The sequence below is a fragment of the Hyaena hyaena genome, unplaced genomic scaffold (genome assembly GCF_003009895.1).
Source record: "Hyaena hyaena isolate Hyena2069 unplaced genomic scaffold, ASM300989v1 scaffold_672, whole genome shotgun sequence".
NCBI lineage: Eukaryota > Metazoa > Chordata > Mammalia > Carnivora > Hyaenidae > Hyaena > Hyaena hyaena.
Window position 1 is genome coordinate 420,925 of NW_024081299.1, and position 72,089 is coordinate 493,013.

Below are 72,089 nucleotides of genomic sequence, written 5' to 3' on the forward strand. Positions count from 1 at the left end.
CCAGGAAATAAACTGGTGGGAGCTTATACCATAAATATATGAGCTTAAAAAATGAAATGTAAGTTTATTTTGCAATCACAGGCGAGTGAAAGATTAGAGTTATATAAATTCCATATTCATAGTGCTGTAAGTTTGAAGAACAGCACATGTATTGAATGTATACTAATAAGCAGGCATAGTGGCTTTGATATATGTATCCATTTACTGTTCCTATATTATAAGAACTGATTTTTTAGAATTTCATATAGAAGTTAAGATATTTTCAGGTCAGAAAGCTAATACATGATGGGGCCAGTATTTGAACCATAAGTTACCTAACCCCAAAGACAATGATCATTCCTGTTTGCTTTGTGCTTCATTAAAAATATGCATTAGATCCATCAGAGAGATAATAAAACATATACTATGAGTGCAGACAAATATAAATTAATAATTCAGTTTGAAATTACTGAAGATGTGTTGGGGGTGGGTTGTTAATATTTAATCTAGTTCTTAAACCAACTGGCCTGAGAAGGACATTCCAGGCAGAATAGAGCATACTCAAAGGCAGAAAACTGCTTTGTTCGTGCAATCAGGAGATATTCCACACAGCTGGTGGGCAGAGTGTGTCAGAAAGGAAAGATGAACACAAGACTGGGGCTATAAAATAAAGGCTAGGACTTTGAGGCTTATACTACAGGTAACTGGGAACCAACAGGTATTTCTTAAAAGAGTGAGATTATCATATGAATTGAATGACTAAATAAATAAACATGTATGTCAAAGGTCAAGCAGTTTAATTTTGAGGTTTTTCCATTAAATGCCTTATACATTATTCTAGGGTTTTTCATGATGTTAATTATAAACAAAAAACACTTCCTTTAAAATGGTTCTTTAACATGACAAATATAGTGGCTTATTTTTATTACAGACTGGTACTTCTATAACAATCTTCCTGAAAGTTTTATTGAAATGGTGAAGTTTTCTATGACAGAGAGGTGTTTGAGGCAACAGCTGTTTAATTGACAATTTTTGAATTCCATCTTCATCTCTTTACTCATTAGTTATTCATTTAAACTTAAAAAGTTAAAACCCATCTGCATTCTCTCTCTCTCCCCTACCCAATACCAATTTTATATTTCCTGACGTGCCCAGTTTTGTATTTGCAGAGGCATGTGCCTGTTATCTGATGAACATGTCATCTTGTTCACAGAACAGGTGACGGAGCCTTTCCACTTTGCGTAGTGGTTCTCACCTAACTTACTCTTGAGAAAACACTCTTTGAAGGCACAACCAGATGGTTTCCCTTACATACTTGAGGAGCATATTGGCAGTTTTAGCTTTATTTCAACACTTGTTGAGTGGCTATTTCCTATCTTACTCATGGTTTAGGGTGCCTGTAGATTTATGTCCAAAAACATACATGAAAAAATAAGTTCTCACTAAATTTTTCCTTAGCAAGTCATAGAGCAGTCTGGCAGACTGAGTTCATGTACTGAGCAACTCCTCAGTGCTGCAGAATGTTTCATCTCACTGGGGTTATTTGCTGCAACTGAAATGAGGTCAGGAAGTCCCTTGAATTTATCATGCCACACCAATTACTCTGATTTCTCTTCTAATGCTGGGCAAGATGATGTAATTAGCATTGCCAGAAAAGGCATCATTCGAGGGGTCATTTTTATAGGCTTATAGCTGGAGTAATTACTATCTGAGCTAGAAATGAAACTCCTTCTACTGACCTTTAACACTCAAGTCATAACACTTCCTTTTCATCTTATGCTTTCCTGTCCCACCCCCATTCCATAACCCATAGGTATCAGTGCTTCACAGGACAGTACTACTACTTGCATTGTCCAATATAAAGCCATTCTCCTGGCCTCATATTTTAAACTTACATCTGTCTTTGACTAGAAGAGTAGCTAATGCTGATCATTTTGTTCCCCAGAATTGCCAATGCTTAAGCAATTTCTTGATAACAGTGATTGATTATGAAATTACTTCCTTTATTCCACTGGCTTTCTGAGTCATGAGGATAAAAATAAAGCTCTTATAATCCAAATTTAGTTTTTATTCTTCTGAATATTTTAGAGATTAATTTTGGTTTAACTCTAATTTGTCAATATGAATCAAGAATATTATTTGAATTCTTCCAAGTGTTTGAAATTTTACACTAGAGTTTTACCTATTGCTGAATCTGAGCAGAAAGAACCCATCTAGCTTTTTATCAGGATGTAAAGGAAGGTCTATGTGGTAGACATTCTTATGTGGTAGACATTCTGCTCACCACCACCATCCCACTCCAATGATGTCATCATGCTTATTGGTGGAGCCTATAAATATGCTACACTACATAGAAAAGGTGACTGCAGATGTAACCTAGATATAATTAAGATAGTGAGACCAACCCGGATTATCTAGATGGACCACGTCTATACAAATGAGCCCTTATATCTCTCAGTGGAGATAGAGATATGTGGCAGAAGGAGAAGAGGAGTGCCTTGAAGTGTCAGAAGGACTTGACCAGCTACTGTGGTTTAAATATGAAAGAGGCAAAATGACAAGGGCAGGTGGCCTTGAAGAGATGAAAAAGGCTTCTGGCTGACAGTAGGAAAACAGAGACTTTAATCCTATGACTGTCTAGGAATGAATTCTGCCAAAAATGAGCCTGGAAGTGAATTACTCTCATGGTCTTTAGAAATAAACAAAACCCTTCAGACACCTTGGTTAGACCTTGTGAGATTCTAGTAGAGGAATCAGCTGCGTTATGCTATATTTGGACTTCTGATCTACGAAACTGTGAAATAAAAATGAGTGTTGTTTTAAACTGTAAAATTTTTGACACTTGTTATACCAGCGGTAGAAAATAAATACAGATTTTGGTACCTGAAATAGAAATATGCTATAACAAATACCTAAAATGTGAAAGTTGCTTTGGAGTTTACCAGTAGGCAAATTTGAAAGAATTTTGAAGAATGTAACAGAAAAGCCTAGTTTGCCTTGAAAAGACTGTTGCTAGAAAAACAATGGACAATAAAGGTTTTATCAATGAGGATTCAGAAGAAGTAATGAGAATTATGAGAAATTGAAAATCAACTTACAGAAAGCCTTTTTGTTAAATAGACTGTCAATGGAAATCTAGACAAGGATACTTCTGGCAAGCAGTCAGAAAGAATTGAGGTGCATGTTATATAGGACTTGAAAAAGGAGGACTTTTGTTATTTAATTCCAGAAAGCTTACTGTAATGGTGTCCTGAGAACAGGCAGACATCAGAACCTGTAAATAATAAACTTAGATGTTCAGCTGAGAAGATTCCCAAGCAGTGTTCAAGCTGAGTCCTAGTTTCTTCTTGCTGTTTATCATAAAATGTAAAAGGAATGATATGAATTGAGGGAAGAACTGTTCAGCTAAAAGACATTGGAACATGAAGATTTGGAAAACTATCAGCCTCTCCAGAGGACAATAGGTCCAAATGTTCAGTCATACAAAGGCTCTTTGAAGAGATCAAATGTTTGACTTACAGATTCCCTCAATCAAACCAGGAACCCATGAGAAGTTTAAGATCTTTTTCCTTCAGTCATCTCAAAAGAAACTAAAAACAGTTATAGGACTGTCTCCAAAAGATTTGTGGACATAGCTTCTATTGGAATAAATCCTTCTGTAGCTTCCAAAGTTCTACCAGCAGGAAACAGGCTGATAAAATTAGATGCATGCCACCTTTCATGAAAAAGAAATAATGACTCCCAGGATAGAGCTGGGAGCCAAGAATTTTAGAAGGATTATTCCTAACCCTTGATATCTAATATAATTTTCTTGCCTTCAGTTTGAAACTGCTTTGATGCTGAATCTGTTTTCTTCTCCACTTTGCCACTTTTTCAGTGAGAGGATCTATAACTGCTATCTACATATGTCCTACTACTTTATGTTCCAGCAGAAAACTCATGTCTTTAGTTTCATAGGTTCAAAGACCGAGGAGGAATTGTGCCTCAGCAGTTGTGTTTGATAGATTATATCAAGAACTTCATCCTCATGATTGAGATGATTCACTTTCATCACATAATTTAGATGATAATTTCTTTGCTGATGAGATTTAGATGTAAATTTGAGATTTAAGCTGATGCTGTAATGGGAGGAGACCTTTTGGGAATTTAGAATGGGATGAATGTATTTTGCATTTGGGAGCCAGCAGGTAGAAAATGATCGGCAGAATGACCTACTAAAGATATTCACACCGTAATCCCCAGAGTCTGTGAATATGCTACCTTATAGGAAAAATGGGATTTTGTAGATGTAATTAAATCTATGGACCTTAAAATACAGAGATTATCCAGATTACCGTTGTGGCCCCAATCTAGTCATACAGCCTTTAAAAGCAGAGAACTTTCTCTAGTTTCAGTAAGAAAGACATGGCAGAACTAAGTCAGAGAAGGATTAAATCTGCCATTGCTCTCTTTGAAGATGAAGGGATAAAAACGACGAGAGATGCAGGAGGCATTACAGATCTGCGAGAAGCTCCAGACTGACAGTCTATAAAGAAACAAGGACCTCAATTTTAGTGCTCCATGTAACTAAGTTCTACCAAAAATCTGGATGAATCTGGAAACAAAACTTCCTGCCAGAGCCTCCAGATAAGATCTAAGAGCAGGCAAAATCTGGACTATATTTCTGACCTATAGAACTTTGAGATAATATATTCATGTTGTTTTCAGTTGCTAAATTTGTAGTAACTGAGCATAGCAGCAATGAAAAATTAATACAGTCTGTAATTCAAATGCAATGATCAAGATGTCAAAGCTTCTCTCAATCTGGGTCAGTATCCATTGTTATAATGTTATCTGTTTCCACTGGAGCAAATTTGTGATCATGCATACACAAGTGTGTATATGGGAAACTGATGACAGTAATGACCCTAATTCTTTACCCTTTTCTCTATTCAAGCACTTTGCCATGTGAATATGAATTTCCTGTCACTAAACAGATAGAGTCAATTTCTCTACCCATCGATTCTGGGATCAGCTGTGTGATTTATTTGGCTCTTGCAATGAGGCAGAAATGATGATATGGTGAGTCAATTTTGAGTCTAAGCCCTAAAAGGATGCTTAGTTTTCCTTTGCTCTCTCTTGTATCTCTGACATCACCAAAAGAATATGCCCAAGCCTTATTGCTCTGGGTTGGGGGACATGTGGTCAGCCTCATGTTGCCACAGTTGTCCCAAACAAGATCATCCTAGATCATCTTACAGCTTCTCACCCCCATAGTATTTGAGTGAGTCCAACCAAGCTCAGTAAAGCCACCTCGATGCCCATCTGGATGATTAATAATCACTTATTTTTGTGTGCCACTGTGGTTTTGTGGTTATCTGTGTAGGAGTGCTGACAACACTGACTCTGTCTTTGGCCTTCCATCTTGTTCTTGCAATGCCCTCCCTTGGGGCTATGTGTTTCAGGCCCCATGGAGGTCAATGTATTCCCTGAGCAGAATGCCTGAGAAAGCTTGCTCTGATCTTCCTTAAAGAGGCACACAGAAGGCTTCACTTTAGGTAACTATTAGAGAATAACTGGTGCACAGAAGCTGCCACTTTGGATGAGTATACTTTGACCTCACCACAATGTCCCTCACTCTATAAAAGCTATGGGCTAAGGAAGGTCTGGACTTGATAGAGAATAGGAGCAGAGAATAGCTGCATACCACATAAATTATCCGCCCCCCCCCCATCAGTAAGTTACCTAAATAAAACTCTGTGTAAATGTTATAGAGTGGCTTACACCTTTTTTTAGTCTCAAAGTGCCTTCTCAGTTTGGAGGATACATTATGTCCTCCACCTTCTAACATCTGTAATGTGGCATTATCAGCCAACAGATAACTGATAACAGTGTAGATTATTTATATCAATTTATCTTTACCATTAGACTGTAAGCTCCATGAAGGGAGGGACAGCAGGTCTATTCACTCTTTTATTCTCAGAGTCTTAACACTAATTATAACATTCTTCATTTTTAATATTTTTGTTCAATTTAATTAAATCTCTTTTGATCCTTACAATTTAGTGAAGTAGAGTTAAGTTAGCAACTGCTATTATCTTCAAGATTACAGAGTTTAACTGAATCACAAGAAGATTATTTGATGTTCCCAACATAACTCTGCCTGAAAAGAATTCAAAGATGACTCTCCATGGATTTCCAAGAGGGAAAATTTTTTTGCTGCCACTAGTATTTATTTATTTTTCAAGCATCATATCTCAATGCTTTCTTTAGAGGGTAGATTAGAAAAAGGCCTTCTTAAAGCTAAGAGAATTTGTCTTAGCAAAAGTTTCTGTATATTATATATCCCACCTGCTTTTTTGGTTACTATGAATCACCCAACTCTGATATATACTTCCGGCATAAGAATATGGGTCAGTAATCTTTAGGTGGCTAAAGAGAATTTAAGAAGCAAAAAGTCAAACTTTCCTATATTTACTTACTTCTGTGTAAATGATATTTATAAACATTCTTAGCATATTAAAAACTAGAGAGACCTCAAAACTTTCTTCTTCTCCAACTATCATTTCATATCTCATCTCATGCTCAAGAAGGGGTAGTTTCAATGTTAAAAAGGACAAAATAAAATCTAAATTCATAATCAGACAACAGTGCTATAGTATGGTTCTACTTATCTCTCTTGGTTTTTCTTTGGAACTGATAAAGTACAGCAGTTAAGACAAATGTTTTCCTGCTTAAGAAGATATCCCCTTTTCATCCTCTAGCTTTAAAAGGCAGGTTGGGAATTAGCACAAAACCTAGAGGAAAGAAGGTAAGGGAGGGAACATTTAGGGCAGGAACATTCTCAGGCGTAGAGACAGGCTCTACTGCTTATGTTAAGCTTTAGAGGCCATCTTGCCATTAAAGTGTTAACACACGTAGGGCTTGAAGCTGCCCTTCTAAGTTGTCAGGCTTCAGGCTAAAAGTGAAAGAGCATAATTAATACTTAATATTAACAGTCTAACCCAAATCCTCTAAAGTGGAATATCAGGTACAAATCTGAGTTCAGTGTCTCCTCTGAGTATGGGTAATGACCATGACTGGCATCTGTACTTAACTATCAGAGGATTGTCTTTTTCCTAATAAAAATTCAGATGCTTTGATTTTGCAAATTTCTTCATAAATTATGAAGAACCTTCACATTTGATACAATAACTTATTGAGCATATATTGTTGTCACTTTATGTTTTGAAGACTCTGACCTAGAAGGATGAGTTGACTTTCCCCAAAGGACACATCTTGGGATAATCTAATTTCTACTTATTTAAATGGGAAGTCTAATATTCCTTTTTGCTTAATGCAACTATTTTCCTAGTATTCCATTCAATCTTTGCTTATACCAGCAGAGTAAATTCTTAGCCAGGCAATCAGAGTTAGATTTAGTTCTTTCCTTTAGGTGACCTTAGTTCTTTCAGTCATAACACAAGTATTTGCTTTTAGCTTTAAACACTATGATGTTCTGCTTCTTCACGTGTGCATTATTGAATTGGATCATTTAGTTCATTTGCTCAGGTATTCTTTGAGTGACCAAAGTGAAACACTAAAAATTACTTTTTAATTTTCATCTTGTATCTGGTTTAATTTATATTTCTTGGCTTCATTATTATTATCTTTAGCTTTTTTTTTTTACCTACATAGAGCAAAATATAATGATCTCTTTATTACTTTCCATGAAAATGATCCTTATTCACATTTTCCTTATAAATATGAATATGTTATGCTAGAAACTAATCAATTACCCATTGTTTTCCTCATATGTCTTTTTAATCTCTACTTTATCTTTCTCTACCTCTCTCTCTAGATATCATGTCTCATTTAATCTAACAATATTATCTCTTTATATAAATTATATATAATTTTATCTTAATACTATTCCAGAGATGAAATATGTTCACTTATGAAAGGTGAGAGACAACCTGAGAAAATATATTCTGCCATGTTTTTGGACTAGTTAGTATAGAAAAACATTGCATGGTAGTTTGGCATCTTGTCCCTTTAAATTCTTTTAAAATTCAGCTAACTGTCTCAGCAGTGCAGTTCAATACTATTTCACAAAATCCCAGTATGTTTTATCTAAGACATGCTTTGTAAGAAGACACAGGAAAGTCTTTATTGAATTTTGTACTGGCTGAAGAGATACCTGGGAAGTCTATGGCTTGTTTTCCTTCTCTCCAATTCTTATAAATGAGTTGAAGCCATGTGTAAATTCAAATAAATAAATGTGTTAATAAAAGGCATTATAAGAAATTAGTTTGTTTTACACTAAATAAGGAAGATCAGGTTGCTGATCAAAAATAAAATTAAAAAAGCCACAAGGCAGACATCAAAAGGTATAACAAGAAGGCTAGTACAAATAAGGTTTATTATAAACTGGGTTAGAAGATAGGGTAGAATATAGAAGTAAAGCCCAAACTCCATCGCAGGAACATACAGAGAATTTTATTCTGATTTAGCAGTCCCTGAAACGCTGTCTTGCAAGTATTATGTTGTACGTGAAACTACTCACTTTTATCTTTAAACACCTATTTTTCTGCATATACCAAATCTAGTTCTCTTGGTAGTTCTCATCCATAAAATAATCAGTTCCGATACCTGCACCATAACTTAAAGAAATTTCCAGAGAAGTAGCAGTTAAGTCATTATTGTAAGCTATGATTTTAAAGGATGAAAGGAGAATAAAGAAAAACACATGATTACTTTGGAAATGGAGAGAAAGAAGGATTAGGAATGAGGAGACCACAAAGTCTAATCTATAACTGTAACTTCTGATAAAGCTTTGGGACAATTTTTTTATCTCTCCAGTATCAAAGTTAGTTATTTTTAAAAATGAGTACTAAGCTTTCTGCTCTACTTATTAACTGGGTTTTTGTGGATTGCTTTCAAAGAAAATACATTAAAAAGTTTTACATTTCTAAACAATTTCTCTTTTTTTGTGTGTGCGTACAACAGCAAGTATGGATTACTTGGGAAAGATAGATGATGGTTACTTGGGAATTCAGTGAGATATGGTAGAGAATGATTTCATAAGTAAGCTAAATAGTGTTATATAGACAATCATAGTAGAAACAATGAAATATCAGCTCTTTTTGGACACTTTAATAATGAGTTTATTTTAAATGGTTTTAGACCAATAGAAATAAAAGAAATAAGGGAAACGAGTAAGTACATAGGATTAAATATATAAAATAGCTTCACTTAGGTGAAGAGCAGGATATGTGATCTGGATTGATGAAAAACGAGGGTTTTTAGGATGCCAAAGTTAATAGGCGGTAAAAAGGGGGCAAAAATATAGGCTTTTGAAGGCTATGATTAAATGTTTATAACTGTCCAGTACTCATTATTTTTAAAATGTTGTAGCTTGTGATCTAAAGGTTCAGAAACACAAAGTTATAATGACTAACACACTTTGTGCTATCAATTTTCTCTTTTCTTAAACAAGAAAAGGTGACCTATGGGGGCACCTGAGTGACTCAGTCGGTTAAGCATCCGACTTCAGCTCAGCTTCATGATGTCACGGTTCATGAATTCAAGCCCCACATCAGGCTCTGTGATGACAGTTTGGAGCCTGGAGTCTGCTTCCAGTTCTGTGTCTCCCCCTTTCTCTCTGCTCCTCCCCTGCTTGCATTCTGTCTCTCTCAAAAATAAATAAAAAATTAAAAAAAGAATAGGTGACCTATGATATTTTTCTCTGTGCCTTCCTTGTATGAATTGTAGCAGATAATCTGTACAGAAGTAAGGCCACTACTCATCACTAAATGCTAATGAGGCAAATATTTGAGAGCTAGGAATGGCCCCAATTTTGCAGCATGACTACAAAAGGAATTGCCAGTTCAGTTATTGACATCTTTGTCTACTGCTATGGGACTTTAAAGGATCTCATGTGTCAGGATAATCTTAAGGCTTTTGGTAACAGATGGATTATTGACTTGAAAGCAATAAAATTCCAATGAAAAAACGGTTTTCTATCACTGGAGGTTTAGAGAGATATGGCTTCCCTGTTGCCTGTTTTGGCATTGCTCTAAATTTAAATGTTTATATTTTAATTATATCCATTTATGAAAAATGTAGAATATATTGGATGACCTAGGTGTAGTGTAGACTGTAAAATTATCTATAATGTTATAAAAACTGTATAATGTTCTATGTAGATATTTACTCTTATAATTAGGTTATAGCTATTGACTACCCATATTAATAGAAAATGTGTGCACTTAATATTTATTATAGCTATTTTATCCTGTTAGCTTCTAATTTTTATTAATCTAATGATGTATTTAAGGCACGACACCAATCCATTTTCTGAGATTCAAGTGCAACGTTTAAGTGCAATCTTTAATGTATTGATACATTCACTTCAACACAAAATTAGGAAATCTGAACTTTCAGTTAAGTATTAAACATTTTTTTTAGTTTCCTGGTAGACTTTTTGATGGTTGATTGATATCCTCCATTAAAGTTAATAATTTGCTTATTCTAAATATATATATTAGTGACCCTTAAATCAGATACCTTTAGTTATTATACTACTACCTTTCAAATGTCTCTTTAAGCCATTTGCTTATTTGCATAACTTCAGATACTGTTATGACTCAAGAGAGCCAGAGTTCATATTATTTATTAAAATAGTAAATTAAAAACCTGCACACAAACAGAAGTTTTCTTCTACTACAATCACTGTCAGTAATCCTATCCTATAAATCAAATTCTCTCAATAGCCACCAGATCCTACCCGGAATAGTTTGTTATAATCTGTGCTTTCCAAAGTAGAATGTAGAAAACTTAGAGAGGTGTCATTATTGAATGATGGTGATAATGAAAATCTTACAGAGCAAGTTTTACACTGTGAAAAAGTTAAAGTAAGAAAGGCTGTGGATAATTTTATTAGGCCTCATCTTTGCAAGGTATATGAACACTAGTTTTGACTATATTTACAATATTTTATAATTGCAAAAATATTCTAGGACAGACTATATCACTACTGCATGAATAAATAGAAGACAGTGACTCTAAACTAAATACTGTAATTTTAAGGAAAAAATGATCATTTAAAAAATGTTTGCAAGTTGTGGGGGAATATTTATGTTTTCAGAGGAATCAAGAATAGTATGTTTCTGTTTAGAGAAATGGTTGATATTTTTAAGATAAAAAATTTGAAGGACCCTTCTACTTTCTAATTTGGAATCCCAACAGAGAACAGCATCCTTAGCTGTTAATTTGATAAGTGTTAATGGAGCCAGTAAATAGAAAGATCTGACAGTATCCTGTTTAGTATATAAAAATGGTAGTGGTAATCTCTTGTTAATAATTTGGTATTTTTTTACAGTGTATTGATGCATAAATTGATGACCTTAATAGTCAATAGCAAAAATCAAATAAACAGGATAACCTTCAGAGTTTATTATATAAGGCAAGATTTTTAGTGTTTTACATTTGTAGAATATCTAAGTTTCTACTTATTGAATATATTTTGAAAGGGTTTTACTATACACAAGGTATATGGAAATTTAAAATATCAATGTATAATTCTTATCTTCAAGGTGCTTATTACACAGGCTGGGAGAAATGACAACAAAAATGTTAATGATAATGCAAAAAATAATAAAGCAATCATATCTTTTTAATATGACAAAAAATTAGATGAGAAAAGTCTACATATATAAGATTAATCGCTAAGTGAGCTGTGCAGATACTATTTGGTAGGGCAGTTCAGAGAGTTATGTAAAATAATTTCAAGCAAAAACTGTTAGGTAAGGTCACAACCAAGTATAATTTGACTTAAGTAGAATTTAACCTCAATGGAAGCACTGGTGAAACAATGTAGATAAATGTATGGGGTTGGGACTGAGCAATGACAGCTGTCAGGATTTTGAGCCCATTTGACTAGTAAACATATGTACAAGTAGAAGACAGGGCATAAAAAATAATTTGAACCTTGATAGGTTTAAATTCTGGCTCCACAGACTGAGCTTTGTTCTCTATATTCATATTCCATGGAGGGCATGGATTCTTAAAAGATACATGTGAGACTACCAATAGAAAAGAGAAATTAGATGGCAGTGGGACTGACGCACCATCTCCCTTGCTTCAACACATTTTGTACCATTTCAATAAGTTTTATATAACAATTTGAAAGCTAAGGAAAACACAAAAATAACTTAAAAATCAATTATGTAGATAATAGAAAGTCAGGGACATTTTAAAAGGATGGATGTGTTATGAGAAATTTTGGGATGTACTTGGCAAAAAAAACCCACTCAAAATAGCTCAATAACAAATTTATTTATTAATATGATCAAGAGGGATAGGGATGGAGTTAGCTCAGGTAGTCTACTGGAATCTCATATGCAGATGATCTGGCTGCTATGAATCCTAAAGACTGAATCTTACTGAGTTTGCTTTTGACACTGCTGGACCAGTCCTATAGCTAGAAGATGGAGTGCTCAGCTGAGACTTTGGCATCTAGGACTGCAATGAGGGAGGCTGATGCATCATAATTCTCATCCCAGTTAGGACAACACAGAAAGGAGTTCATTATATGAAGAGGTTCAAAGCAAATGAATGTATCCAATACAGAGTAAAATTTATACGTGTATGAATGTGTATGTGTATATATAATATAAGTATATTATCACATTAAACAACCATATGATCCCAGGTGTGATTTTCTGAAGGTGATGCCTGGGGACAAGTGGACACAGGTTATAACAGCAGCTCAGGAAATAGTATAGACCTGAAGCAGTTGTAACAGGCTTTGGCACAGAAAGGCATGTGTGCCATAAGAAAAATAAGCATATTCTTTCCTGTTTTATCCACTTGTATCATGTAATGCATCCACCTCAACAATCTGAAAAATACCTCTTAGATTTTCTCTTAAGAGATTAAGATAGTCTATAGAGATTATCTTCTGATTTTCAGGACCCATTTATTCATTTGCGTTGAATGTGCAAACATTTCAACCAATTTTATTATCAGAATTTGTCTTTTTCATTTTTTTTGCTATTTTCTTTTTCTTTTTCTTTTCTTTCGTTCTTCTCCTTTTTTTAATAAATGGAAAGCATACATGTGTTTGTGGGCATGAGCAGGGCAGGGGCAAAGGAAGAGAGAGAAAAACGTTAGCAGTCTCTACAGCTTGGAGCCCACAGGGGGCTCTATCCCATGATGGTGAGATTATGACCTGAGCTGAAATCAAGAGACAGATATTCAACCTACTGAGTCACCCAGACACTCTTGTTATCCATTACTAATTTGCTGTTTACCTCAGATCTTCCATTGTGGATCAATTCGCATCCTTCAGTTCTTTTTTCTCTATCTCTCCCAAAGTACTACTTCCTGAAGATGACTTCCTTGGTTGCACAATCTAAAATCTCACTATTCCTGGGGCTCCTGGGTGACTCAGTCGGTTGAGTACTGACTTCAGCTCAGGTCATGATCTTGTGACTCATTGAGTTCAAGCCCTGTGTTGGGTTCTGTGCTGACAGGTAGAGCCTAGATAGAGCCTGTTTGGATTTTGTGTCTCCCTCTCTCTCTCTCTGCCTCTTCCCCACTTGTGCTCTCAATCTCTCTCTCTCTCTCTCAAAACTAAGTAAATAAACTAGAAAATTTTTAAAAATTTAAAAATAAAATCTCACTATTCCTAATACTTCCTAACTCTCTTCCCTAATCTGTTTTTTTTGTTAGCACTAATTGCTATCTAACATAGTGCACAGCATTTTATATATAAATGTGAAATATATATATATATTTCTAAGGTATATAATGCATTTCATATAAAAGTGAATATATATGATCTAAATATGATATATAAATATATGTTCTTAGGAATATAACATATTCCTAAGGTTTATAATGTTTACCTAAGGTATACATTTTCCTCTGGAATGTAAACTGAATGAGGGAAAAATTTTTAAATTCTGTTCACTATTATATTCTCAGTACTTAGAACATTCATCATCACATAATAGACATTCAAAAACTATTTGATAAATAAATAATCTATAACTGATTATTTGATTTTACAGCATCTTTTGAAGTTTCCATTGTTTTCATTTGAAAATAATTAATTTAATTAATTCTATACACTAAATTCTATACACTTTAAAACCTGTTGGATATACAGAAATAAACACACACACACACACACACACACACACACACACACACAACTATGGTCCTTACAGTTTAACTATGGTCATGAATCTTACAGCTTATTGAGAATGCAGGCATTAAGCAAATTTTCAAACAAATATGTGACTGTAAAATATTATACATTCTAGGAAAAAATACATAGGCTTTAATTAAAGAGAAAGGAAGGTTTCTGTAAGAAACTGACTTTTTAGTTAGGGCATAAAAGAAAGCTAAGAGTTGAGCAAGCAATGGAAGCAGGCAACGCCAGTTGTAAACTGAAGAATTAGTCTCAAGCAGGAAGAACTTTAGCCTATGGAGGAACTAAAAGTCAACATACCTAGAGCTTGCAGTGAGGGAAAGACTAGAGAATGATGAATTATGCTCGGAAATTGTTAAAGATACCAATACTCAAGTACAGTTGTCAGTGATTATCAACCATAACAAACTCAATATTTCCTTTCCTTAACAGATGATTTGTAATGTCCTTTTCTTTTCTTTTTTTTTTGTTTTTTTTTTTTAAATGTTTTATTTATTTCTAGGAGAGAGAGAGAGAGACAGCGTGAGCAGAGGAGGGTCAGAGAGAGAGGGAGTGACAGACTCTGAAACAGGCTCCAGGCTCTGAGCTGGCAGTCAGCAGAGAGCCCGACGCGGGGCTCGAACCCACAAACCGCGAGATCATGACTTAAGCAAAGTCGGACGCTTAACCGACTAAGCCACCCAGGCGCCCCTGTAATGTCCTTTTATTTTCTTGAAGATTAATTCAATCATTATATAACCTACCTATCCTCATAATTTTTAAAATTAATTCAATATATCAGTAAAACATGTTTAAAATGTTTAAAAAACATTTTTCAGTGTTTATTTATTAGAGAGAGAGAGAGAATGAGCAGGGGAGGGTCAGAAAGAGAGGGAGACACAGAATCCGAGCAGGCTCCAGGCTCTGAGCTGTCAGCACAGAGCATGACACTGGGCTCGAACCCACGAGCAGCAAAAACATGACCTGAGCTGAAGTTGGACGCTTAACCAACTGAGCCACCAAGGTGCCCCTCTATATCAGTAATATTCTTATTGAATTATAAAATAAAAAAAAGGAGAGTAACACATAATAAAATATATTTAAGTTTTGTATACATTTATAATCTGTGTAAACTGAAGCCTAACCCTCTAGAAGGCATATTGAAATAATTAGTAGCTGGTATCTGTGTGTAGAGTAGCCACAAACTGTCAAATTTACAAGTCAGACAAACCCAGGTTATTTTTGTCATGGCTCAGGTATCACATGATGTTATTTCAGGGACAATGGGAAACAACATTTGGTAAATTTCCATACAAAGCAAAGTATACCTTTCCACAAATTGCACTGCAATTTCACTCCCAGAATTTTACTATAAATTACACCATGCAAAAATAATTTGTGTTTATTTATATTGTGCAGTTTAGAGTCCAGACTCAAATAGATATAGATATATTTTTCCACAAACATGAGTCTTCTTTGATTCATTCATAAGTCACACAGAAACAGGAGAAATTCTTAAATGTGGGGGACTGTCCCACAAATAACAAGTGGTCTGGCATCTATGCCTCATGCACAAAGTACCAATGGTGCAGAGTCCAATCATTTTCAGTATCAGTAAAACTCTTCAAATAATTTCCAAAATACCTCTAATGAAGTAGAGCTAGCTGGGAATAGAGGTACTGATTTATGGATTAATTTTTTTTTAGGTAGAAATACTTAAATTCCAACTCATCATGAAATTGAACAATTCAAATGTGCATTCTGAAAACCTAATAGGATTGAGATAGTAGGAAAGTATGCTAGAAGGATAATATTCAAAGACACTGACAGCTCTAATATTGCTAGAAAAAATGCCATAATGCTCTGCTTCTGCACACCACACGATTTATATCTCTAGCATATGTTCAGGATGCCTTTTAATTTCTATTCTTCGTTTCATTAGTTATAAAATATAGGTACACAACATTTGGAGCCAGATTTGTATCTTTGGAGTCTTAAATCATTAGAAAATCTCATAATTCAACACAGGATTAAAGCATGGCTAAAATGCTCTGAGAACCACAAGTGAGACATTTCTGTCCTCTTCCCTTCCATTCACTGCACTCCTTATCTTTACTAAGTTAGAGACAAAGATTAGATAATGACCTCAGTGTGGAAAGTGTTGGCGGGAAGTCTTTAAGGACTGATTCCAAAAGAACTCCTATCTCCTGGTTCTCTGATTATTACTTCAAATTGGTGAATGAGCTTTGTGATCTGCCTTCTACCTCCAAGAGCCAACCAAATAAAGCATAAGAACAAGAAAATAGCTTATATACTAAGTGAGTTAATTTCTTGCCGTAGTTCTAAAGAAGTACTCAGTGTCTCTCTAATTTAGTAGGGGTACGATGTTTTGCATTAGAGAGGGTTTTTGTTTGTTTGTTTGTTTTTGTTTGTTTGTTTGTTTTTGTATTGGTGACAAATTCCAGGTAATTTTTACCCACCATCTCACTACTCCATGTAAAATAAACATTGAGTGAGAAGTCAGGATATAATAGTTACAAATATTGACTATATAAATATATAACAAGATAAAATGTCTTTTTTATTGAGAAGAAATTCACAATACAATTAACCATTTTAAAGTATATAATTCAGTGGCATTTAGTCCATTCACAATGTTGTGCAACCACCACCTATCTCTAATTTCAAAATTTTTCATAGCCCCATACTACTCTGTACACCTTAATTAGTCACCATTTTCTTTTTCTTCCATTCCCAGGCAACCAATAATCTTTCTATCTCTATAGCCTTACTTATTCAGGATATATTTCATATAAAAGGAATCATGTAATCTTTTATGTCTGACTTCACTTAGCACAATGTGTTCAAAGTCATAGAAGTTTTGTGGCATATATTATTTCATATATATATATATATGTACATCTTTCAATGAACATTTGTGTGTTTCCACCTTCTGGCTGTTATAAATAATACAACTCTTGTACAAGTTTGTGTGGACATATGTTTTCATTTATCTAGTTGCAGAATGGCTGGGTCTCATGGTAGTTCCATGTTTAACTTTTTGAGAAACTGCTCAACTGTTTTCCACAGTGGCTATATCAGTTAACATTCTTACTGGTAATGTAGGAGAATTCTTTTTTCTCTACATCATTGTTAACACTCGTTATTTTCTGGCTTTTTTGATTATAGCCACTCTAAAGAGGATGCAGTTGTATCTTATATGGTTTTGATTTGAATTTCCTTAATGTTCAATAAAGTTGAATATCTTTTAATATGCTTATTAGCCATTTATAGATCATCTTTGGAGATATATCTATTCAACTCTATTACCCATTTTTTAATAAGGTTGTTTATTTTTGTTGTTGTAAGAGTTCCTTATATACTCTAGGTATTAAAAATTTATCATATATTATTTGCAAAGACTTTTTCCATTTGTAAGTTGAATATTCATTCAACTTGATAATGTCTTTAGATGCACTAAAGATTTAAATATTTGTGAAATCCAGTTTATCTGTTTTTATTTTGGGGTTTGTACTTCTGGTGTCAAATATAAGAATCCATTGCAAGTCTGAGGTTATAAAGATTTACCCTTATGTTTCCTTCTAATAGTATAGTTTTAGCTCTTCTACTTAAGTTGTTGATTCATATCCAGTTATTTTTATTATGGAGTGAGGTACAGATCCAAACTCACTTCTCCAGAATATGGTTTTCCAGTTGTTCCAGCAACACTACTTGAAGAGACTATTCTTTTCCATTCAGTGGTCTTGGCATCCTTGCTGAAAATCAATTAGCGATAGGTGTTTTAATTAATTCTATACTTTCAAATCTATTCCATTGGCTTATATATCACACTGTTTGGATACTACAGACTTATAGTAAGTTTTTAAATTTAATATGAGTCCTCCAATTCCCTTCTTCATTTGCCATATTGTTTTAGCTATTAAGGGCCTCTTGCAATTCCGATATGAATTTGAGGATTGGTTTTTCTGTATCTAGGGGAGAAAAAGGACATTGAAATTTTGATAGAAATTACACTGAACCTGTAGAATGGTTTGGGATTTTTGTCATCTTAAAATTCGGCTTTCCAATCCATGAACATGGGGTATATTTCCATTTAACTACATCTTCTTTAATTTCATCCAGCAATATTTTAGTTTTCTGATATTTGGTTAATTTAATTATAGATATTTTATCCTTTCTAATGCTATTATAAATGAAACTAGCATAACTCTTAATTTACTTTAATTCTTCATTGCTGTGGTGTAGGAAGACAACTAATTTTTGCATGTTCTTATACTCTATAACTTGGCTGAATTTATTTATTAGTGCTAGTATTTTGTGATTTTCTCTGGAATTTCCTTATATAAAATCTTTTTAGCTGAAAATAGACATAGTGGTCTTTTTTCCCTTACAAATTGAATGCTTTTATTTCTTTTTATTGTCTAATTGTTCTGGACAGAACTTCCAGTATAGCATTGAATATCAGTGACAAAAGTGGAAATCCTTTTCTTGTTCTTGATCTCAGAGTAAAACCTTTTAATCTTTCATCAAGTATAATGTTGGCTGTAGATTTTTCAGAATGCCCTTTACCATGTTAAAGCAGTTCTCTTCCATTCCTAGTTTGCTGAATGTTTTAATCATAAAGAGTGTTAAATTTTGTCAGTTGCTTATCTGCATCTATTAAGATGATTATGTTCTTTTCCCTTTATTGTATTAATGTGTATTACATTGATTGCTTTTCTTATGTTGAACCATCCTTGCATTCCTGGGATAAAAACCACTTGGTCATGAGAGTGTGGAGTGGCATACAGTTTGCAAATATTTTGTTGAGGATTTTTATGTCTATATTATTAAGAGGTATTGGTCTGTAGTTTTCTTGTGGTATCTTTTTCTGGCTTTGCTTTCTGGTGGCCTCCTAAAAGAGGTATTATTTTTTCTCTTGTATTCTTTGGGAGGAGTTTGAATACAAATGATGCTAATTTTTCTTTGAAGGTTGTAAAATTCACCAGTGAAGACATCCAGTCCAGGGCTTTTCTTTGCTGAAAGGTTTTTGATTACCAATTTAGTCTCTTGTTACAGATCTCTGACATTCACTTTCAAACTATTTGGGGTTTGGGCTGTAATGTGAATCCCTTGGAAGAAGCCTAGAGTTGGGTTACTTTTTAAAAATCCATTTTGTCAATCTTTCTTTAATTGGAGAGTTAATTCATTTACATTTAAGTTGTTAACTGATAATGTGAAATTACTTCTGACATTTTGCTGTTTGTTTTCTTTATGTCTTATATTTTTTACATTTCTGAATTCCTCCAATCCTTTCTGCTTTTGTGTTTTATTCTTTCTAGTATAATATTTTGATTTTCTTCTCTGTAGGCAGTTTTTAGTTATATTTTTAGTTGTTACCATGAAGATTAAGTTAATATGCCAAATTTATTCTATTCTAATTTGAATCAATTTTAATTTAGCTTCAATAGACTGCATTAACTCCATTCCTCCCCCCATTCTTTTATGTTCATTATTACAAATTATATCTTTATGTATTATGTCTTAGTCTTTTAAGGAGACATAAAAAATATCATATTATTAACAGAATATTATTATGTTTCTTGAATTTGGAAGTTCCAAATTAGGATGACAAAATGGTTGGATTCTGGTAAAGGCCCTTCTGACTCAGACTGCTGAATTCTTACTGTATCTTCACATGGAGGAAGAAACTAGGGAGCTCTGTGGTGTCTCTTTTATAAGAACACTAATCCCAATCCTAAGGCCTCTACCCTCAGTAGAGTACCTTAAGCACCTTCTAAGAGCCCAACTTTTTAATGCACCTGTATGGTTACCTTTACTAGAGATCTTTATTTTTTTGGATACCTTTAAGTTACCATCTAGTGTCTTGAAGGACTTTATCACTCATTGTAGGGCTGATTACTATAGATGAACCCCCTTAGCTTTTCTTCATCTGGTGATGCTTTAACTTCTTCATTTCTAAAGGACAATTTGTCCAGATAGACAATTCATCTTGGTTGACAGGTGTTTGTTTCAGCATTTTAAATATATTACCCTGCTGCCTTCTAGTCAACCTGGTTTCCAATGAGAAATCAACTGTGATTTTATTGAGCATTTCTTATTCATTATAATTTGCTTTTCTTTTAGGATTTTCAAGATTTTCTCTTTGTCTATTGCTTTCTACATTTTGATTATAAGGCATCTCAGTTTGGATCTCTTTGAGTTTAACTTGCTTTAATTTGTTGAATTTCTTAAATGTGTATGTTTATTTATTTCATTAAATTTGGAAAGTTTCTGGCCATTATTTCTTCAAGTAATATTTCTGGCTGTTTCTCATTCTATTTTCCTTCAGGATATCCAATAATGCACATGTTGGCATACATGATGGTGTACTATAGGTTCTTAGAATTTGTTCATATGTTAAAAGTTATTTTTTTTCCTGCTCCCTAGAATGGGTAATATCAATTGCCTTATCTTCAATTAAACTGATTCTTCTGTTTGTTCACATCTACTGCTAACCCGTTCTAGTAAATTTTCTATTAGGTTATTTTTTCAATTCCAGAATTTCTATCACATATTTTTCTAAATTCTATGTATTGATATTCATTACTTGTATATGCATCATTCTCCTGATTGCCTTTAGTTCTTTGTACTTATTTACCTTCAAACCTTTTAAAATGTTTAAAATAGTCAATTAAAATTTTTTTCTAGTGGGGTGCCTGGGTGGCTCAGTGGGTTAAGTGTCTGACACTTGATTTTGGCTCAGGTCATGATCTCACGGTTTTGTGAGTTCGAGCCCTCTTCCCTTCCCCTGCCCACACTCTGTCTCTCCCAAAATAAATAAATTTTTAAAAAAATTCTTAAAAAATATTTTCTAGTAAAATCCAAAATTTACTTTTTTTGCCCCCCAAGAATGGCTTCTATTTCCTCCTTTTGGTCCTTTTCTTTCTTTTTTCTTGTCTTTCTTTTTTTCATGAATGAGTCATATTGTCATGTTCATATGCAAGCTTTCCAGATTTTATTGTTGTTGATAACTGGATATTTTGAATATTGCTATGTGATAACTCTATAAAGCAAATTCCTCCACCCCAATGGATTTTTGTTTCTTGTTGAGAGTTGTAGTCATCCATTTGTTTAGCAACTTTTCCAAACTATGTTTACAAAGACTATATCCTTGTCACTTGTGGTTACTGAAATCTCTGCTTCATTCATTACCTCTAGAGTCAGCTAGTGATTGCTTGAATACAACAAGATAATGGGGGAAAAATTCTGTCTCTTTAAAGTCCCTTCACAGATGTCCCTCAGGAAATCACTTTTGTCTATTGGTATTGAAACAATGGCCAGCATTTGTGCTGGTCTCTGTGACGTGCCAGGGAAACCAAAACATATAAACTTGAATTTTGCGGGATAAGATCTTTATTTTTCATTTTGGTACCAGTATGCTATACCAGGAACACAGGCTTCCTACTCTACAGCTGCCTGCTACAAGGACAGGTCATGGCGTATGGTAGCTGCTACATGAAATATCAAAAACTATTGAGCCTCTTCCTCAAGCACTCCCCTGGAAGCTATCAGTATTTGACTAGACTCCAGAGTTATGAAATAGTTGATTCTAATAGTTCTTTTTAACTCAACTTAGTTTTGGCAGAGGAACCAATGTTTTGAACTTCCTACTCTCCAATCTTCCTTGACAACACTGACCACTCCTTTGAATCCATGATTAAGTTTTTTTTTCTTGAACCAAAGTTGGCTTTCAAAAACTCTTGCTTAACTTAAACATATACATTCTTTTCTCTACCATAAGAATCTATAGTGCTGAGGATTAAGTGGTAATATCCAATCTAAAGTCACTCTATCATTATAGATAGAAATATCCACATTTGTAATTATGTGCATGTTTAAGGTAAGTCTAAGTATACATGCTTTCACAGCCAGATTGGATCTTCTCTCAGTCACTTCTCTACTCAATGTTATTTCTTTGTAGTAAAAGATAATTCTACCACATAACTACACTACACAATGGTAAAACAAAAGCAAAGTATTTCCGTGAGTTTCTTTTATTTTAGTAGGATAACTCTTGTCGACATTCTGCATTTAAAACATCTTTACGTAGGGGATAAAACCATGGGGGATAAAACACTAAGAAGCCATCCTAACTACTATATGAAGGATTTAAGTTCAAGAGGAAGATTGGTTCCTTGATAGAAAGAGTTATGAAATATGAGATAACATTTTATGATGGCTTAATTGATCTTCTCTGGAGAAAGGCCATGATTAAATAACTTTGGAATCCCCACATAGAATTTATAAAAATGTTTTTTTTTTTTTTTATGAGAACTCTTCTAGTTTTAAAACTCTAATACATATGCAATCAGTTTTAGAAACCTGGGCTCTGTGGATTACTTTTCCAGAGACCAGATGCAAAAGGCATCTGTGCCCAGCTGTTCTATGAGACATGACTGCTTGTAAGGTGAACCAAAATCCGTAAATGAAAATAGGGATATTCTGAAAGTAAATACTTAATGGTAGAAAACCATCAAGATTTTGCTTATGTTCCTAAGATAAGTCTTATCTTCTTTGTAAAAAAATTTGCACATATTAAAAGAAAAAAAAAAAAAACCAAGAGAAAATGTTGGTAAATCTGCTCCTCCAATTTTATATCTAAAACACACATCAAGATAAAGAAATTACTTACAATTTAGGTAAAAACAAGTCTTGAGTCACCTGAAACCTAGGATACTAGACACATTTTGTTGTTGTTTTCTTTAAAAAAATTCTTTTACTGTTTACTTATTTTAAGAGAGGGAGAGAGGGAGAGAGAGAGAAGGAGAGAGACAGAACATAAATGGGGAGGGACAGAAGGGAGGGAGTCACAGAATCTGAAGCAGGCTCCAGGCTCTGAGCTGTCAGCAAAGAGCCTGATGCAAGGCTTGAACCCACAAATTGCAAGATCAGGACCTGAGCCAAAGCTGGAAACTTAAACAAATGAGGCACCCCCAAATTTTATTTTCTAATTGGAGTAAAATCAATATTTTTTTGTTTTGGAAAATGCAAATATTATCTGAAAATGGTAAATAACACTATAATTCAATCATCTGATCATAATTTATGCTTAGGTGTTTGTTTTCCTGGTCCTATTTTCTTCCAAAATTAAAATCATACCAATAATAGTATTTTATATCCTTTTTTAAAGCCATACTTAGCATTCTTCTTTGTATGTAAATGTGTGTATGAATATACTTAAATTTAACAATTGTTATCTAATTGCTTGCCATCATATGAAGATATTATAATTTACTTAAATATTTCCCAATTTTAGGTATACCAGGATTACTTCTGAGAATTGAAATTAAACTGTCAAAGAAAATGGATATATATTTTTGTTAAGTAAATAGCAGTATACTCCCAATTTTACTTAATTATTTTTGTTTTTATTTAATTTCTAGTTAGTTAACATATAGTGTAATATTAGTTTCAGGTGTACATATATTCCTCATTTTAAGTAACTAATCAGGTACAAGTGTGTTTTCAAAAGTTTTTTCAGCATACATTAAGGGGTTTGTGAGTTTTTTAAAAATACATAAATTATTGTTGAGATGCATATATTAATACATCCCATAATAAACTTTACGATCACTTTTAATTTTATCATTTTATTCTGTATCTTTGTATTCTATTTCAGATCTTTATGTCTATGTTTATAAGTATTCTTTCTTGTGGTCAATTTTTATAAGGTTTTAGATAAAGAGCAGCCATTTGGGTTAAATAAAATTACATCTCTTTTCCAAATTTGTATGTGTTTTAATATTTTATATAACATTGATTTTACTTGTGACCATTTTTAAATAAATTAGTCACCAGTTCTCTTAGTCTAAGATTTATCTTTTTGAAGGTAGAGGTAAAGGCAAAATTTAAAAACCTTTTATATATTTGTCTATTTGTTTATACATGGAAGTGTATTTTTATCTCTCTTATGGTTATTTCCATCTGTTAATTTTCTAAAAGTATTTTTGTTTTCACAAGATTTTTGCTGTTATTTTGTAGATATATTTATGGTTAAAATTATATTACACTAAAGTGATTTCCTTTGTTATATACATTGTTTGAACTCTACCAATTTATTAGATATGAACAGTATTGTTATATTATTTTGTAAAATTTTAAATTAATCAGTCTTTGTACTTGCTTTTATTTTAAACTTTTTATTTAATTATATTTCACATGTATCTCTTGTAATACAACTGATGTTTAATTTTAAAAGTTATATATGAACATTTGTTTCTTAAAGAAAAATTCAGTGGATATGTATTATCAAAATCTATCAGGGAGAAGAACTTCTGAAATGGTGGAATAATAATGTCCCAAAATATGTTCCCTTATAAAAACGAAAAAAGAATACTGGGAAAAATGTCTATCTAAACTTTCCCAATGCTAAAAATTAATCAAAGACTTGCAAAAATTTAAGGGATATTTATTCAAGAATAACATCTGTTTCTCTGTAATAATAAGCTTTTCACATTGTAACCTACCCTATTCTTATCACCCTGGAAATCATGGAACTATAAAAGATAGTATTCTAATAGACTCTGGAGGTCACAGAATGGGTTTGAAGCTCCACAGATTTCTCATCCCCAGAGAATTGTCACAATTTAACCTTCCTGGAATTTCCCTGGAAAATCCCCATTCACAGGGCAAGTCATCAATTGCCCTCACTCAGAGATTACACAGTGAAAAACAAAATTCTAACCCAGATGTTTGTTAAATTAATCAGCAACAACTGTATAAAACAGCAGTTGACTGTGACAGTAATACCAGTTGGGGCAAATAAGCATCTGGTAAAAAACCTAAAAAATAAAATCCTGAAATAAGATTTCATTAATGTAGGGGAGGTTAGGAATTCTCTAGCATATATCTGGGATCTATCAGTTTACCTACAAGTTCAGAGTTGCCAAGGAAACACATAAGAAGGTATTCCTTTCTAATTTCCAGCTGTCTTGAGGATCCACAAAAGTGTGAAATGAAAATTTGTAAATAGTGTTGTAAACTAACTGTTAGAGCTTTGAATGCATGCTCCAACAGACATATAGAGCTCCTAAAATGAGGATAGAAGACTTACTGGATTAAGGAATTTTAGAAATATGTACCCACTCTTTAGCTGATATGTAACTATGCATAAATAACTATGCACAGAATTCAGTGGCTGCTATTGGCAAAGGATACAGACCTTACAGAATTAAGTTAGTTAGTGAGTTATTTGATAAACAGATAAACAAATAGGAGCAACAACAAGAAGAAACAAAAAACAACAAGAAAAATTTCTGGGTAATAGGGAAGGAATCTTATTTTCCAGAGTTGGCACATTATATTATTAAGAGGGTACAGTTTTCAACAACAACAAAGTATAAGTCACAGAAAGAATCAGGAAACTATAAACACACACAGTATATGTATATGCCCGGAAAAAAGCAGCCTATGAAAGCAGTCCCTGAGCAACCAAAGATTTTGTACTTACTACCCAAATATCAATATTTAAATATGGTATTTTGATGTTTTCAAATAATTAAAGGAAACCATGTATAAAGAATTCAAGGAAAGTATTAGAATGATGCCTCATCAAATTTAAAATAAAAACAATAAAGAAGTAGAACATATTAAAGAAAAAAAGAGAACCAAATAGAAATTTTGCAGCTAAAATTTATGCTAAATGAAATGGAAAATTCACTAGAATTTCTCAACAGTAGAATTGAGCAGGTAGAAGAAAGAATCTATGAAACTGAAGGTATATTAATTAAGATTTTTCAGTCTGATGGTTAAGAAGAATCCAATAGGAGGAATGAAAAGATTGAACAGAGCCTCAGAGACCTGTGGAATACCATTCAGCATATCAACGCATTTATAATAGGAGTGCCGTAACTAGAAGAAATAGAGGCAGATATAACTGAACAATGTAGAGAAACTTCCTCAAATGGATTAAAAACATTAACTTACATATCCAAGAAGGTCAATAAATTCTAAGTAGAATAAATTCAGAGACCACACCTAGAGAGGCAAGTTTCTTACAATGACATGACAGTAGGCTCAAAAAAGATGGAATTGCTACTAGTAACAGTGGATTCAGCTATTGGTGCTAGCAGACAGTCAGGGAGAGTGAGGAGGATGCAGTATCTGAATATTATGGCAACTAATAATAGATGGTCATCCAAGGAAGAAACTGAATGATTTAACATGAAGTAAGGAATATATCTTGACAATTGCTTAGATCCAAGAAGATGGAGAAACATGCAATATTCAGAAATCTATGAGACAGGCAGGTGACATGGTAAGCGAATTCTCTTAATAGGAAGGGCTCTACCTATTAGTTCTATGGGATGTAGGATATCTTTAGGTAAGTATGTACGGAGGAGGAATGAAGAGGACAATACAGGGGGACTGGATCTCCACTTGATCTTAGCCAAAAGGCAGAGAAGTGATGAGGGGGACTGGATCTCAAGAAAAAGAGAACATTTGGAGTATAATCTCTGAAACAACCAAATTTGAAAAGCAAGCAAAAAGAATAACGATACTATGCTAAGACTCCAAATAAAATTTTTAAAATTGTAATCTTTGGCCCTGATAGCAAAGACAAGGTCTTAAACATTCAGTGGGTGTGAGTCTGTTTGTCAGGGTCAAGTGTTCTCAAATTGGGAATCTGGAGTCTGGAATCCAAGAAATGAGACATGGAAAAAGAAGGAATGAAGCTGTATCACCATATAGAAGAAAAAAAAACCCTCAAAATGAATTAAAGACCTAAAGATGAGTCCTGAAACCATAAAAATCCTTGAAGAAAACACAGGCAATAATCTTACCTCCACTGTTGCAACATTCATCTAGATCTGTCTCCTGAGGAATGGGAAACAAAAGCAAAAATAAACTATTAGGACTACATCAAAATAAAAAAGTTTCTACACAGTGAAGGAAACAATCAACAAAGTTAAAAGGCAACCTACAGAATGGGAAAATATATTTGCAAATGACAAATCTGATAGTGATTAGCATCTAAAATATATAAAAATCTAGTACAACTCTACGCAAAAAACAAATAGTCCATTTTACAAATGGATAGAAGATATAAAGAGACATTTCTTCAAAGAAGACATCCAGATGGCCAACAGATACATAAAAAGATGTTTAATATCACTGATCATCAGGGAAATGCAAATCAAAACTAAAATGAAATACCACATCACACAGGTCAGAATGTCTAAAATGAAAACCACATGAAACAAAAGGTGATCACAGAAATGTGGAGAAAAAGAAGCCCTCTTGCACTATTGGTGGGAATGGATATTGGTGCACCCGTTGTAGAAAACAGTATGGAAGTTCCTCAAAAAATTAAAAATAAAATGACCCTATGATCCAGGAGTTGCACTATTGGGTATTTACCAAAAAGTTACACAAACACTAATTCAAAGGGATAGATGCACTCATATGTTTACTGCGGCATTATTTATAATAGCCAAACTTTGGAAGCAGACCAAGTGTCAACTGATAGATGAATGGATAAAGAAGATGTGATATACATGTAATGGAATATTATTCAGCCATAAAAGAAATGAAATCTTGCCATTTGCAATAACATGGATGGAGCCAGAAAGCATAATGTTAATCAAAATAAGTCACTTAGAGAAAGATAAATACCATATAATCTCATTCATATGTGAAATTTAAGAAACAAAACAAACAAGCAAAGGACAAGAGAAAGAGAGAGAGAGAAGGAGGGAGAGAGAGAGAAATCAGAAAGAGACTTACTATAGAGAACAAACTGATTGTTACAGGAGGGGAGGTAGGTGGAAAGGTGGGGGAAATAGGGGATGGAGATTAAAGAGTACACTTATTATGATGAAACAAAAAATAAAATGATAAAAAAAAAACTAAAGAATTCTCTTTCTTGGTTCATTTAATTTGTCAATATTTATTATTTATTATTCATATCTTATTTTCTGGCAAATTTGAAAAAAGAAGAAAGTAGAGTGAAGGCTAATTAACTCTAATCCTGATAACTGAGAATTTGGAAAAAAATATATAATTTTTTTCTGGTAAAAATCTTAAGTAGAGTTAAACTAAGTAGTATCTAAATAAAAATATCTAAACCTAATCAAATCTTTTGGGGGTTGATTAAGTCATTTAGAAAAGTCGTTTTCTGGCATTCAGTTTTCCTATCTGTGAAAGGAGGAACCTGGACCAACTTTAATAATTTTCAACTTGAGAGAGGTGTGTTCGAGAGGAGCATCTGGACATAAGGAGGTCATATTTTTGTTTTGTTGTTTGTTGTAGTTTTCTTTATGACATGTGAGATATTTTTGGCATTTAATAAGAACAGCAGGACTGCTAAACATTTGTTATGTTAAAGGCGGCTCTGCCCAACAAATAATTTCATATTTTCTGTCGATTACTTTTGGCTTTATAATGACTTAGTTTCCTAGCCCATAAAAAAAGGAGTATAATAATGACCTAACAAAATGCCAAGAACACTGTATTTAAAAACATTGAACTGAGTGTCCTTGAAGTCCTTTTCAATTTCATTGTTCATGGATCTGTGAATACAATAGTTTATAGTTATTTAATCTTTAAAACTATAGTTGTTCCAGTTTTAATCCATATTCCCAATACCCTCTGCTCAGCAAAGCTTATATCAGAGTAAATTATCTATGATTTAGAGTTTTGCTGTATCTTTTCCAATGTTTTGCAATCAGTTGACTGATATTTAAGAAATTTTTGAGTTACTAAATGAAAACTGACTAATGATTTAATTTTTAGGATATATTTCTCCTAGAATGAAATGGTACTTCATTTAAAAAATTCAGACTTTCCCTGAATTCTATGACTTTTTTCAAAACTAGTTATATTATAGTGTTTTGTAAAAACTTTGTTAGCTTAAATTTGCTTTTGATTTTGCTAGTTTGCTATTTTTTCTTTTCATGTTTGTCATTTCTGAGATCAATAAAAATAGTACTTTAAAATATCAAGCTTTGTGTTAGTAAACACTAAATTTAAAGCTGGAAGTGATTTAGGGCTTGAATATATATCTCAGTAGCTTATAATTTCATCAAAAAATCCCTAGAGCTAAAATTTTATTCTTTTCTTCTCAGCCTAAAGGTGAATATTTTGAAAGTTTGGCTAAAATCAATTTAGAAGGTTTTTTTTTTTTCTTGTACTTGCATGAGAATGGAAAAAAAAAGTTAATTTTCTCACTCTGACAAAAATCCCTCTAGCATCTGTTTGCACTCACATTACTCAAGAGAAGTTAGTTATAAACCTGGAACTTGATAGGACTGAAGCTCTTAGTGTGGAAGAAAAAAAATCAAAACAAATTGTAAAAATTTTTCAAGTTTTTTGGAAGTTATAATGTTTTATACTTATAAGTTAGTGAAATATATTATAGATTTTTGTTCAATTTCTCTAGTGAATAGTGCTGCAGATTAGTGGACTGAATATGGAATTAAAGTTAGAAATTCTCAAATCTAATTTTGATCTCTGCTGTCAACTTCTTTTCACTTTGCTTTCTCCATCTCTATTACTTAAAAAAGGGGGAGAAAATAATAGTTAGTTTGGTACCCTGCACTGTTGTGATAAAATGCGAGTAGCTATTTTATCAATAATTTTCTGAGGAGTTACGAGCTTTACTGAGTCTCAATTAGAAGTTATATTTAAAACACATTAAGATAATCAACTAGAATCCATAGAAGGGGATTACTTTCAATTCAGATACCATTTACATGCAGTCTGCATGGTCTCCTGGGAATAAAACTTTCACTCTATTATTTCATAAAATTGATTACAGTGCTTTCTTTATTTAAAAAATTTTTAGTGTTTATTTAATTTTGAGAGAGAGAGACAGAGAGGAAGTAAGGGAGGGGTAGGGAGAGAGGAAGACACAGATTCCAAAGCAGTCTCTGAACTGTTCTGAACTGTCAGCACAGAGCCTGATGCAAAGCTCGAACCCATGAGCTGGGGGATCATGACCTGAGCCAAGGTTGGCTGCTTAACCAACTAGGCCATGCAGGCATCCCAATTACAGTGTTTTCTGAGTCTGATCTAAATCAAATCTTCTTTGACATAATTTACTATTACTAGTAAGGACCAATATAGGGAAGGATTTTTGCCACTGACATTTTTAATCTTTCCTTGATAGCAAAAACCAAAGTCAAAGCCCTTTCAATAATTTCTACCTAGTGATCTAATGCTAAAATTTAGACTTCTGAGTTTTCAAGTTTAGTGTTAGTATATTTAATTTAGTAACTATAGTATCATAAACATAGAGTTGTAAATAAATTTTTCTCCACCATCTCATTTATGAAGTAGAATTATTTTAATTTGATAAACTTGAGAGTAGTTCTTCTGTTTTGGTTCCCAATACACATTAAGGTTTTAGATCAAATGAGAACACATTGACATCAGTGACATACCATCTCTACTCCTTCTGCGATAACAGCAAAATTCACCACATTGAGTTCTTAATATAGCCGCCTGAATTGCATCTAATCTACTTTGAACGCTATTCTCACTGACCCATATGTTTGGCAACCAAAACCAATTACAAGCCTTATTAAAGCTTGATACAATAGAAATGTTATTTTACTGGCACCTTATTTTGTGCCCATGCTACTTTAGATTTACATTTGTTCACTATGGGCCATATGATGCCCTATCATGGGGAAAAATGAAACCGAAAATCCAGTGAAATCTACTCGAGAAAAACAAGAGTGCAATTTGCCACACAGCATGCCCTCCGATCTGCACAAACAAGAACTTGTCATAACCATCTGTAGCTCTGTTTATACGAAAATACACACAGGCCAAAAACCAGAGGAAGTCTGTCTGCATTAATAAATGTGTGGAAAAGAGCTTGCAAGAAATACATCTTTAACAGATACAGGCAAGTCTGCTTTCAAGTGCAAGGGACCTTGGAATCAACAAAAGTTCACCGTCAGCCCAAGTTTGTTTGTAATTTTTATTTTTCAGGTATATGCCATGATCTCAAATGTACTGGTAGCAGTAGAAGTAATTAAAATAATGATACATATTATTGGCATATACATCCAATTCTGATTATTTGGTTTGTTGGTGATTTAATAATGATAATATGTTAATGATAGCATAGCTTGAAATATACTGTGTGAAATAGGGTTGCTTCCCATACTCTCATTATAATTCTCAAAACTATACATGTTATAGTAATTTCCCCATTTTACACAAGGAGGGACGAAGGTGCTTACCCAAGGTCACAATGTTGGCACACAGAGACAGAACTGTTGTTAGATTATAGACAAACAAATATATCATATGTCCCTAAAGTCTGGCAATGAGTTATAAGAGAATGAGGACTCCAGGTTAGGGAACTGTTAAAGGGGTAACTGCATTCTGTTACTCAGATATTTATGGAGCAACAGGCAGTGGACATTTGTAGCTCACACAATGTTGATTATGCTAGGGGCATAACATGTGTCTCTTCATAGAAAATAATCTTAAGACATAGATGCCAAATGTAGTCCTGTTTGTACTGAATCACAAAGTTCATTGATATTTTACTTAATTTTAAAATGATTAAGATTCAAGACCTCCATCATGACCTGTAAGAACATAAATGATATATATGTATTCTCATCCACATTGTCTACTCTTTCTACCCTTTGCTCACTCCTTCATGATCACGTTGTCTAGATCTATTCCTATTTTAGGCTGTTAGGAATGCTGTCACCACATTTTCATGGGTCTTTCTCTCAACTCCTTCCAGACTTTGCTCAACTGTTACCTTCTCTGTGAGATTTTTCTCTGGTCATTGAATCTAAGTATGTAGTTTTCCTCCTTGTTACGTACTTCCATGGTTTATCTTACTTGTTAGCATTCATCCCGATCTAACAAAATGTGTACTTACTTGTATATTCACTTTTTATTATCTGTATCTCTCACTAGAATGTAATCTCCATGAGGGTACAGAATTCTGTTTATGGTACTATTTCAGAAAGTTCCTGACAAATGGATGCTCAATAAATTCTTGAATGAATGAGGAGAATGGATGAATGAATAAGTGCTGCTTTTAATCTCTCATTGTAATTATCTAGGATTCATTCATTCTATAAAATTATTTCTCAGTTTCTCCCTTATTCTAGCTATATTCAGTCTTTCTATATCATATTCTAAAGATGCCATATCCTAAAATGACCTCCCTCTGAAACTTGAAGCCCCAACATTTAGCACAACAAATGTTATCAAAAAATGATCAGGGCCCATTCCAAAGTACATTCCTTTTTGGTCAGTTTGTTTTTAACTTTTCTCTAACAAATTCCACATTTAGTCATTTTGGTAAAGCCACCAAAGCATACATGTTTCTTGTTAATATATAGAATTGCACTTTGATCAATTCATCACATAATTCACACACTCTACAAATTTCTATATCTTCAAGCTTGTATTTGAGCATTTCCTATAAGTACTGGCTTTATTTCAAAGATTGGCTAAAATGGCGCAGGGGTATAGTTCAGTGGCAGAGCATTTGACTGCAAAGATTGGCTAAAAATCCTATACAGTTTGGTATAACTTTACAATAGCAAGACATAATCCATAAAAAATACTTTCTTAGTGTCTTTCTTTTGTGCATTTCAATCTTGGCTATTATAGATACTCAATGTTTATCTTAAGTGTTGCAAATGTTCATGCTTGTAATAGGGATTTCTTTCAGTACTTTCATCAAAATTAAATCCACAGCTCTTTTATTACAAACAACATAATAGAGAGCAGGACATTTCGTTCATGCTTGATTAGTTAACAAATGCAGAGAAACCTCCCATGATACCCTCCTCCTACAACCCTGTTCAGCAATTTCCTTCTTTCTGTTTATATGAAAATGTTCTAAAAATAGCTCATGGAGAAGTTGAATTTTTATTAATTTCATAGAAAAAATGATTTATCTTACTACTGCTGGCTTAAATATAATAATGCATGAATTAGCAAATTCTCAGATTTTAAGGATGCCAAAGTGGCTCCTAAAAGTGGAAAAGACATTTTAAAAAGGTTTGGCTGGGTGGCTCAGTTGGTTGAGTGACTGGTTGAGCATCCAACTTCAGTTCAGGTCATGGGCTCAGGGCTTGTGAGTTTAAGCCCCAACCCACATCAGAATCTGTGCTGACAGCACAGCGCCAGGAACCTGCTTTGGATTCTGTATCTCCTCTTTTTCTGTCTCTCCCCTGCTCATGCTCTGTCCCTTTCTCTCTAAAATAAATAAGCATTACAAAAATTTATAAGTGAAAAAAAAAAACACAACTCATATCAAGGATGATAGTCATAGACTCTTTTGGGACACCTGGCTGGCTCACTAGGTATAGCATCTGACTCCTGATATTGGGGTCATGAATTTGAGCCCCACATTTACTTAAAAATTATTAAAGACATAAAGAACTATTTAAAAGTTTTTGATATGGCTGGTTGGAAGAATATCAGATTTCTTTTGTTTTAGACCTCATCCCCTCTTTCCAAGTTGGAAACTCTCTAACAATAAATTAGCTAAAATGATCTTTTAAAAAGCAACTACAGACTAATAGCATTAATTAATGTTAGCTATGTAAACTGTTCATGATTTTCCTTAACCCTTAGCTTAAGGCACTAAAATCACAAATGGTTCTATATTGGGAGTTATTTGTCATGATCTGTACTACTTTCCTCGGACGTAGATCATTCTAATAATAACTTCTTCTGGAACTCTTTAGAAAGGCTTCCTTATGGATCCCACTCTTCCAGTATAGCTGCATCCATTTTTCTTTTCTTTTAAGTTTTCTTTTAATTACTAAAGTTTATTTACTTATTTTGAGAGACAGAGAGAGCAGGAGAGAGAAAAAATCCCAACCAGGCTCTACATTGTCAGCACACAGCCTGTCATGGGGCCTGAATTCACAAACCATGAAATCATGACCTGACCCAAAATCAAGTGTTGGACACTTAACCAAAGGAGTCACCCAAGTATCCCTGAACCCATTTTTCTTACCCACTATTCTCACACACTCCAAAAGAGCTACAAATCGGCTTCTATTAATTTGATCACAGTTAGTTTTGTAGCCCTTAGGGCAGAAAATTCACAATATCAGATGATTTTAGGATAAAGCAGACCGTGGTTTGAATGTCAGTTCTGTTAAATTGTATTGAGCAAATAATGTAATTCAAAGCTCTGATTTTCTCATCACTAAATGTTTGGAATAAGCAATGAATGAAGATAGTATATAATCATGTGGCATGTAGGAAGTAGTTAATAAAGGCTATCACATTACTTATTAAGCTATAAATTAGTTATGACCTTATTTACAAGTTTATACTCATTATCACTTTCGTAACGGTTAAGGTACAGATGATCATAAAATATTACTTATCAAAGAGTAGAACTATTACCTTTATAATTGACTATTGATGTTGTCTGAAGATAATATTCATTGCCATCAATGCTATGATTGGAGTAACCTCCAAACTAGTATGTATGTCTGAAGTCAGTTTGCCTCAGAAACAGACTCAGAGAGTGACATTTGTATGCAGTTCAATTACTGGGGAATTGTCTCTGGAACAGTATCTGTGATGATGTGAGGGAAGCTGTACTGGTAGAGGGAAAAGGGAAACTGTTATGCTTTTGTAAGACAGTATCTATAGAGGCCTTGGCTGATCCTGTGAGGGACCCTGGAGCAGGGATGGGTCTTCAGAGCTGTTCTCTCTCAGTCAAGACAAGGGGGGAAGACTTTTGTACCCCAATATAGATTCTCAGGGAGGGGGCATAGTCCTGGGTGAGACAGCTCCCTTTTGGACAAGCTAATTCCTAAAGAGGGACTCAGCTGTGGGCTGTCAGTAGCCAATATGCCTGGTAACTAGAAGGGTGAGTGTCGGAGGCCGTACAGGCTCCGACAGGTCCAGGGGTCCCTGAAGGATGGACAGTGTCGGCGAAAGAGAAAGAGAGCCCCAAGATCCTTTCTGATCACCAGGCAGGCATCTCCGTCCTGTCGGTTTTGGTGTCTATTTATAGGTCAAATGTTAACATGGCATCAGGAAATGGAATTTTTACAATAGATAGCTCTTTGTGATAAGGTGTTTTTGGAAAATGTACAGAAACAGGTTTTATAGAAGTCTTCTTGCAGAACTGCCCCAATTATAGTGAAGTTGAGTAACTAAGAAAATAACAAGGTGTTCACATTTTAATAACACTGAGATTAAGTCATAGGTTTGTAGATACTCTTATCCATCTTCATCACAGCTGTCAGGGTAAGGGAAGTTGTTTGTGGAAAGTAGACCTTAGAAGGGGCTGCTATACACCATCAGTTAGCAAAGGTGTATGTACTAACTTATCTTCTGCCCTTATCTGTTCCTTCTCTCTAAGTTAGGCTCTTTGTCTTTGGGCAAGACTTGATTTTCAAGTTATATTCTTTATGGCACCGGAGAGCCAACCATACCTTTAAAGAGTTTAGCTCATTTCCAATACATAGAATAGCCTCTTTGAGTGCATCTACCTTTGTGTCTACTTTTATGATTTCTTGAATAGCTAGGGCATGAGAGACATTTTTGGTTAGTTGATTTACATGTTGAGCTGTATGAACATCCTGGACTAACACAACGGTGGAAACAGAATTGTACATGTAAAGGTCAATCTTTTATGACTAGGGGTCATTAGCCTGTTCATAGCTCAAGGAAAAGTATGGAGGGAAACAGGACCTGCTGGAGACACGATGTCTGTTCCCATAATCAAAAGAAGAAGTTCCCACAATAAGTTCCTTCACAAGGTGCAATCATCATACCAGGACCAGAATAAGGGGACAAGTCACTCCTGATATCGATCAACAAGGTACCCTAGGGGTCAGTGCTCAGGCAGAAATAATTGAGTGGGGGTGGCTATCGGTCATCATCTGATTGGCAAGAGACCGTGCAAACTTGCTTTAACCTCACCAGGAGTTTTCTCGACTAGTGGGCTCAGAATGGCTCCCAACAGGTGAGTGCCTGGATTCTAAATGGGGATTCTGGGTATTGTCCTAGAACATCCACTGCCAAGTTTATACATTTCATATATATATATGTACACACACACACATATATATGTACATATATATATAGTTGATACATTTCATATATATGTGTATGCATATATATATATATATATATAGTAAACATTTTATTGGACCAAGTAAGAATGCTAAAGAACACACACATGCTCACTCAATCATTATGCACTGTTTAGCTATTTTTAAAAATGATTTTATTTCTTTAAAGTAATCTCTATACCCAGCATGGGGCTGGAACTCACAACCCTGAGGTCAAGAGTTGCATGCTCTACCAACTGAGCCAGCCAGGTGCCCTCTGTTTAGCATTTTAACATAAAAGTATGTAGACTACAATCAAGAAGAAAACATGCTTTTAAATTGAAAATTTACTATAAGTATATGTGTGTAGATGATACAGATGTATCATATTTATCTATCATCTATTAACTACCTATCTCTCTCCTATCTATCATTCTTTCATTTTCCCTCAGACTTGTAATTGAGGGAAAAAACCCATAATTTCAATATTAGTTTCCTTCCAATACTCCATAGTCAAGAGTAGGATAGTTTTCTCAAAAAGTCTCACTCTTGTCCTATGGCAATGATCAGATCTGGTTTCAACAAAGACAAAGAGCCTATACATATGGGTTTAGAAAAGAAATCTTAATAATTTCAGTTCATCCACATGAGGAAACTTTACAAAAAAATAGTACTTTGTTATTATACCAACAATTTTATGACATTTGCATTTTATATATAATAGTAAAGATCATTTACTTATTTATTTAAGTTCTTAACTTTTTCACTTGAAGGCATTTACGAATATTGATATTTTCCCATGAAATTAATATTTATATCTTTCATATCAACATTCTTGAATCTTCATCTATGACATTTAAAAAAACAAGTAAATGGATGAATTTCAGAATCCTGCTGTTGTCTGTAGGTCCATATTTATAGAATCAAAGGGGTCATTGCTTATCTTGTCCTGCACATTGCTGAGCTAATGTAAGTATGCATTTCCTTTGAAGTCAGTGGAGTCTCAGTTCTTAGATATTCTTTTTTATGGCACAGAGCAAAATAAGAAATTTACTATCAAGAATTTCTTTGTAGAATATCTTCTTAAGTCATATTTTCATAGTTTTTTTTTTAACCAATAATTGATTTTGCCTAGCTAGGAAAGATGTAATCTAAGTATAAACAAATAAAGTCTTTCCATTTTATTAGAGAGAATTAGCATCCTATTTTTGATATGTGAAGAACCAGTCTACTTTCATCTCAGTCCGAAGTAGGTCTGGATTATTCCAGGCAATTTTCTCGGTCTTTTGTGCTATGTTATTAGTTTAAACAATAACTTGTAGTGCAAATATTGTTATTCACTTTACAAATACAAAAAAAAAAATTGAGGATCTTGAGAAGTTGAGTTTCTTGTTTTAAGTCAATAGTTAGGCCAAACTATCTTAAGCAAATCTGACTTTGTCTGGGGTCTAAGAATCATGTCTTCCCTTAACCAAATGTGATTATAGGATAGCAATGGGATAAAAAGGTGTAAATTGAGAAATGCATATTTATGAATTAATTTACTGGATATCCCTTTGTTCTTGATTCTTTTTTTAAATTTTTAATGTTTTTTTAAAAATTTATTTCTGAGAGAGAGAGAGAGAGAGCATGAACAGGGGAGGGTCAGAGAGAGAGGGAGATACAGAATATGAAACAGGCTCCAGGCTCTGAGCTAGCTGTCAGCACAGAGCCTGACACAGGGCTCGAACCCACGAACTGTGAGATCATGACCTGAGCCGAAGTCGGATGCTTAACCGAATGAGCCACCCAGGTGCTCCCATTTGTTACTGATCTTGAGTGTTCTAGACTCCTAGACTGTAAACCTGAGGAAGAAGAAAGTACTTATTCTTTCCAGCAACCAAGTAGAAGTTGTAATACTTCTTACATTTACTTTTACCTATTTCCATACATATAAATGAATACACACACACACACACACACACACACACACACACACACACACGAACACACTCCACACACAATAAATGTCTGACATATAGGGAGTCTGTTTGAAGGAGGCATATTTTATATTTTAAGATATAAACATATTTAAGTATATTTAAAATATAAGAATAAGGCATAAGTATATCTTAATGAATACAAATACAGTAAAATCTTGGATTGTGAGTAACTAGTTTCTGCAAGACAAGCAAACATTTCTAATAAATTTTAACTTGATAAACAAGCAATAGGAGTAGTACTTGCAATATGAGTAGTATGTGACACCAAATGTCACATGATCATAACTGAGCCAATGATTCTTCTCTCTCTCTTTCTCTCACTGCAGAGGAGGAGGAGAAAAAGATAGACAAATCCCTCACTTCAAATAAAATTAGGAAGATGTGAAAAATGTGGGAAACAGTGCTAAATTTTGTAGAAAAGCACCACCCAAATAAGACTGGGGCAATGCAAGCAATGAATCTATCTAACAACAATGTAATGACACATTTCTGTGAAATTCTCAAAGGGAGGCAAAAGCAAGTGTCTGGATAGGTTTCTTGTTAAAGCTGCATGAAAAGAAAAAGATTCCATTGAGCCAATAGATAGCAGTGATTCTATTAGTGATAGTGAAAGTCATCCTACATAATAACCTTCCCCTCGCTTGTCCCCTTCACACCAGCCACGAAGGTTTTCAAAGGAAAGTGCAGGTTAATTTGCCTATTTGTTGTAGAACGAATCATCTAAGTTTCCATTATTTCTTAAGGGGAAATTCACTTTGATATAAAAGTGCTTTGGATTACAAACATGTCTCCAGAAAGAATTATGCTCAAAAGCCAAGGTATCACATTTGGATTTTTAAAATTCTTGTTATTCTAATTATGATTTGTGTGAACTGGACAAATTATCTAATCTTTTTAAATCTCAATTTTAGATCTTTGAAGTGGAGATAATCATGATAGGATTACTGTAAGAAATATAAATAATATTTCTTAACCATCTTTTGTTTACTAATCAATAAATTCTAGCCATTGGTAATATTATATATTGAAGTATTTATAATTTGAAGAAATTTAATAGACTTATTTCACCACGTCTCAATCTAGTTAGTAAAAGTGAAATTCATTATAAAAAGTAAGTGACAAAAGTCTTGTAAAAAAGCACAATTCTCTCATTTGCACATGTTTTAATATAGAAATACAATCATTTCTACAGTTTTAATGAAGTTACATATTTTGGAAACAAATTTGATGAACTACTTTTTCCAATTGCCAAATCACATTTATAAAATTGCAGAAAGTCTCTCAACTTGATTAGAAAAACACCAGAGAACTAACTAAATATAACATTAGATTCATCACATTAGTACATTGTAGGCTGCATGTAAATTAGATTAAAAACAACATTCAACTTGCCATTCTGAAAAAAAAAAGTTCCTCTAAAAATCGTCAATAGAAGGCATATATTCCCTATATATTAATAGAATATTGCATATACTTATTTCTAGAGAAAATATTTTTTCTAAAACCTAACAAAACACTAAATTATCAAAATTCACAGAGAGACATTGGTAACAGTGTCATTCAGATATTAAATAGGAAACTTTGTGATAAATTCAATTCTGTTTTCAATTGATTTTTCTCTTTGCTTTCATACTTAATTCTCAACAATAGTCACAGAGTAGATGTTATGTTCTCAGAACCATGAAAACTATAAACAAATAGAGTAATAGAGTCGGGAAATAAAACATGTTATGATAACATCAGAATAATTCCTAAAGCCTAAGAATAATACCTGAAACTTGTATGGGATTAAACAGTTGAACTCAGTGTTAAAGTATAGAAATTTTGAAACAGACACAAATTGAAAGCAGAAAAAGAAGCAAACACAAAGACAGCATGGCAGGAAATATATGGCATATTTATGGAGTGTCTACAATTTGTAATTGTTAGATAAGATGTAGAAATATATTTGTCATGAGCCACATCCCCATGTTTCAGGCATCCTCACTAACATAGGCTTCTTCTAAGAACCCAGGAGATAACACACAGAATGTGTCATATATATATTTTTTTAATAACAAAATTGATATATTTTGGATATAACCAGTTTGGACCACTGTCACTCTCTATTCTAACTTCTCTGTGATACTTTCCCTCATGTCATGTTGCACTGAAGGGGCAACTGCTATTTCTTTATTTGATTAATGGAATCTGGAGTGGGTATACACTGCTTGACTTTGGACATATTTATGCGTTTTGAAACCACTTGTACATATTGCTAAGTTATTGCCAGTCATCTTGGTGTAGGAATGGTTTTCAAGGGCCCTTGCTGTTCAACACATAACCTCACCTTGAATTATAACATGAAGATATAACATTAGTTTATTTCATAGATTTTGTGATGCTTCTCTTATTTGTAATAATTTTTTTAAAGTTTTAATATTCTCTGTGCCTAACATATGCATTCCAAGTAAACATGCACCTTCATACCTACTTGGAATCTTATTTTTCTCAAAAAAAAAAAACCTCCCTTCTCACAACCCCTCAATTGTTTAAATCTCACTCACCACGAAATGTATCTACTGAGAGGATCATATGGTTCTTATCCTTTCTTTTACTAATGTAGTGTATCATATTGATTGATTAGAGAATATTGAACTACACTTGCAGCCCAAGAATAAATCCCACTTAATCATTGTGAATGATTCTTTTAATGTATTGTTGGAGTTGATTTGCTAGTATTTTGAGAATTTTTGCTTCCATGTTTATCAGGAATATTGGCCTGTAGTTCTCTCTTTTAGTAGGATCTTTATTTTTGGAATCAGGGTAGTGCTGGCCTCGTAGAAGGAGTATGGAAGCTTTCCTCTCATTTCTATTTTTTTGGAACAGTTTGAGAAGAATAGGTATTAACTCTTCTTTCATTGTTTGGTAGAATTCTCCTGTGAAGCCATCTAGAACTAGACTTTTGTTTGCTAGGAGATTTTTTGATTACTGATTTAATTTCTTTGCTGGTTATTGGTCTGTTCAAGTTTTCTATTTCTTTCTGTTTCAGTTTTAATAGTTTATATGTTTCTAGGAATCTGGAAGAATTTCTTACAGATTGCCTAATTTGTTGGCATGTATTTTCATAATACTGTATTAGGATTGTTTGTATCTATGTAGTGTTGGTTGTTATTTCTCCTCTCTCATTTGTGATTTTATTTATTTGGGTACTTTCACTTTTCTTTTTGATAAGTTTGGCTAGCAGGTTATCAATTATATTAATTTTTTCAAAGAACCGGCTCCTGATTTCATTGATCTGTTCTCCTGTTTGTTTTTAGTTTCTACACTATTTATTTATGCTCTAATCTTTATTATTTCCTTTCTTCTGCTGGCTTTAGCCTTCATTTGTCATTATTTTTCTAACTCCTTAGGTATAAGGTTAAATTGTGTATTTCTTGCTTCTACATGTACACCTGTATTGCTATATACTTCCCTCTTCTGACCACTTTTGCTGCAGCTCAAAGATTTTGGCTGCCATGTTTTCATTTGTTTCAATGTATTTTTAAATTTATTCTTTAATTTCCTGGCTGACACATTCATTCTTTAGTAGGGAGCTCTTTAACCTCCATGTATTTGTGGTCTGTCCAAATTTTTTCTTGTGGTTGGCCTCAAGTTTTATAGTGTTGTGGTCAGAACTCTGTGGTCGGGGTATGATGTGAATCATTTTGTACTTTGTTGAGGCCTGATTTGTGATCTAGTATGTGATCTATTCTGGAGAATGTCCCATGTGCACTTGAAAAGAGTGTATATACTGCTGCTTTAGGATGAAATGTTCTGAATATATCTGCGAAGTCCATTTGTTCCAGTGTGCCATTCAAAGCCTTTTTTTTTTTTTTTTTTTGGTGATTTTCTGCTTACATGGTCTATTGATGTAAGTATGATATTAAAGTCTCCTACAATTTTTGTATTATTATCAATGAGTTCTTTTATGGTTGTTTTTAATTGTTTTTGTATATTTGAGTTCTTCCAAGTTAGGGGAATAAATATTTACAATTGCTAGTTCTTCTTGTTGGATAGTTTCCTTTATTATGATACAGCTCCCTTCACATCTTGTTATAGTCTTTGGCTTAAAGTCTGGTTTGTCTGAGGTAAATATTGCTACTCTGGCTTTCTTTCAACATCCATTTGAATGACAGATGTTTCTCCATCCCCTCACCTTCAATCTGCAAGTGTCTTAAGGTCAAAATGAGTTTCTTGTAGGCAGCATATAGATGGGTCTTATTTTTTGTTTTTGTTTTTTTTAATCCATCTGGTACCCTATATCTTTTGATTGGAGCATTTGGTTCATTTACGTTCAGAGTAATTATTGATAGATATGTATTTATGCTATTTTATTACTACTTTTGTCATTGTTTCTGGAGATTTTCTGTTTTCTAGTCTTTGTCACTTTTGGTCTCTCCTTCCCACTCAGAGTCCTCTTTAATATTTCTTGCAGGGCTGGTTTAGTGATCATGAACTCCTTTACTTTTTGTTTGTCTGGGAAATCTCTCTCCTTCTATTCTGAATGATAGCTTTGTTCAATAATAGAGTATTCTTGGCTGCCGACTTTCTCCATTCAGCATATTGAATATATCATGCCTCTGCCTTCAGGCTTGCTAAGTTTCTGTGAAGAGCTCTGGAGCTAACTTTATGGGTCTTCCCTTATAAGTTAGGGACTTTTTTTTTTTTGCCTTGCTGCTTTTAGGATTTTTTTTATCACTACATTTTCCAATTAGCTACAATACATCATGGGGTTGGTCTACTTTTGTTGATTTTGATGGGAGTTCTTTGTGCTTCCTGGATTTAGGTGTCTGTTTCCTTCACCAGGTTAGGGAAGTTTTCAGGTGTTATTTCCTCAAATAAACCTTCTGTCCCCTTTTCTCTCTCTTCTTCTGGGATTCCTTTGATACAAATGTTATTGCATTTTATGGAGCCACTGAATTCCCTAAGTCTACTCTTATGATTCATCATCATTCTTTCTATCTTTTGTTCAATTTTATTATTTTCCATAATTCTATTTACTATATCACTTATTCATTCCTCTGCTTCTTCCATCCTTGTGATCATTACCTCCAGTCAGTTTCAAATCTCAGTTATTGCATTTTTCACTTTTGCCTGATAGTTTTGTAACTCTTTTATCTCTGCAGTAAGGGTCTCCCTGATGACTTCCATGATTTTCTCAAGGCCAATGACTATCCTTATGACTGTTGTTTTAAATTCTCCATCAGTCAGATTACTTGTATCTGCTTCAATTAGATTTCTGGCTATGATCTTTTCTTTTTCTTTCTTGTAGGATGGATTCCTCCATCTAGGCATTTTGTCTAGGTCTCTATCTTCTTCTCTGTATTACAAATGCCTGTTAAGTTTCCTGTTCTTGGCTGTAATGACTTTATAAAGAAAAGGTCATATATGTCCAGGGCATGGAGCTTCAGGGAGTGTCTCTGTTATGTGTTGTAGGCACTCTGCTGCTGTGCTTTGGCTGTTCTATCCCTCAGGTCAGTTGTTGGCAGAGTTTCTCTTTGCCTGCAGTGGGGTGTGTTTGGACCTTGGCCACAGTGTGTGAGTTTTAACTAGGTGTGTTCTAGTCTGCTTCTTAAATGAGACCTGATGCTACTTCCACTAGAACTGAAGTCTTGCAGAGCTGTATGGTTGGTAGACATGGTGTGTGCAGGGGTTTGTGTTAGTTTTCTGGGGGAAGGGGCCCACTGAGCTGGTCCATAGGCACATTTGCCCAAGAAAAGCAATCCCAGCAGAGCACAGGGAGGCAGGACTTTGTGTAAGCAGGTTAGGCAGCCAGTGATGGTACAGTGCTTTTTACTGAAGATGGTTTATGCTGAAGGGGTTGGGGGTGAGGGGGAATGGCACCAGCCAGATTCTTTGTCTCTGGAGCTCAGAGTCCGTGCTTGCTGCTCTCGGGGAAGCACTCCCAGAAGAGCAAATAATTTCTCCTTGGGCATACAAGGCATTTTTTAAAAATATTTATTTATTTTTGAGACAGAGAAAGACAGGGTGTGAGCAGGGGAGGGGCAGATAGAGAGGGAGACACAGAATCTGAAATAGGCTCTATGCTCTAAGCTTGATGAGGGGCTCAAACCCACGAATCACTTAACCAACTGAGCCACCCAGGCACCCCTATCCCAGACATTTTTCAAATTGCTATTTTTATGCTGTTTGTCTCCAGGTTACTTGCCTGCCTGGAACAGTGCATGCACTTCGGACTATATCTCAGCCAGGCCTGCTGACTTTTAAAGCTCCAAACTTTAGGGACCTCATGTGGAGGGGTTGCCTGTGCTGGTCTTCTAGGGGTGGGTCTCACCACTCTGTGATGGATGTAAGTTGACTGAGAAAGGCAGTCATGCCAGGATGCAGGGGCATGAGATTTGGACCAAAGCAGGCTAATCAACCAGTAACTGACTTAGCTGCCCTCAGCAGGTGTCTCTGCTCTTATGCTGAAGGGAGGGGGAGTGAAAGACACCTCTCAAAGATGCAAGAAAAGTGAAGTCTCTCCTCATGCACCTTGGGCAATCCTTAAATCATGCTGTCTGCTTGGGGTTGCTTGCTGGCTTTCTCACCAGGTGTACAGCAGTGCCCTCAGGTCTCTATCCCAGTCAAACTTACAAACCTTTAAAGCTCAAGTCTTAGAGCCTGATTGGTTGCAAAGTCTCATGAAAATCACCCTTCCCCTTTTTCCCCACCAGTGGCTTTGGGGAACTGTTCTCATTGTGTGCATTCCTGCGTGTTCCATTCTCTTACCTTTCTCCATGACCAGGACTCCCTCCCCACTACAGCATCTGTGATTTGTTACTCCCCCAAGCCATATCTCTGCACTTCCTACCTTCCTCAATGTGGCCTCTTCTCTCCCTCTAGTTGTGCAGTTTGTTCTGTCAGTCCTCATGTTGACTTCTTGGATACTTAGGATGACATGATAGTTATCTAGCTTTGTTCAAGAGACGAGACAAATCTAGGGTCTTCTTACTATGCCACCATCTTAGCTCCTCAGGCATCACAAAATGTATATTTTGTCCTAACCATTAGTTTCACAGATGACAAGACATGAAGAAATATGGGAATGAGGTTAGAAAGATGGGCAGAAAATACCTTTTAAAAGATTGTGTGCCACTGAACCATGTTTGAATGGCTAATAGGCCAAATTCTGTCCTCTGCCTGTTATTGTACTATACAGAACACAAGCTGAGAACCATATTTACAGACAAACAATTATAATCAACTTGATATTGGGGAACACTAATTTTTAGCTCCTATTTTTACTTCCTTCAAATCCATTCCCTTATAAAAAGATACCTATTATAATTATTATTTTTAAGTATCACCTATAAGAAATTACAGAACCTTTTTTCTCTCTTGTTATGTAATTACCTAAAAATATCATTATTTTGCCTTTTGACTTGTAAAACATAAAAGAATATTTACTATCTAGCTCTTTACAGAAAAAAATGTTCTTATTTTTGCTATAAGCAATGGTGTGTCATTGGAGTTCTTTTTAATCCAGAGGATGGTGTTACTAGTTCTGAATTTAGCAAGGACTTAGATGAAAAAAATTGCAGAGGTGAAAGAGACAGAAAGAGAGACACAGGGACAGAGACAGAGACAGAGAGAGAGGAAATTTAAATACAGAGGCTTTAGTGGAAAATTTCCTGGCACATAGTAAGATGCTAAGTAAACAATATCCCCCTAAAGGTCAGATAGAATAAAAGTTTTAGAGACAGGTGACATACATATACAAAATACTGAATAATTCATTATCCAAACTATTTAATAAAAAAGATTTAAATCCTATCTAAAATATTTCCTTTTACTAAATTACTGGGCACGTCATGTATTTTAGATGCTTGACCTTTGACCAGGCGACCTCTTGAAAAGTTTGGATAAAGGCAATTTCCAACACACTTTTTGTGTCATTTTTAATCCAGCTTCTTACGGCAAGAATCCTCAGGTCTGAATAAGTAGTTTTTCTCAACCAAGGCAGGAGAGTAAAGATAGTTGAAGATGAATGAGCCAGACTTATAAGCCAAAACACAGAAAATTTACATAAAGTTGATCTTGACTTGGTGCTAGTAGCAAGTGGAATACCCAACTCTGAAAACATTTCTCTTATCTCTTTAGTTAAACAGCATACTAATGGGTTTGCAGAGAGGGACTTGAGGGTGCTGCCTTTTTTTCTATTCTTAACCTATGTGACACCTTTAATTTCAACCAGCTATATATCTCCTATTGTCTTTATTTATTCAATGCATTAATTGACTGCCAATTCCACATCAGACATTTTCCCCAGCTCTGAAAACCCTCTTTTGGTTCTTATGCTCCACAAAGATAAATGGGAGAGTTATATATCTAACATGCAAATAACCCAGGGATCAGTGCAATGTAATTATGTGGATAAGCACAGACATGAGGGCACATAAGACAACTATTTGCCTGAATCATAGGTGAAAGGGGAAGGATTTCCAGAGTGTGTGAATTCTTGCTGAGAGCAAGTTGGTGTTATTCAGATGAAGTCAGAGGACATTCTAGGCTAGAGACAATATGTTGTACAGTGAACTAGAGCTCATTATAGTTTGTATAGGTGATGATTGTAAAGGTGATGGGATATAATAAAGGTGAGAATGGATAGGTGTTCAGGAAGAGTAGGACACTTCTGCAAAAAGAAAAAAAAATATTAATAGGCTGAGAATGGTTACAACTTAAGCAAAGAGTAAGACAGTTTATATTCTACTTTCCCTGTTTTCTGATATTTTTCCTTGATATGAAAAAAATGCTGAAAGTTTGCCAAAAAAGTAAGTATGTATGTATTTATACATTGTGACAAATACATGTTTTATTCTAAAAACTATTATGTATTTCATGAGTAAAAGAGGTGCATGCTATCATTTTTAAACAAAAATACATGCATTTTCTCATTTAAAGGCAATATCAGACTGAACCTCTTGTTAAGAAGGGAGTATATGGTTCAGTGTTTGAAGCATCATTAATACCTCCAAACCCTTTCAGTTTCTTTCTTTTTTTTTTTTTTAAACTGGGAGTCAGTAATTTAGTAGATACATAAAGTACATGTATAACAAATAAGCTTAGAATAAATGCCTTAAATGATGTTGATCATATGCAAGGTAATAACCTCAACTATCCAATCTGTTATTTAATAAACAGATCCTGGGTTTTATTATCATTTGGTAGTATCTCTCATGAATTTTTAAATTTTACTATATAGTTTACATAATTTTAAATAACTGGTGTGTGTTTGTGTGTGATTTCTCTGTTTAAAAAATAAGGAAGCATTTCAGTGTGGCATCTCAAGATACTAGCTTCAAAGGGATGTTCTGTTTAACATAACTGACATGTACCTTCAAACACAAGAGCATTCTGTAAGTACAACTACTGTTGCTTTTACTTTCTTTTTGGCAAATTACTTTTGCTATTTTGCTTCATCCTTCTTGAATGTGGATTCTTGCCTTGTTCTGAATACTTCTCTCAGACTCAACACCTGATAAAGTTCAAACTAATAGCAAACTTCACTCTTCTTCTCAACTATTATTTTCATTTGTTCCTCTAAGTAAATGTTTTCTCAAATCCTGAAAATCAGCCCAACCTGGGCCTGACCTGGTAAACCCATTTCCATGAGATCTTACTCCAAATGCACCACTTTTCCAGAGTTCCTGCTGAATTTGTCCTAATGTTAAAGAAATAGGGATGATTTTACATTTTCAAAGTATTCATAAATACACGCTGTAATGAAAATGTCATATATCATTGATCATTTTCTTTATATTGGTGACTAATTACTTTGCTACTATGTGGACTTTGCCTAACTGGACTGCCAATGAGTGTCTGGTGATCAGTATGACCTGAAATGTCATCCTCTTTTGGAAATGCTCAGGGAAATTGGAGTTTGCTTCCTTTATTCCTGGCTAAAATATAATATAAGCTGAGCAGAGTATGTTTATTGATAGGGAAAATTTTCCAACATTTAATCATCAGCACAGAATTTTGTGCCTTGTTTCTAGGTATTTGTCAGCTGCAGAAGACAGACATAAAACAAATAATTCAAATAAAATGTGACAAATTTCATAATAATAGATGGTAGATATGCTAAATTAAAGGTAGGGAATGGAATGTCTCCCTGAACGGGGGCTGCAGTGAAATTGGGATGGTCTTTAAAGATGGAAAACTTTTATTAAATAAGGAATTTGGGAAGAAACATTTTAGGCTTGTGGAATATGTAAAGTGTTGTGACACAGAAGGGTGTAAATTTGGAAACAGCTAGTTGGTGTACTTAAATATAGAGATGGTGTGAGGATTGGAGATTGGAAAGCAGTGAAGAAAAGGCCTGGGAAGCTATTTAAATTATAAAGAGTCTGAAATCCATACTGAGGATTATCTTTTTTTTTTTTTTTCCTGAATGTGATGACAAGCCATTGAAAATATTAAAACAGAGGAGTTGCACAGAGGTATGTGTGTTTGACAAAGGTTACTCTGGTGACAATATGGGGAGTATATATCAGAGAAAGAAAAAAATTACAGTTAGAGAGATCAGTTCTGAGTTTATTTTTTGTAGTCCATGTTGATCCAGTGTAAGCGTAAGGCAGTGACAATGGAAAAAGAGATACCCAGTGTCCCAACTGATCTTCTATTCTTAAATTCTTATTTTTTAAACTCAAAGTAGATACTATATTAATCTTTTCTAAGCAGGAATTGAATTTTGTCATAGCCATGTGTAACAGCATTCAATGATGTTCAATTACTTATCAAGTTAAATCTTTGCCTTCACAGCAAGACTTATATCTTATCTTTTATTTTTGATTTTTTGTTTCTTCTATAATCAGAAGTCTAGTCAAACCTGAACTCTTTCTGTACCTTAAAAATATGTTCACATAAACTTCAGCAAATTAATTGGCTTCATTTGCCTCATGTTTACAGACAAAATAATAGATCTACCTGTATAACTGTTAGGAATATTAGATAATAGAATTCTGGTTTTGAATGGATTAAATAAATTTATATTATTATTCCTATTCCATATGTCTACTACTTTACTCATGGTCTGTTTTGTATGTAAAATTCTATATACCCATCTCTCCTTGTTAAAATTTGATCTTTCTTTTAAGACCAGGATCAATCCTTAGCTGTACCTTCTCCCTAAGCTCCCAATGAAACTGTTGCTTTGTGTTACACTTGTTCCTGAATTTCTCAATACATTCTGTTTTGTATTTAATTATGTTTTTTTTGTCCTCATCCATTGGCAGTTTTTCGTCAAAGAGGAAGTCATGTTTTGCTCATAATGGAAGGTAGCATGTTGTGTAGGTCGTAAATATACTCAGTCAATTTTAAAGAATATGTGAGAGATTAGAATGCCATTCAACTACATCATGAGGATGTTAATCTAATAGGATACAGAAGAGGCTGTTTATGAGATATTGAAGTGGGCACTAAATGGTTTCATTCTATTTTCCAGGTGATTGCAGCAGGACTAATAAATGATCATTTTGAACTAAGTCGAGTTTCTTACATACTTGACTGTGTACAACTTGGAATGTTAGGGATGGGTAGAAAGTCTACTTATTATTAACTTTGAGTGAATTTATTTTCTGGCAAATTGTGCATGAGAACCCATTTTTTCTGCCTTGAAAAACAGCACACTGCCTTGTTGAAGAAGGACTATGAAACCTTTGTCTAAGGTTTCTAGACCACTTTAGTCTAGGACTAAGGTTGGTGGAGTGAGGTTGTATAACCACAACACCCACTCAATAGAAAATAAAAATAAATAAAAATTGGGATATGGTATGGTTGATAGTGAAAACATTCAATGTATACAGGGATAGTAATAGCTAGAAATTTAGAAGTCAGAGGAGTGAATCATGAGTTATGTCAGTTGACTCATTATATCAGTTATACCTACTTTTTCTGGAGAGGTAGGAAGAATGGCTGAGGCAAGCCATTTTAAGGGTAAAAATTAAAGGTACTGATTACTCCAATACCATACTGGGGAAAGGAATCTCTTTGAAGTAGAATGTGTATAGTTCTCTATCAGTTTCCTAGAGCTGTTGTAACAAAGTAAAACTAATTGGGAAGTTTAAAATAACAGAAATTTATTATCTCACAGTTCCAGAGGCCAGAGGTTCAATATCAAGGTGTTGGCAGGGGTACCTTCCCTCCAAAACCAATATGGAAGGGTCTTTCCTTGCTTTCTCCAGCTTCTGGTTGCCCCAGGTGTTCTTTGGCTTATAGATGTATTTCTCCAATTTCTGCCTCCATATTTATATGGCATTCTCACAGTGTGTCTGTCTTCACATCATATTCCCTCTTTATATACCAGTCACATTGGGTTAAAAGCCTACCCTACTCCAGTATGATCTCATCTTAGCTACTTATATCTGCAATGTCACTATTTTCAAAAAAGGTCATATCCTGAGGTTTTAGGGCTTAAAACATCATAACTTTTGGAGACTATGATTCAAGCTATAACAGAGTCCACTCACATGATTCAATCCACAAAGTTGCACTTGCTTTTTTATTAAATATTTTGACTTCTTTGCTCAGATGTTATTCCTTAAAAATTCCAGAGGAGTCTTTCTCCATTCAAGACTCATAATGGAAGCCTACAGGTAATACTTCATCTAGGTTTATTTTGGGGAAAGTGAAATCCTCTGTTCCATGTGGAGACTGATCTAATAGCCTAATGGTTTTCTTTCTTCAGAAATCTGAACTCCCATAGGAGATAAAAGAATAGGAAGCTTTTTTTTTTTTCCCTAAGACTAGGTGCCAGAAATGGGCAAATTAATATAATGTATTACCATTTTAACAGCATTTCAAACTGCTAAAAGTCCAGATCGTCATCTATGACATTTAAATTAGTACATATGAATCCGAAACCATAAGCTTTGGCTAATAAGTTTGGCAAGGGAAACTTCCAACTTTTTAAAGCCTACCTTAAAACAACTGTATCATAATAAATTTGCTAAGTGAATTACTGATTGCTAAACTTTGCTAAGGAATTAAGTATTTGTTTTTAAAATGTGAGAAGAGATGAATATTATACTTAAATTATGTTTAATAACACCTTTTTTTTGTGAGAATACTTTCCTGTCTAATCAATACCATTTCATGACTTTCATATTTATAGATACATTCTAGAAGATTGAAGTGAAGCTAGTGGAGAGGTAATGATTATGATCACTTGGACCATGCCTTAAAGTGTAAATACTGGACTTTTTAATCTTAATAAATAATTAAAGATGTATCCACTTCAGCCATTGTTTATGATATTTTGTTTTGACATGGCCACTGACACACTCTATTTTACACTTTGCTAGCTACACTGCCTTCATCTGAATCTATCAAGTTCTCCTTCAGAAAACTAACATGAAAAGAAGCTACTGAGTTTGTAGAAATGTAACATAGAGTGTGACAGAGATGAACAAGAAGCAGGATACTGTTGTGAAATAATGTTGAATCATGTTTTTAAGGAAATGACATCATTACAAAATGATATTGTAAATAATTTAATTTTGATTTATTAAGTGTTTAAGAAAAACATATTAGTATTAAAGTACAGTGTACTCTCCATTTATTGTTCTTCTTGTCTCCCCAGTATATAAAAGTTAGTTGATACATGGTAGACACCCCCCGCATTAAAAGCTTTTTTAATTGAATTGAATGCCAATCAAAAAGTCCATTTTAAATATGACAATGACTAGAAATCTAGAAATTTGGGAACTTTTTTCCAAGATTATTAAATAAGATTAGTTTCTGAGGTTACACTAACTGCTTGCTTTCATAAAAATATTGCATTATATGAAGAAGAGATTATAATAAGGTAAAAGAGTGAAAATTTTCTGCCTATTACTGAATAAATTAATCAGATTTTATTCTTCCCCTTAGAACACTTTTTGATAATGATTAGCATCTGATGGATAAGAAGTACAAATTCATAAGACATTTTATCAAAATGTATAATGTAAAGAAGTTTCTAGAAGCCCTAGTGGGAAATCAATAAGGTGTTGGTATACCAAATTTCATTTAGAGTAAAACATTAAACTATGGTTATTGAGAATAAATAAATATTTTTTAAAAAGAGGTTGAAACATTACAAAATAATTTTAGTATTTTGTTCTCTCTCTCTGCTCCTCCCCCACTCACATTCTATCTCTCTCTCTGTCTCTCTCAAAAATAAATAACCATTAAGTTCTTTGTAAATAAGCCATGAGTTCTTTCCATTACACTAAAATTCCATGCACTCCTAATCTAAATATTTTATAATGTATGTTTAGTATAATATGAGAAAAACAAAATTTTTTAAAAAATAAAAGCAGCAAAATAAAATAAAAGATTATATTCAACGAATAATAGCATAATTTACAGGTGGCTTCCTCACATAGCAAAGTTGCAGGATACAAGGTTACTAACCACAACGGGAAAATAAGCTTAATATTCATCAAATAAGGAATGAAAAAGCAAAGTATATTGTATCCAGAAAATGGAATGCAATCCATCATTTAAAAAAAATGAGCTAGTGATATATTAAACAATAGGGATGAATCTCAAAATAACTATGATGAATGAAATCATTCAGACAAAAAGAGTACATATAGTATAGCTTGTTATGTATGTATTTCTAGAAAACGCAAACCAATATACAGTGACAAGAAGCAGTTTGGTGGTTGCCTCGGAATGAGTGGCATGTGGAGGAGCACGAGGGAGGAATGAACAAACGTTTTGGTCTGATAGATTTGTTCTCTAACTTGACTGTAGTGACAGTTTACTGGATGCGTACAAATGCCAAACTTACAGTTTCTTACATGTTACTTGCCACTTATGTGCCACTTCCACCACAGGAAATATATTTTTTAAAAAGAGGTTGAAACATTACAAAATATTTTTAGTTCTTAGGGAAAACAAAAAAGTGAAAGTCAATGAATTTGTTTCTGTTCTAATGGAGGAGACAGAAGTACAAACGTGAATTACGGGCAGGTAGAAAAGTGCTATGGGAGCAGTGTGAACAACACTGTGTGGGTCTCAAAGGGGGGAGGGGGCGAGTGCCACTGCCTGGGACAGTTAAAGAGGAACTACTTACTCAGTTGGGAATTCGTTAGTATTTTGGTTTTGCTTGATTACATACCACTGAAATCCTAAAAATGACCATTGAAGAGAGGACAGAAACAAAAGCCTTGCAATGTATTGAATTCTTTTCCAAAAGGCAGTAGTTCTTGGTGAGGTTGGTCCTGCCCTTAGGAGTTTTTTGAATATAGTGAAACCAAGGGGGTGACTAGCAAAGCCCTATTGACATACAGTATGTAGGACTAGAGTTGCTGGATGTCCTCCAGTGGTAGGACACTAAAAACGAACAAACAAAGCTAACAACAACAAATACTAAAGAGTCTTTTATCCTTCTTCTTTCCTTCCTTCCTTCCTTCCTTCCTTCCTTCCTTCCTTCCTTCCTTCCTTCCTTCCTTCCCTCCCTTCCTTCCTTCCCTCCTTCACTCCTTCCTTCCCTCCTTCCCTCGTTCCTTCCTTCGTTCCTTCGTTCCTTCCTTCCTTCCTTCCTTCCCTTCCTTCCTTCCTTCCCTCCTTTCTTCTTTATTTCAACTCTCTCTTCTATCTATCTATCTATCTATCTATCTATATCTATCTATCTATCTATCTATCTATCTATCTATCTATCTATCATCTATTATGTGACCATAGACAAAATGCTTTAATTCTCTGTCTTCTAGATTTCTAATTTATAAGCCTATCCCACTTTATAGCATTGCCTTGAATATTAAATAAGATCATATGTAAAGAGTTCAGTAATATGCCAGACACATTGTTCACTGAATTTTAGTTATTATCTATCATGCAAAATTAGGTTTATTGAAGGGAAAAAATATAAAAGGTAAAATGATGTGCCTCCTCAACATGTAACTGCCTCTGGCTTGTTATAACTTTGAAAAAAAAATCATTTCTGTTTATTTTGTTTTGTTTTCTAAACACATCCGAGGGGAAATAACATAAGATTAGGTAAGAAAACAAACAAGAAAGTTATTTCACAAATGGGTATGAATTAAGGTTTTTCTATTTTTATAGTCATAAAAAATGAAATTTTGCCATTTGCAATAACATGGATGGAGCTAGAGAGTACAATGCTAAGCAAAGTTAGTCAGTCAAAGAAAGACAAATACCATATGATTTCACTCATGTGTAGAATTTAAGAAACAAAACAAATGGGCAAAGGAAGAAAAAAAAGAGAGAGAAGCAAACCAAGACTCTTAACTATACTATACAGAACAAACAGATGATTACCAGAGGGGAGGCAGGTTGGGGGATGGGAACAACAGGTGATGGGGATTAAAGAGAGCACCTGTGAAGAGCACTGGGTGTTGTATGGAAGTGTTGAATCACTATATTGTACACCTGAAAGTAATATTACACTGTATATTAACTCACTGGAATTTAAATAAAAACTTAAATCCTCCTTTTACTCGTATCTATTAGAACATGGAGAAAATGGTTTGCTAAATATCTTATGCTAACATCTGCATAAGATGATTAAGGCAAGAAGGGGTTATCATTTATCTATAACATTATAAAATTACAAATGAGATAATTTATATTTGGCAAAATATATTTTATACTAGTTTTCATAGTATAGAATAACAAGAAGTTTTTTGTTAACTTTGAAATATTTTTTATATGAAGAAAGCTACATATAACATAAAATGAATGATTCAAATCTAGTGATAGTATTGAAAAAGAATTAATCCATAAGACAAAGAGCACCCTATGGAGAAGTGTGAGCCCTTGATATCATTAATGTAGACTTAGAAGGCAAAATCATAAATTCAGTTTTGTTCTATGTTGTTAGATGAGTCTGTCTGCCAGTTGAAACCCAATAAAATTCTAAATATAATGGCTATGGGCCTAGATTTCCTAGGAGTCTTTGTGTTTAAAGATGGTAATTCTGCTGTTGAAATAGTGCATATCACCATATGGCTCATGCAATTCTTTTAATTAATATCTATGGCATGCCATGGGGTTTGTGCCTGCTAGGCAGTATATGAATTCAAGTTATTATGTTTATTTCAAAATGGCTAAAGGACACTACAGAATAAAGGATTGTGTGTACTTTGAAAATAGAGTAAAAGGCTTGGTAGAGTGCAGAAATACTTCAAAGAAGAGACTTTTAACTCTAGGGTAAAAGAGACACATCTGTGTGTTGCAGGAAAGGACATGGAAAATAAGCATTCTTTAGTTCTGAATTTTTCATTTATCTAATAGGGCGAAATGCATTAGTTGATGACCTTTCCTTCAATCAGTTTATGTTTACAAACACAAAGCTTATCGGCCAAAATAATTAAATCAATCAATCAATCAATCATATCCTTTCTAGAAAAAGACCAATTTATTTCAAGTTAATTTTTAAAACAAATTTGGCTGCAACATAGTAACAGGTATGCTCTCTTTAAATTGTATTAAAGAGACACCACTGTGCATCATCATGGTTTAGGCATTTAACCAAGTGCTAGAAGAATACTTGTTCAAACTGAATATAGATTTCAAATACTAAAGAATTGTAAGTTCATGTTATTTGACCACAAATTATATATACAGACTATATCACAACATATGGAGAACAATGATGCCAGTCCATCTGTAATAAGCTACATGTAAGTTAGCTTTTCATCTAGCTATAAATTAAATTAAATTTTATGTTTATGTTAAAATTGTATCTTTGATTAAAAAGGGAAGTAAAAGAAGGAAATGAAAGACTAAGAAATATGGGAATAAAATATTGATGATTCTAGCATTTAGAATACACTTATTTAAAGGTTCATTAAAATACACTTCTTATATATGAAAAATCCCATAAGAATTAAAAAAAATTACTGATGGGCTCAAGTAAATGGGTATTATAATTGAAAAAGCTTTTAGGGGCACCTGGGAGTCTCTGTCAGTTAAGCTTTCAACTTTTGATTTCCACCCAGGTCATAATCTCATGGATTCTGAGATAGAGCCCCATCTCAGGCTCTGTGCTGATAGCATGGAGCCTGCTTGGGATGCTCGCTCGCTCTCTCTCTCTCTCTCTCCCCTCCCCTCCCCATTCATGCATGTGCATGCTCTCTCTCTCAAAATAAATAAATAAACATTAAAAAAAGAAAAAGCTTTTAAATGTAAAGGAGTTTACAATTACATTATCATACACTCCACTAGACTTCATAAAATATCGTGATTTTTCCCCATAATATACTGTAATGTCTTTGCCTCCCATACTTTAGGTAACTACTGTGGTCTAATTAAATATTTTCTGCTTTAATTAATGTGTCTGTTTTCACATTATGCTTCTAAAGAATAAACAACAAGCTATTAATTCTTGATACACTATACAGGAAAATTTAAAGTATTGTCATCCTTTATTGTCAAATTATACTTTCTAAGTTGTCTTATGCACTTGATAGGTGATAGTTTTTCCCTGAGTATATGTTGTGTCAATATAAACTATTAAGAGTCACCAAAAGAGAAAAAAAATGGCAGTGAGAAAAACTGGCAGAATATAGATGGGAAAGAGAAACAGAGAGGAAAATGGATACATGTATACATCCATACATATATAGATACTATCACAAAACACGTCAGTGAAGTTTACAATGATCTTTGGGTATTACTAAATTCTGCCTAATATGAGTATTCTAAGAATTTAAATAATTTAAGGGCACCTGGGTGGCTCAGTTGGTTACATGTCTGACTTTTGCTCAGGCCATAATCTTGTGGTTTATGGGTTCAAGCCCTGCCTTGGGCTCTCTGCTATCAGCATGGAGCCCACTTCAGATCCTCTGTCCTCTTCACTCTGTGCCTCTCCATTTGCACACATGCTCTCTCTTTCTCAAAATTAAACATTTTTAAAAGCAGAATTTAGATAATTTATTTTCATATCCCAACTCCAAATTTGCTATTTGATTTTTTGTTATTTCCAGAATATTAGATCATGGTTTATAAAGTATATCTGTAAGTCACCACAGCATATTTTGAAGAAGGAAAAAATGAAGAAGCTTTGAGATAGTTATAAATATTCATTTTGTATACTTAATTTCAAAATGTGATGAAGTATACTTATAAAACATCTCTTATAAAAACAGAAATATAAAAGTAGATTAGATACAAGTGAGAACAAGTGCTTAAATTATTTGTCAAAATTAATAAAAAGAAAGGCCTAGTAATCAGGCTATAGCTGAAAAAACAATACTCTTTCTATGCCAAAACCCTAAGAGATATTTTTTTTTAATTTTTTTTTTTTTTTTTCCTTGGAGAGAGAGAGAGACAGCGTGAGCGGGGGAGGGTCAGAGAGAGAGGGAGTCACAGACTGAAACAGGCTCCAGGCTCTGAGCTGGCAGTCAGCACAGAGCCCGACGCGGGGCTGGAACCCACGAACCGTGAGATCATGACCTAAGCGAAAGTCAGACGCTTAACCGACTAAGCCACCCAGGCGCCCCAAGAGATAAATTTTTTATACTTTATTAATATTTCTCTTTTTTAATGTAAAAAATGTGACACGTTACATTGAAATCATGTAAAAGCATTGCCAGATTTAATTTCTGAAGATTTATTTTTCTAATCTTAAAGCATAGATACTGATCTTCTTTACTTTTCAGGAGAAAATAAAATACTTTCTGTCCTAGAAACTGAACTGGCTAAATAATGCTTTGTAAGTATTAATCTCTACATCTGATAAATTTTAGGACATCACTGTTAATATATTTAAAAGGAGTAATTTGGATTTTTGCAACTATCAATGAATAAAATTTACTTTATATCAATTTTCATTTAATATCAAATATATATATGACATTTCTTTGCAATTTATTTCCATTTCATAACTTTTGCAACTTTTTAATGTTCAATCTAAATTTTTCTGAGGCTTTAAATAAAAACTTGAAACAAACAAAAAACCAACATACTACAGATATATTTTTTAAAAATTAAAAAATAATAAATACTGCTTTTCCAAACTAAATCATCACTGGGAAATAATAGACCATAATAACATATTTCTAGAAATATGTGAATGTGGAGCAGAAGCAAATGAGAGAATTTAAGTACAGCTTGTTGATTTTTTACCTCAGTAAAAGTAATCTGAAAATTGAGAATTACAGCATCTTTAAAAAATATGGAAAAATGAACAAAGGAGATAAAAAGTGGAGATTTTCATACAACAGTGTAGGAGAACTTGAAGTGTACATACTGATATTGTCATTTGACAATAAAGTGATGGAGTACAAATAATATTTTATATCAATAAATATTCTAGTCTGTATATCTGGTTTATACTTACCAATAAACTGTGACTCCCCAGGAAACAAAATGTAATAACATTTCCTGTGGAATCCATGTATGTGAAGCAGCCGTTTATTTTCTTTCCCTGGTACATTAGTTCACAAAGAAGAGGCCTGACTAGTGAAAATAAACATTTTAGTCTTAAGAATAGGTACATTTTCAGGGTGCCTGGGTGGCTCAGTTGGTTAAGCATCTGACTTCAGCTCAGGTCATGGTCTCATGACTCATGAATTCAAGCCCTACATCGGGCTCTGTGTTGACAGCTCAGAGCCTGGAGCCTGCTTCAGATTCTGTCTCTCTCTTTCTCTCTCTCTCTGACCTCCCTGGCTCATGCTCACTTGCTCTTGCTCTCAAAAATAAACAGTTTAAAAAATATTTAAAAAAAAAGAATAGTCATGCTTTCTATTAGATTTCTGACATACTGTAATAGCAGTCAACTAAGAAACTGAAATAAATTTGAACTAGTACTAAAGGTGGCTAACTTTATCTGAAATGTTCAGGTAAAAATTGACAGCCATTTCTACTTCACTAACAGATTCCTGAGAAGCTTGGAATCTGACTAGGAAGCTAGACTAAATTATATGACTAAACGGTGTTGAGGCAAAGCCACACATATAATTCTTAGATTGATACAGGTTATTAATGTACTAGATGTTCAAATGGAAAATATCTGGAGTAGAGAGCTGTAAGGAAAAAAAAAAACTAGAGAAATCCTGTAAAATCTAACAGTTCTGGAACCTGGTAATTATGATGCCTAAGTAAAGTGAATCTTACTTTTATTTGTGTATTGGCACCCCAGACCCAAGTGTATTTGGATCTTTTGTCAACTTACTATCATGTTATAGAAAGTTCTCTTTTATTAGGATAATATATAATAAATACATAAATGCATATCATTATATTTATATTTAAATATTATATAAATAATGATTCATGATAACTCCAGACCTTTCCTTTCATTTGATTAATATAGTGTAATATTGATAAGATCAAGGTGAAAATCAGGATGAATTTGTCAGAGTGTGTACTATCATTCCGATTATATTTGAAAACCAAATAAAACATGCTTAGAATGATCAGGCTTGTATTATCTGTACTATTTGTGCCCTCCATTGGAATATAATTGAGAGTTAGTATAAGTTATTACAAGATAGAAGCATGTCTTCATTTATCATTGTCTATTCTTTTCTCTCTATGCAATATCCTTTTCCAGAAATCTATCAACCCTCTATTAGGAGCCCTTCAACCAAATTGAATTGAATGAATCATCTATAAAATTTGACGGAAAATGTCACACAACTGCCTTTTTGCTCTAATGTTGAAAAAAATGGTTTTTTTCTTAGCAGCAAGTTATACTGGAAATGGCACCAAAATGAAAGTTTTCTAATATACTTGTGAATTTGCAATGGCTCTCATGCAAAAATTGTATCTTTAATTTGTGTTGGAATTCATACGTGATTCAAATTAAACATGTCTTATCAATTTTCATAAAAATCAATCTCTGTCAGTCACTTTCGACTCAGATATAGCACTATGTGTGACACATTCCCATCTCAGTCTTCTATTTTAATATTCTAATAGCAGTGTTTTAATCTAAATTATCTAGTATAAATTTTAGTAAATTACTTAAATTTGTGAATGGAAAACTCTATGAAAGCTTGAGTCATTGCAGTAAAATAATCATTTTAGAAAACAGGAACTAAATCTTAACTACTGTCTAGAAACCTCAAATGTAGAATGTAAAAAGAGAGAAACCATATAAGTTTTGTGTTCCAGAAAACGCATTGGTTTTGCTACCAAACTAAATAAATCAAACATTAAGAGAATGTTCAGTAAGTATTTTTAAATGGGCTTAGATTTGTAATTTCAATGGAAGAAATCAAGAGAAATGGTGCTTGATGAAAGTGTGACAATATATTTCTAGCTTTCAGGGAATTTGTCTGGTGAAACTTTGTATTGGATGTAGCAATCAATTCTCTATTTGTGCCTCCTGTTACCCATGATTGGTATTGCTAATTGATTATAACTTCTTTCCCAAAAGTATATATTTGACCTTAGAATCTTTTCAATGTAGCACTTTAGGCAATTGTTGTGAAACAGTGAGAAATGGCATTCAATAAGAAAACTATCTGCCATGTTCAGCCTGTTGCCAAAGAAGTACAAACAGTCAATTGAAAATTCAATATTCAAGTAAGGGACCAGAGGTCTTATGAAGCCTAATTTTGCAATACTGCAACGTCCAGGTCAGTTTTATCAGTGTAAGCCCTAAGAATATCTTGCAATGAGCTGGCCACTAGTGAGCAGAAATGTTCCTCTGAGGGAGATTAGTCATGGCCTTATTTGGGCAAAACATACTTACCACCTTCCCACTGAGAAAAGGTGTAACATTTGAACTATATTTAGCAACACACAGACAGGCATACACACAGTTCTACTTTATTGTATCTACACCGGCAGATGACCTAAACTATGAGTATGTTTCCCTTCCCCAATATTATGTTTGGGACAAAGCCCTATCTGTATTGGCCAGAAAATACAGTGGATATTATTGATAATATGAATTCCTAGGCTAAGCTACTAAGCTAGTTCTGTGGGTTTACAGGTTGCCGACATTCTAGCGATTGAGTCTTTGTTTTTTTTAACAAGGTAAAAAAAAAAAATATATATATATATATATAGAGAGAGAGAGAGAGAGAGGGAGAGGGAGAGAGAGAAAAAACCTATGTAAAGCGGATGACAAGAAACTTCCAGATATTTTTCAGTTACTTATTTAAAAATAGCAAAAAAAGTGTTTGAATAAAGAGTAAAGGGTCAAGTATAGAACTCTGAAGAGAAAAAAGAGTCACAGGGAGTCAGAGAAGAGCATTTCAATTATATAAAGAAAAACTGTAGAGTAAACTACCATGTAATTATAAGAGTATGCAGTGTTTCAAGAATTAAATGAGAGTGGATAAAGGTAATGATTGAAATTACATACATTTTTCCTCTTGAAGTATCAAAATAGATTAAAAAAATAAATTCATAACATTACTGGAAAATTTTTTTAAAAATCTACAAATGATTAGCAGCACTAAGAAATTCCTCAAAGATTGAACAAAGAATTAGACCAAGGGAAGAAATCCCAACAAAAACACATTTGGACCAAGATCATTGCAAAATATAAAAGCGGTTCCAAAGGTACTGACTGTATACTTAAGGTGACAAATACAGAGAATAAATTGGGGGTGGGTGGGTAGTGTGAGATATACAAAAGCAGCTATTACATCTGTGATGGTTGATTTTGCATGTCAACTTGAGGGATGGTTTGAATGAGATCAACATTTAAATCAGTGAACTTTGAGTAAGCAGATTGCCCTTGAGGATAGTGGGTCTCATCTACTTAGCAGAAGGCCTGAATTGAATTAAAAGTCTGGTCTCCCCTGAGCAAGAGGAAATTCTTCAGCAGACTGCATCTGGACTAGAGCTACAATACTGTCTTTCCTGACTCTCTGCCTAGTCACCCTCAGACTTGAACTGTATCATCAGCTCTCCTGATTCTCCATTTTGGCCACCACCCACACTATAAATTTTGCACACAATAGCTTTCATAATCAGGTAAGCCAACTCCTTACAATTAATATTTCTTGTGTGCCATACACAGAGTTGTATTATTTTTCAGGAGAACCTTGACAAATACAGATTTGGGTACCAAGAGTGGTTTTACAGGAATAGAATCTTACTGATGAATCTTCTGAATTGGTTCTAGTGTTTCTGAAATTGGCTCTCTGTTCTCATTAGATTTAAAGACACTCATGACTCTATTTCCAGTAAAGAGAACACTGATAGTCTATGACATGATCTGGCAATAGTGATATGCAGGATATTGCCATTGGATACTCACAACCAAACAGTTGCAAGAAGCAAGGATCTGGGTGACTATATATATACTTTCAAATATTTTTGTCAAACCAAAGAATATAACAAAATTGTCTGGGTGCTCCTAATGTCAGTGGACAAAATGGAGGAAAAAAAATTAAAAAGATGAGTTCAGGGACTCCAGTTCCCAGTTTAAGCACCTGGTAAATGACCTGAAATCTTCTCTGTCTCTTTTGAAAGAGCCCTTTATGTCCGGTAGCCACAGGGCTAATATCTGATTAAAGGCAACCCAGAATCTCATCTAGTCAGTGGCAGAATTATAATACAAATTGAATTCACAGCTTCACAGGGTGTCTATTCATAAGGCCAGAACAACAATTGGGAAAAAAATGGGATTCTGAAACTTGGAATAAGGACATGTGGAAAGACCCTGATGAAGTGGGGGAATAACACCCTAAATTTTGATGACTCTTTGCCAGTAGAAACAGCCTCTACTCCTAATAAAGGCAGCCTCTCCATCCCTAGTAGAAGTAGCTCTATTCCATCTGAGAAGATTCATCCTGCATTGCCTAAGGAAACTATAATGGCCTCCCAAGACAGTTGCCTTGGAAGATAATGCTGATTCATCTCAGGACCCACCCACACCACCTCTCTTTGCTTATAGACCTATAATTTAGTTAAGTCATAGCAGCCTCATATAGATGAGAAAAAGTGTGACCCATGATGGAGAATGGTTTACCTCCAAAGAGCTACTTGAATTTCCAAATTTATATGGACAAAAATCCATTAGTATGGATGAATTTATTGATACGGGTCTACTAAACAGAGATTCTATATTAAATGCTGTTACTCAGAGAGTTAGGATTCTAACAGCTTGGTTGGTTGGCTGAAACATGGGTTGCCCACTGTGAGTGAAATGGAAATGTCCAATCTCCCTTTGTTTAATATAGGGGAAGGGACTTAGAGACTTGTAGAATTTGGCATATTAGAGTAGATTTGTCATTTAAAACCTACTCAACTATCCTCGGAGTTATCTAGAAGACATATCTTTCACCTCGACTATAAATAACACATTTGTTTTGTTTATAGTCTCTTCTGGGAGAAGACACCAGTGTAATTGAAGAGCTCTGTGATCATCCTTCTCTGCAGTCCAGACCTTAGAGTATCACCTGCAGCCACTGAACTGGGAAACCTAAATTTAATGGGAATGATTGGATCTCAAGTTGGCCAGGAAAAAAGTGGCTACACTCAATTACAAAAGGTTTAGTGGGTGTTCTTTCCACAATGGACGGCAAACTCAAAATCAATAAGAATAGTCTGACTCATGCAGACCTACAGTGTTGGCTAGATGATCATGGTATTTCTAGAAGTGAGATAGGAAGCCTATAAACTTTTTACTTGTCTGTATAAACAGAAATGTTCTAGGGCAAGTAAACAGGAGTTTTACCTGAATCATAGAAACAAAGTCATAACCCCTCAATCAATCCCCATACTTCAGTCAGTTTACAGACCTAGAACACCTTGAATTAAGAAAAGGCTGAGTCAGTCCCCTTGAGAAAGTATCATGGTACATTGTCAAGAACTTATTAATATCTCACAGTCTTCCTCAAAAGGATCTATAACCTTTTACCAGACTATGTACTGTTGGGAATAATTAACCAGATCTCTCAGAGACTACTAGGCATTGGCTTTGAACTTATTTCAGGAGATCTGAAATGTCACTGTGGTACCCCATAGTGGGGGCTTATGGAGGTCAGTTGACCAATGGACTTTTAGCTTAGGTCAGTCTCACAGCAAGTTCATGGGTCGTGAAATGTTGGGAGCAATTCTGAGCCCACTAGTCGAGAAAACTCCTGGTGAGGTTAAAGCAAGTTTGCACGGTCTCTTGCCAATCAGATTATGACTGATATCCACCCCCCCACTCAATTATTTCTGCTTGAGCGCTGACCCTCAAGGTACCTTGTTGATAAGAATTGGAAGTGACTTGTCCCCTTATTCTGGCTCTGGTATGATGATTGCACCTTGTGAAGGAACTTATTGTGGGAACTTCTTTTTTTGATTATGGGAACAGACATCGTGTCTCCAGCAGGTCCCGTTTCCCTCCATACTTTCCCTTGAGCTATGAACAGACAAATGACCCTTACTCATAAAAGATTCCCCTTTACATGTACAATTCTGTTTCTATCATTGTGTTAGTCTAAGAGGTTCATACAGTTCAAAATGTAAATCAGCTAACCAAAAATGTCTTTCATGCCCTAGCTATTCAAGAAATCATAAAACTAGACACAAAGGTAAATGCACTCGAAGAGGCTATTCTGTGTATGGGAAAAAAGCTAAACTCTTTAAAGGTATGGTTGGCTCTATGGTGCCATAAAGCATATAACTGGAAAATCAAGTCTTGCCCGGAGACAAAGAGCCTAACAGAGAGAAGGAACAGATAAGGGCAGAAGATAAGTTGCTACATATACCTTTGCTAACTGGTGGTATATAGCAGCCCCTTCCCTAAGGCCTACATTCCACAAACACCTTCCCTTACACTGGCAGCTGTGATGAGGATGTTAAGAGTATCTACAAACCTATGACTTAATCTTAGTATTATTAAAATGTGAACACCTTCTTATTTTCTTAGTTACTCAACTTCACTATAATTGGGGCAGTTCTGCAAGAAGACTTCTGTAAAATCTGTTTCTGTACATTTTCCAAAAACATCTTATCACAGAGAACTATCCATTGAAAAATTCCATTTTCTGATGCCATGTTAATGTTTGACCTATAAATAAAGACACCAAAACCAACAGGACAGACATGCCTCCCTGGTGATCAGAAAGAATCTCAGGACTGTCTTCCCTTGTTGACACCATCCATCCTTCAGGGACCCCTGGACCTAGCCGGAGCTGAACTCTGGCAGTGAAACCCATTTGTGGTTATTTCCCCAGTCTGAGAATGCATGACTTGAATAGTGTTTATACTCAGTAACTGCCAGAATCCACACACTGATTCCCTGACCTATAGAGTGAGGGCTATAATGGTGGGAAAGCCCAAATGGCAGCCACTAAAACTTCTTCCATCTAGGAAAATAGTATATAAAAAGTAATATCACATTCCTTAGAGGGATTACAAAGATTGGAGCAACTATCAAGGACCTAAAAGATACAGAGTGATGATTCCTACCACAAACTCACCTTTCTGGCCTATGCATAAGACTGATGGATCTTGGATAAGGACAGTGGATCATCATAAGCTTAAGTAGGTGTGGTGTCTTCAACTGCAGCTCTTGAACCAGATGCAGTTTCATTGTTTGAACAAATTAACACATCAGCCAGTATCTGGTGTGCAGATATTGACCTGGTATTAATGCCTTTTATTGCATCCCTGTCAGTAAGGTTTACCAGAAGCAGTTTGTTTTTGACTGGCAAAGACAGCAACAGACCTTCACTTTCCTGCCTTACAGGGACCTTGATTGGCTTTCCTTTCCACAAGATATCACACTAGTCCATTACACTTGATGAGATAAATTTGGAGACATTGATAAATCCCTATAGGTAAGTCACAATGCAGACCCCAAGGATTTAGGAGCAAAGCCCTACCATCCTCTGCAGAAAGTTACTTTTCCCCTGAGAAACAGTTTTTAGCCTCCTACTGGGCCTTAGTGGAGACTAAACCCTTAGCCATAGGCCACCAAGTCTCTATGTGACCCAAGCTGGCCCTCAGAAACTGGGTGTTAACTGAAGGACCAAGCCATAAAGTTGAGTGCATGTACAACAGCACTCTACCATCAAATGAAAGTGGTATATATAAGAGATTAGGCTTTAGCATGCCCTGAAGACACAAGTGAGTCACTTGAAGGTGTGGTCTAAATGTAGATAGTTCCCACTTCTGCCACACTACTATTTCTCTCCAAGCCTGTAACTGTGGCCTCATAGGGAGTTCCCTACTATCAGTCGACAGAGGAAGAGGAAACTTGTGCCCAGTTTATAAATGTCCTCACACAATGTGCAGGCACGACTGCAGAACTATATCCCAAAATGACAGGAATAGAGGGAAATCTTCCTGAAGGAAACAACTTGGGTAATGTGTTTGGTTCTTTTCTTTTCTTTTCTTTTCTTTTCTTTTCTTTTCTTTTCTTTTCTTTTCTTTTCTTTTCTTCTTTTCTTTTCTTTCTTTTCTTTCTTCTCTTCTCTTCTCTTTTCTTTTCTTTCTCTTCTCTTTTCTTTTTCTTTCTTTCTCTCTTTCTCCCTTCCTTCCTTCCTTCCTTCCTTCCTTCCTTCCTTCCTTCCTTCCTTCCTTCCTTCCTTCCTTCCTTCCTTTCTTTTTGAAGGAGAAATGGTTGGATGTGCAAGTATAGACTGATTTTGGAGTTGTGGTCAATGATAATTTGGCTGGATGGTCAGAGACTTAGAAGGAATATGATCAGAAAATGGTGACAAGAAAACCTGGAGAAAGGTACATGGATAGACTTCTCTGAATGGGTGAAAACATAAAAACATTTGTGTCCCATTTTAATGAGCACCAAAAAGTGACCTCAGCAGATGAAGATTTTAATAATCAAATGGATAAGATGATCTGTTTGTAGATACTAATCAGCTTCATTTTACAGCCACCCTGTCTGTCCAATGGGCTCAGTAACTAATAAGGTAGATACTAATCCAACAATATCAATAACCGCTTTGAATACCAATGGTTTAAATGAACTAATTAAAAGACAGATTGTCAACATGGATCAAAAAATAACACTCAACTATATGTTGTTTACATGAAACTCACTTTAAAATATGGTGACACAGGGTGCCTGGGTGGCTCAGTTGGTTGAGCATCTGACTGCAGCTCAGGTCAAGATCTCATGGTTCATGAGTTCAAGTCCTGCATTGGGCTTGCTAGTGTCAGTGCAGAGCCCACTTCAGATCCCTTGCAATACCCCCCTCTTTACCCCTCACTCATGCTTTCTCTCTCAAAAATGAATAAAAACTAAAAAGAATATGATGACACATATAGACTAAAAGTAAATAAATGGGAGGAAAATATACCATACACACAGATGAAAAGAAAGCAGGAGTAGTTATATTAATTTCAGACACAGCAAACTACAAAGCAAGAAAAGTTATCAAGGAATAAGAAGGACATTACATAGTGATAAAGGGGTCAATTCTCCAAAAAAGACATAACAATCCCTTCTATGCATATTCTTAACAGAGGGTCAAACTGTGCAAAACAAAATTGCATAAAGAAATAGATGAATCTACAATCATAGTTAGATAATTCAATACTCCTCTATTAAATGTTCACTAGGAAGAAAATCCTTAAGGACATAAACCACTATCAATCATCTAGATATAATTAATATCTATAGAGTACTTCATCTAACTACAGCAAAGTACACATTCTTCTCAAGTTTGCATGGAATATTCACCAAGATAGATCACATCCTGGGCCATAAAACACACTTAAATAAATTTAGAACTGAAATCAAACAATGTCTGCTTTCAGACCACAATGGAATTAAATTAGAAATAAATAACAAAAAGATAATTGGAAAAATCGCAGAATACATGGAGGTTAAACAACTTACTTCCAAATAACACAGGGGTCAAAGAAGAAATCTCAAGAGAAATTTTAAAATATTTTTAACTAAATGAAATGAAAACACACCTTGTGGGATGCAGATAAAGCAGTGCTTAGAGCATTATAGCACTGAATGCATACACAAGAAAAGAAAATTCCCAAATCAAAAATGTAAGTTTCTACCTTAGGAAACAAATAAACAAACAAAAATAAGAAGAAGAGGAGCAGGAGGAGGGCAATTTCACTGCAAAACAAGCAGAAGAAAGTAAATAAGTATTAAAGCAGACCACAGAAATTGAAAATAGGAAATCCATGGAGGAGATCAAAGAAACTAAAAGCTGGTTCTTTGAAAAACTCAATAAAATCAATAAGCCTCTAGTCAGTAAGCCATAATTCTCTGTATTCCCCTGTCTGTCTCTACAATCTTGGGGGCAGCTGTTTGTCCTATGTCTTCCCTTCTCTTACTGATCTAAGAAGAGTTGCTGATTTTTCAGCTTTTTAGCTGCTGGTAAGCCTAAGTGTTGAATTCCAAGCTTCTTACATGTGGGAGAAGAAAACTTGCTCTTCCTTTTGAAATTACTTTGGTTATTAGGTGTTTTGCATTTTTATACAAACGGTAGGATTTACTTGCCCATTTTTTTCAAAAGCCTTGCTGGATTTGGAGTTATCATTTTGAATCCAGAGATCAATTTTGAAGAGAATTACCATCTTTAGCTCACTGAAATTTCCAGATCATAAACACGAAATATCTGTCCATTTATTTAGATCTTCTTTAATTTTCCTCATCAAAGTTTGATAATTTTCTTGTACTTTTTTCACTAGAGTTTTCCAAATATTTTATTCTTTTTTAGTATATATTCTTTTTGATGCAACTGCAAATGGAATTGTATTCTTAATTTCTTTTTGTATTGTCTAATGCTTATAGGTGGAAATACAATTGCTTTTGTATATTGATCTTACATCGTACACCCTTTCACAACATATTCTGTGAACTTACTGTATTTAAATATCCTTTTGGGGAGCCTGGGTGGCTCAGTGAATTTAGTGTCTGACTCTTGATTTCAGTTCAGGTCATGATCCCAGGACTGTGGGATCTGGCCTTGTGCTGGGCTCTGTGCTGTGTAGGGAACCTGTTTAAGACTTTCTTTCTCTCTCTGCCCCTCTCCCCTACTTGTGTGCACTCTCTCCTTCTCTCTCAAATAAAATAAAATAAAATAAAATAAAATAAAATAATAAAATAAATGTCCTTTTAATAAAATCTTTTTTTTAATCAGCCAGGCCAGCTGACTCTGAAAATATATTTATGCAATTCCTTACATCTATTAAAATTGAGAAAATTAAACACCATTTCTTAATAACTTCTCTCAGCAAACAAAGAATAGGAGGCTCTGCCTTAACAGTATAAATGCATTTATTAGAAATTCAGAGCTCACTATCACTATTATTACTCAGTCTTGTAATGTAGTAATTATCAGCACAACAGATATCTAATTATTTGATATATAAAACATTAGAACTTAACAAATGAAGCTTTTATTATTTATAAATAATCTTCCACTTAGAAAATCCAAAAAGACAATAAACATAATACTGGAATTGGTAAGAAAATACAGTGGGAAAACTGCACAAAAATGATATGAAAATAAGTACACTTTTTATATATTGCTATATAGTAGCAATAATTAGTAATTAGAATTAAAATAATTTATAATGATTGATTCTATAATATACTTAAATATAAACTTAAGTAGAGTATATATATATAATAGAAATATATATATAATAGAAATAATATAATAGAAATATATATATAATAGAAAGACACAACAGCAACAACAAGCACTATAAAACTTTACCAAAAGGCATACAAAAAGACCTAATAAATGGAAAATATATGTTATATTTTTGAAAGGAGAAGAGTCACTGTCAAGATTTTCACATTTCAAAATAATTTAGAATTTCAACATAATACCAATCTAAATTATAACTATATAATTAATATTATATTGATATTACACAATTATAACAATTATATATTAATAATATAATGAATATATAATCAATTACAAATATATATAAATGATTATTATAAATATTATAAATATACTTATGATGATATATAATTAATATAATATTAATAACAGAATACCAATCTAAATTATAATTATATATATGTATACATATATAAGCTATAATGACTTTCACTTATATAGTTTGGTGAAGAGGCAGGGAAGTATTATCTGAATGCCATTCTGGGCCAGGAGCTCTAAAACCCCAACAGGTCAGTTTAGTTTTACTGCCTGAGTCCATTGGCATGACTTGGATTTGTTGCTGTGAAAAATATGAATGGTTCTGTGATTGTGGAGGGGAACTTTTCCTGTCAGAAATCATAAAATCAGAATCTGAAGCAGGCTCCAGGCTCCAAGTTGTCAGCACAGAGCCTTATACAAGACTCAAACCCACCAACTATGAGATCATGACCTGAGCTGAAGTAAGACGCTTCACCGATTGAGCAACCCAGGTTCCCCTGTCTATTAATTTTTATATTTATATGGGAGATGGTCATATGCAAAACAGTAAAATAAAAACTCATTGAGGAAAGGATGAACTCTGGTATTTTTTAGCAAAGAGGAGTATATTACAGTTGTGTCAATGGTAGCTAATATAAACAGAATGTTATAAAATAGTAAAATTTCCATACGTAGACCTTATGGAAAAGAGGAACTATAAGGAAAAGACTATAGTGAGTTGCCAGTCTTGCCAACACACGTGTGAGATAAACCTAGAGCCCTGAGTTGGAGTTTAACTATACAGAATGGAGATCTCTTCAACCATTGAAGTGCTCACAGATAATCTTCAGTTTACAGTCTTCTCATGTTGTTGATATTATAATGCAAGGAGATGCATAGAAATAAAAGGAGCTGCATATGAATGAGTCTGAGATAAAAACAAAGGTGGGGAAAGAGACAAGGCAATCTGCACTTGGGAGAAGAACTGAGAAGGACTTTGAGGAGACATTCTGCAACAAAGAAGAAAGAACTATGTGAAAGATCTTGTGCTTTGCATAAAAAAGTTTCTTCTTCAGAAATTTCATCTATCCTACAGGTATGTGTGCTTCATACTGGTGAGTTCTTGACTAGAAGAGCTAAACATTTTTTGTCTATTTGTCTCATTTATCATTTGATTCTGTTACTACATACACGAGAAACTTGAAAGGGAAGCATACATGAGATATTGTGATAGAGTAGTAGGCACTGAGTGGGTCCCTAGTAACACATCTTGACATACACTCAAAAAAGGTGAGCCTTAACCAAAGTAAATGGCTGAGCCGATACAAGTAAAATGGACTTCACCAATGGATTCACCAATATACAATTTTATGAAAGACCAGGCTTGTGTATCAAAAGACTAGTTTCAGGTATGTTAAGTCTGAAAGGACGTGCTACTCCAAGAGGAAGAAGAACAATTATTGATTTTCAAATAAGAAAATGAAAGCACAGAAGCTGGGGATCCAGCACAGAATGCTGCTTCTGCAAACTTTGGTTATAGTGAACTTAGAGACACAAGGTAAAAATGATAACTGTGGAAATCTAGCAAATCATCCCTGCAGATTCCTCTTACACAATCTTGGAATTTGTTGTAAATAAGAAATTGCTCTTCTGGGGTGCCTGGGTGGCTCAGTTAAGCATCTGACTTCAGCTTATGTCATGATCTCATGGGCCATGAGTTCGAGCCCTATGTCTGGCTATGTGCCGACAGGTCGGATTCTGTGTCTCCCTCTCTCTCTCCCTCCCCGATTCACACTCTGTTTTTCTCAAAAATGAATAAATGTTAATTAAAAAAAAGAAAGAAATTGCTCTTCCAACTAAAATGGAGCTCTTCCAGTAATACAAATGGTATGAACAGACAAACATGAGCAAATGAATTATACTTTTTCTGAGAGGAGGGATATAAAAACCTTGATGTCTGAGAAGCAAGTCCCATTGTCCCTAACTATGCTGTGGGGATAAACCAAGTATGTCTGTAAAGGTAGTATCTTTAATCACACTAGAAAGACAATTTATAAGCCCAAGTATCATAAATTTTGCCTCTGCTTCAGAGTTTCGGGGCCAGTATTTTTCTTATCATGAAAGTTGAAATAAGGGGAGACTTAAGAGG